We start from the raw sequence: 72,089 nt of genomic DNA, 5'->3' as shown, positions 1-72,089 counted from the left end.
ATTAGACATTTCGGGCTAAGCCCTTATAGTAAAATTACTAATTTAGTAATATAGGTAGAAATAAGTAAATACTAAATAGGTATAAGATAATAAAGGAAATAGGTATATTTTATAGGTAGGGGAGTTAAATATATAAAGATATATATATATATATATATATATATCCCTATAACTCCTTAACCCTACTATGTAGTAGGTTCTCTCTCTATATACTACTATTTAGTAGCTATTTAAGTATTACGTATAAAGCCTAGAGTAGCCTTTATAGTTTCTAAATTTTTAAAGAGGTTTTTCATGCTTAGTAAGGGGATATCCTTAGATAGCTGTTTTCTTTATGCTTTATACTCCCTATAGGATAGTAGGAGGTATAAAGGGGTTTCTTTAGGACTACTACACCTATACGTACTAGTAGGAGACCTATTAATGCGTAGTAGATAGGGTTTAAAGTATCTATATCCTATTTTTAGCTAATAAAAGGCTAAGGCTATAGGTCTAGGTATACTTATAGACATCTTAAGCTTATAGCTAGGTTTAGCTATAAAGGTACTATAATAGGAGGAGTTATTATTAGATTTAGCTTTTACCTTATTAATAATAGACTACTAGTCCTAAGTTATAGTAGCCTTTATATCTATCTCTATTACTACTAGTACTTTCGTATAATTCTTAGGCTCTTTATTAGTTACCTCCTTAGCTAAGGAGTTAGCTAATTCATTACCGTATATAAATTACGGATAAGTAGGTACGTCCGTATACGTAATTAGTTATGTAATAAGGGGAAGATATTATCTTATTCTCTATAACTATCTACTTACATAACTACTTTATATAACTAGAATTAGGTGATTATAAACGTATCTTATTAGTTCTCTACTAATATCGCTACTACTACGCCTTAGGAGATATTAAAGATATTATATTAAGCACGTATAGTAGAGTCGACTTAGCGCGATTCACCCCCCTAGAATGGAACGATTCTAAAGCCTAAGAGATATAAGAACACCATAAAATGAAGTTATAGTCTAGCTAAACTAGGAAACGCCTTATTAATGCTAAAGGAGGGTCCCCTAGGCCCCTTAATCGTCTCTTATAAGGTCTACGAAGCTAACCTTACCCGTACCCTTATCCTCTTATTTAATACCCTTAAAGTAGCTAACCGCCGCCTAGTATCTAGTCTAGGTATAGGGCTAATAGGTAAGAATGTAGCTTATATAGGCTCCCTTAAGGAGAAGCATCTTATTATTAGGATTTAAGAGATTACTATAGTTAATCTTACCTAGATAGTTATCATAGTATAGTTCCTCCTAGATAGGATTAAAAACTAATAAGGCGTATAGGCGTAAGATAATAAGATTATTAAATAAGCTAGCTTAGTAGATGCCGCTCCTAAGTACTTATATGTAGTTTAGGTTCTCGTTATAGCGAATAGACTTATATAGGACGAAGGCTAAGTTAAAAGTATAGCCGGCCTTATAGTTAAGTTCGATAAAGGTAGGGAGGACTAGGGAGAGGACGTTATATATCTACTTTAATTAGATAGGGTCCTAATAGGCGCCGCGTAGCTAGATATAGTGTTTTCTAGCAATAGAGGTAAAGATAGCCTAAATAGCTACTCTATAGTCGAGCGTCTAGCGCTTAAGAGGTTTAAAGATAAGGTTATTAAGGTTATTAAAGAGGCCGTTACTCTAGTAAGAGGACATTATTAGTTAAAAGGGAGAGAAGAAACGAGTATAGGTAGTCTTAATAAGTAGGAGATAGTATATTTATTAAGAGGGTTATTAAATCGTTAGTTATAAGGTTACGCGTTAGTGTTATCGGGTTTAGTATTATTCCTACACGACGGGATAATGCTAATATATCGTAAGTAGTAGACTACTACTCCTAAAACTCTATTCCGGCTAGTATAAGTCTAGCCCGTTAGATAAAGGCTTTATAGACTACTCTATTAAGTCGTTTAGTAAGGCTATTAGCCGGTATCTCTTTAGTTAGATACTACTAAAACTAAATAGAGCCATCCTAGTACGCTTAGCGTAGCTAATATTAATAGATATCTACGTACTAAAGAGATATCTTTAGTTTAGGAAGATCTTTAGTAATAATCCTAAGCGTTTATTAGTTATCATACTAAAGAATTAGTAATAAGTCTAAACGTAAGCGGAGATTCTTTAAGAATTACTTCTACTAAACTATCTCAGTCCTAGCGCGAGAGAGAGATAATAACTTAGCTTTAGTAGTAGACTTTATAACGGTAGTTTAGCGCGTAGCCTTCTAGTCTACTAGGCTACTAAATAGCGTAAAGATCTATCCTTCTAATAACTTATAAGTAGCTATATTATCGCTAAATAATGCGTCTAAAGCTCTAAAGAACTCCCTATATAGGGTGCTAAGCGCTACTCCGTTTAGTTATCTATATCTATACCGTAGGCTAAGCGTCTTAGTATTAAGTAGGTACTATAGGATGTAATTAGTAGCCTTTAGATAAGCCTTTATAGGGTTTATAAGGTGTTAGGCTAGCTAAGATATAGTAAAGGTGATATCTAGATATATAGTAATAGCTACGAAGTTAATTAAGCTAATACGGCCTTAAAACGCCTTAATCTCTTTAAGTATAGTAATATAGTCCTTAGGTATAGAGAGGTCTAATCCTACTAGAAGTAGTAATTATAGAGGCTTAGTATTAAGTTTAATTATATACTAGGTAGCTATCTTCTTAATATACGCTTCTTAGTCTACCTAAAGGACCTACTTAGCCCTATTCCTAGTAATCTTCATACCTAAGAACTAGTAGATAGGGGCTCTACTAGTAATCTTAATCTCCCTCTTAAGTTTAGATTTAATAGCCGCTATATACGCCGTGTCTTTATAAAAGTAAACTATATAGAAGTCATCTACGTAGAAGAATACATATATAAGACTATTAGTAAAGAGATACTTAATTCCTAGTACTTATTTAAAGCCGAGCTTCCTTAGGATACTCATAAAGTAGGTTTACTAGAGAAGGGGAGCCTCTTTAAGGCTATATAATGCTTAGTAAATCCTTAATACTATGTAGCCTAGGTGTTTAATTCCTTCTAGAGGCTAGGTATATAGCGCGTATAGGAGTCTAGCGTTTAAAAAAGCGTTAATAACGTCCTATTAGTTATACTTCATGTTAAACACCGTAATAATAGCTATTAAGGTATGAAAGATTTATATAGTAAGGGTAGACGCGTACGTCTTATACTTTATGCTTTATAAGTCTCCTCTTATATAAAGGCGAGCCTTATACTACTCTAGGAATAGGTCTATGTTTAGCTTATATTTAAATACCTAAGTAAGGGGTATTATTACTATATCTAGTAGCTTCTTAACCTACTTAAACATCCTAGTATCTATTACCTTCTAAAACTCCTTATTAATAGCGTCTATAAAGAGATCTTTATATAGATAGTATAGTATTTACTTATATCTACACGGCTCTAGAGGAAGATTATTATAATAGAGTGCCGCTTACGTCATAATTTACATAGCTAAGGTGAGAGAGATAGCTAAGGTAAGTAAGAGGTAGAAGCTTTAGTTTAAGAGGTTAACTAGATAGATTATTAGTACCTCTTTATCGTTAAGTTACTTTACTAGGTACTTAGGTTCGTCCTTAGCTACGCGTTTAACGCTAATAATAGGCGGGAATATACTATCTATATTTAGTATAAGAGGCTAATCTTAGCGCGTTAGCGCGTCTATATTAAGCGTATATAAAAGGATCTTATTAGTGATATATAGTTCTCCTACATTATTAGCTAGATTTAGCCTCTATATTATGGGATCTATAAGAGTTAATAGGAGATTTAACGAGTCTAGAATGTCTTATAGTACTATAGGGACGTCTTAAATAGGAAAGATTAAGTTATATTAGAAGTTATCCTAGTTAATAGGGCCCTAATCTTCCTAAAACGGCTTATTTAATAGGAGCTTTTAAGGGTTATAATAGGGCTCCTACTAGTTAAGAACTTTCTCTTATATATTAAAGAGTCCTAAGGCTAAAAGCAGCTTATAGAATTAGTCTAGTAGGTAAGGATTAAGTATATTTAGTGTGTTAATAGCCTATTAGTCCTCTAGCTAGCCTAGGTAATATTATTAGCGTTTATTAAAGAGGACGTTCCTAGTCCTTACTACCTTATTTAATAATAGGATCTAGATTCACGTAATTATTATTAAATCCTAGCTAACTAAGTATCTAACATTAGTGCGTAACTCTAGCTTATAAGTCTTACCTAGTTAGTCCTTCCCTATTCTATAGAAATACGCCTTATAGCTAAATAGCCTAATATAAGTAAGATTTAGCTTATAGCTAGTAGTAAGCTCGAACGGGGTTTTCTACTTAAGTTACTACGTTAGGGAGCAATTAACTAGATACACTACTATAGCGTAAACTTCTAGCTAAAGGTTCTCTAGTAGATTAGCATATAAACGTAGGGAATATACTACCTAAATAATTACCCCCCTAGCTCTCTTAGCTAGATCTTATACTAAAGTATATAGTACTATTAGCTTAATCTTAGTTTTATTATTAAGAACTATTAACTAGAACTTAAGTCTAGCCTTTAGCTCATTATCTATCCTTAAGATGTAGATATCTTACCTAAGGGTATAGATAAATACTACTAGCTCGTTCTATATCTTTAGCTAGTATTCGGTATTATTTACGGGATATAAGCTTATAAAGTATACTCTAGTCTCTAAGTCATACGCGTAGAATAAGTATAGGTCTCTATTATAGGTAGGGGTAAAGTATATAACATCTACTACTATCTCTCCCTATAGGGTAGAGAGATAGGCTATAGCGTGCTTATTATTTATTATAGAACTCTTAGATCTTACGTATATATTATACTCGTTTATATATAGTACGTTCTTAGGTAGTAATATAATAGCTACTCCCTCTATGTTATACTCTAGGTATTTAATTCACTTATAGCCGATATAGCTAAGGAGGGCGTACTAGGCCGGAGATAGGAGAGACCTTATTAGGTTTATACTATAGTAGGTAATAGCTAGGATAAACGGCGCGGTTTTATAAGCTTACTATTATTACTAGTCTTAGAGGGTTATAGTTTAAAGATCTTAAATAATAGAGGCGTAAGCTTATTACTTCTATACTTTAAGGACCTAGTCTACTAGGAGAGGATTCCCTTATTTATTAGCTAGCTAGTTAAGTATCTAAGGTGTTTACTAGGCTAGAGTATTAATTAGGAAGTATAGAATGCGTCCTTATAGCTAAGAGAGTTAAAGTAATAGATCTCTATTATAGAGTATTACGTCGTTCTATAAATACTAAATGAAGCCGGCCTTTTTAAGGCGTCCTTTAGATATAATATTAACGTAAAAGCCTAGAATATATGCTATATTATAGAGGTTTAGGTTATATAGGTAGCCCTTAGTATCCTTTATATAAAGTTTAACTCTCCCGTACGTAACTACTCTAATTATCCTATTTCTAACGTTAATATCGTCGTTTAACAGAAGTCTTATTAGTTTAAAGCTTACGTAAGAGTAGTAGTTAATAATATAAAGATCTAAGCCTATATCTAAGATCTATTCCTTATCTAGTACTATTTATACTAAGTAGTTTTATGGGTTTTAGCTAGAGATAGTAACGTATACGTTCCCTTTATATAGTTTTATAGTTATAGATTCATTATTATCTAATAGTTTAAGGACCTCGGTATTATTAAACCGCTTAGGAATAGTTCTCTAGCGAGGCTTAGCCTTAAGTTAGTCTATATAGTATAATAGTTAAGCCTTCTTCTCCTTTAAGTAGTTATTTAGTAGCTTATATTTAGCTAGGTTAATAATATTATAGGCCGTACGCGTATAGTACTACTTATTATCTATCTTCCTAGTTAAGTCTCCGTAGGGACGGCCTTTAGATGATATAGTAGAACCTTTTATCGTTATCTAGTCTACGTTACTTAAAACATCTTAGAGGACTACGGCGTTACTACTATAGCTACTTATACTAAAGTCTTATCTATATACTAAAAAGGTATTAATAGTAGTAGAAAGATTAAGGTAAGCTAATAGAAGCTTCTTTATCTAGAGAGTAGACGTAGCCTACTTATTAGACTTATAGATAGCTTATATAAAGTACTTAACCATCCTACCTACTTTAGGAAGCTTTAAATCCTCTATGCGTTATTAGAGATACTCCTATTTACTTACCTAATTTATAGGGTCTTATATCCTTAATCCCTTCTAAAGCTATCTTAACTTCTTTAAGAGTATCTTCTCCCTCTAGTTACTTATTAGCATAAACCTATCCTTTAGGGCGCTTATCCTTTCCTTAATTAAAGGTTTCCCGTAAGCTAAGTATTTAGTAGTTAGGGAGTAGGTATCTATAATCTTATTAAGGGTAAGGTACTTCTTAGTAGTAAAGTCTTAGTAGTAAAGTCCTTATATAGTAGGAGGAGTAGGGCTTATTATTTATAGGTTTTAAGGTCCTTTTTATTAGTAAGGACTAGTCCTTTAAGGAGCGGCTCTTAAGGCTCTACTTTAGGGAAGAGGGTGATAAGGCTAGTATATTTAAGTAGATTATATTAATTAAGGAGGAAGATAGTCTAGTTAAGCTATCTATCCTAGTCTTTAGCTATATTAAGAATAATAGTAGCGTTAGTAGCTATAGCGATTTTACTAAGGTATAATACCTAGAAAGTTCTTAAAACTACCTAATCTAGAAAGGTATAAGTCTTTATAGGGTAGGGTATCCTAATATTAAAAACTCTACGTTTCCTATAGGATTATTCTAATTAGGTATAGTGCCGAGCTTTAATATATAGCTAGGGGGGGCCTACTTAAGTTACGCGGCTCTAATTAGTTAACTAGGTATGTATTAGCGATTCCGGGCTTATAATAATTACGGATAAGTAGGTACGTCCGTATACGTAATTAGTTATATAATAAGGGGAAGATATTATCTTATTCTCTATAACTATCTACTTATATAACTACTTTATATAACTAGAATTAGGTAATTATAAACGTATCTTATTAGTTCTCTACTAATATCGCTACTACTATACCTTAGGAGATATTAAAGATATCGTATTAAGTACGTATAGTAGAGTCGACTTAGCGCGATTATATATCTATATAACTTAGTACCTATTATAGTACTATAGATATACCTTTAGAAGCTACTATATTAGTAGCTTCTATAGTCCTTATTTACTAGGACTATCCTAGGTTATTAGAAGGATTTATAATCCTAAATATAGTAGCCTAGTTATCTACGTATATATAGTATATATAACCGTTTTTTATAGTTTAACTAGCGTATTTAAACGCCTTAGTAATACCTTCTAGTTCTCTATTATATACTAGGTTAGAATAGCCTATATTTAGGGATTTAGACCTACTATTTATTAGGTTACTAGGTAATACTACTAAGCCTATACCTATACCTTTCCTACTAGATAGACTAGAGGTATTAGTATAGATATAAGTAGTATTAGGTCCCTTCCTTTAGCTATTAAGGTTTAGGTACTCTAATAATACATCCTCTTTACTAAGAGAACTAATCCTATAAGAGAATAGGACTCTATAGACTACTACTTTATACTAGGTTTTATCTTTTAATGCCTTCTAAATAGGGAGTAAGTTTTCCTATATACTTCTATTAGTTAATAGGAAGTTAGTATTAAATTAGTCTATTATTAATATAATTAACTATTTTATATAGAAATCTAAGACTAGAGAGATTACTAGTTATATATATCCCTTATTTTTAAAGGACTTATTAAATTTCTCCCTTATTTCCTTAGTAGATAGAGTTCTAAATAGAGTACTATTTAGGACTAGTACTAGTCTCCTTTTAGTAATCTTTTTAGGAGATTTAGATTATATAGTCCCTTATTTTTAGGGTTACGGGTCTTAGTATATATAGCCTTATATATTATACCTAGAGCCTTATATATTTTATATATTTCTTATTTTCTTAGTAACTAGGGTTAATTCCTTAATTTTTTCTAGGTTTTTAGATTAAGCTACGCTAGCCTAATTAGGGGATTATTTATTTATTATAATAGTACTACTTTTAGTAGCGCTAGAATTCTTTAAAATTTAGGGGGGTACTTCTAAGGGTTTAAAACCTACTAGCTATAAAACGTTTTTTTATTTACTTAGGGAATTTTCCTTATTTCTTAAGGTTTTAATTACCTTTTTAATATCTAGGGTACTCCTAGATAGTATAGACCTAATAATCTTAGTATTCCTAGTTTCTAGGAATTATTAGAATAGTCCTATAAAATCTAGGACTTTTATTTACTCTTTATGCGTAGGTACTAAATCTACTAGTTTAATAAGTAGGAATCTTACCTAACTTATTACTTCTTTATAGTTTAGGTTAGTAGGCCTTTACTTATTTATATACTTAGTAATATCCCCTAAATTTAGCTTCTTTACTCCTATATAATAGAAGACTAGAAGAATAGGGGTTAAACTTTATACCTCCTATATCTCTATAGAACCTTCTCTAATTTAGACGAAAACTATACTATTAAAAAGCTATAGTCCGATACTATATATCCTAATACTTATATTATTATAATTAGTTAAGAATTAGGAATAGGAGACTAGAAAATAAGTTTATATACTTCTCCTAGGCTCCCCTTATAGAGCTATACCTTACGTAGGAGCCGTATCTTACTTTAACGTTAAGTCGCGTAACTAAGCCTAAACTAGACTAGATTAAGATAATAAGGGGACTATTTAAACCGTCTTAGTAAGACGAGTCTAGTAGTAGTCTTAGAATATTTTTATTCTACTATCTTCCCTCTAAAAAACCCCCTAAAAAATTTAAAATAATAAAAACGCCTACTTTTACTAGTTCTCTAAGTAACTAGCTCTTACTAAGTAATAGCATTATTTATTTACGGCTTAGTTTATACGAAATAAAAGCCGGTAATTTTATTATAGTTAATTTTAAGTCTTTTTAATTTCTTTTTATAGAAAGAGTATAGATAAACCCCCTTCTCCCCCTTTAGGTAGAACCCCTAACCTAGGAATTAAACTAGATAAGATAGAGATAGTAGATACTATCTCTATTAATTCTCCTAAGCTTAAAATAGTACCTACTAAGCTAGAACCTACCCCTAATTTTACTCCTAATACGACTAAAACCTTTAATTTTAGTCCCCCTACTAGGGGTACTAAACGGCCTAATTAGAAGGAAATCTTAAGTAAAACTACGCGGACTAGGCCTAATAGCCTAACCTACTAAGAAGTACTAAACTAGGTAAGATCTCTACTTACTAAAGCTATAGACCTAGCCCCTACCTAAAACTACTAATTAAAAGTCCTAGATTTTATAGGTATATTTAGAGAATTCCTAGAGATAGGGAATAGCTAGACTATTAGTTCCCTATTATCTAGGAGTACTTAGGATATTAAAAAAGTAGTAAAAAGCCTTAGGAATAAGGCTAATTCCCTAAATAAATAGATAGTATAAAAAGACGTTTTATAACTAATAGGTTTTAAACCTATAAAGATGCCTTTAAAAACTTTAAAAATTTAAAATAATTCGAAAAATAGTACTAGTCTAAATCTAACTAGTATACTAGATTAGGTTAGTATAGCCTAATCTAGTAATCTAGAAAAATTAAAAGAATTTATATTAGTTACTAAGAAATTAAAGAATATATAAAATATAGCTTTAGGTAGATATAATATAGCTATAGATATAGCTCCTCTAAAATAGTAGCTATCTAAGCTAAAAAAATCCTATAATAGGAGACTAGTCTTAGTACTCTAGGCTACTACTCTTAGGCTCCCTACCTAAAGGGAAATTAGAGATAAATTTAATTCTATATTTAAGGCTAAGGGATTTAACTAGCTAGTTATTTCTTTAGTTTCTAAATCCCGCATAAAAAAGTTAATTATATTAACTACTACTAACTAATTTAACGCTAATTTCCTATTATTAAATAGAACTATATAGGAAAATCTCTTACTAATTTAAAAAGCGTCTAAAGATGAATCCTAGTTTAAAGTAGTAATCTACGGCCTTCCTATTAGGGAATTTAGTACTAAAAAAGGCCTACTACTTATCTATAATAAGATTAAGACCTTTAATAGTCTTACTACTATAGGAACCCCTTTCTAGCTTACCTCTAAGGCTAAAAGGGAGACCTAATAATATAGATTAATAGTAGTCTTATTCCCTAATAAGGTAGACTATAAAAAAGCCTTATCTAGCCGGCTAAATATAGCTAGGCTAGGTCTCTATACCGAAAAACTATCCCTTATACCTAAGACTTATAGGTATAAGAATTATTAATATTTTAGCTACCTAGAAAATAGGTATAAAAGACTACCTATATACTAAGTCTACTCTAAAGGCTACCCTACTCCCTAGTATTTTTATAGGACTAGTAGGTACCTAAAAGGCTAGGCCTATAGCTACTAGGAGCCTAAATACGCTAATTACGGTAAAAACTACTAATCTAGCTATAAAAGGTATCCTAAATTCTTAGTAATTAAAAATAGTACTCTATAAGTATAAAGGAATTAAGGGTCTTATAAATTAACGTTAATAAAAGCCGCTTAGTAACGGAAAGCGCTTTAGAAACGGCTATTAATTTAAATATAGACCTTATTTTTATATAAGAGCCTTACTTAGTTAATAGTAGTAAAGAGATACCTAAAAATTACCTTAACTAAAGGTCTATTAGTTATTCGTCTTACGGTTTAATTCTCCTAGTATATAGTAACCCCCTAATTTACCCTAGAGTATTAATATATAAGACGAGATCTCTCCCCTTAGAAATTAATCCTAGAGAGGATATAATTAAAGATCCTAACCTTATAGTATTAGATATAATAGGCCTAAATACTCTATTACGGGTCTATAATATTTATAACTAAAAAGAGTAAGATAATATATAAGAAATAATAGATAGGTATCTATATAATCTTACTATAGATACCCCTTCTATAATTCTTAGGGACTTTAATTCCTACTACTCCTAGTAGGACCCCTATAACCCTAAATCTTCTAATTTAGTAAGGTTAGTAGAATAGCTTTAGTCTAATAATTTATCTCTAGTAAAAATAATAGGTAAAGGCACCTTTTATAGGCCTAACCTAACTAGAGAATCTATTATAGACCTAGTCTTTACTACTAGGGATATCCTAGAGAAGATACTTAATTAGTAGACTACTAGAGATATAGGATCTAACTATTATAGTATCTTCTTTACTATCTATAATTCTTACTCTTTACTAGTAGAGAATCCTACCTATACCTAAAGATTTAATCTTAAAAAGGTAGACTAGACTAAATTTAGCTCCTAGTTAGTTAATTTAGTAGAGGATAGTTCTATACTAAACTCTACTAATTTAATACGTCTAGAATAAAAAGCTAGTACTATAGATATACTAAATTAGGACTCCTTAGTTATAAGGAACCTAGATTTATTAGCTAAGAAGCTTAGTAATTTAATTACTACTTCTACTAATAGTAGTATTCCTAAGCTATCTAATAAGATTATCTCTAAACCTTAGTAGGACGAATCTCTTACTAAGTTAAAGAGGGAATATAGGACTAGTAAAAACTAAGTTTTATACTCTAATCTATAGAGTATAAAGGCCTATCTAGTTACTAAAAATAAGTACTTTTTAGCTATTAAAAATACTAAAAGGGAATATTAGTAGTAGTTCCTTTTAAATACGGACTCTAAGTTAGTATTTAAAGTAATATAGTATACTAGGAATAGTAAAATAGAGTTTAATACCTCGTATAAAATCTATATTAGGAGAATTAGCTAATTCTTTTAATGAAAAATACTTTACTTTTAGGGAGGCTTTATTTTCTAAGCCTCCTACTACTCTACCTATTATATAGGATAATTTATCTCTAATAATAGCTAGAAGTAGCCTAAATTAGACTCTAAGGAACTAGAACTAGCTAATTCTATATAAATTAAGGGTAAAACCCCTAGGCCTAATACTATAAATTAAGATATTATTATAGCTTCCTATAAGGCTAGCCCTAATACCTTTTTTAAGTATTTAGCCTACTATTAAATAGTAGCTATTACGCTAAAGCGTAGAGATAAGTAATAGGCGTAATTTTAAAGAAACCTAATTATTATACTACTACCCTAATATATAGACCGACTAAGTAAGATAGCTACTATCTCGCTTACTATACCTTTTTAGGTTAGTTAGTATAGTAGTATTAGCCCTACTACCTTATAGAGTAAGCGAGATTTATACCTACCTAGAGGTTATTAGTTTAAGTCCTAGTTAAACCGCTCTTATAGGTATAAGCTAAATTTAGGTTATCGCTTAGGGGTATATATATTAGTAAGTAGCGTACTTACGTAATCTATACGCCCTAGTACGTACCGCGATTTTACTACTATACGTATATACTACGTTCCTATAGCTATTATAGCCTTTATTATACTACCTACTAGTTAGCCTTATCTACTAACCGGCCTAGTACCTACGTGTTAGTAGACTAGTTCCCTATTAGCGCCGACTCGCGTCCGCTTCGCGGCTAAACGGGTTAAACGTAAGGATATATTCCTCTAAGGGGGAGATAGTATTATACTACTACCCTAATATATAGACTAACTAAGTAAGATAGCTACTATCTTACTTACTATACCTTTTTAGGTTAGTTAGTATAGTAGTATCGGCCCTACTACCTTATACTAATAAACTAGACTATACTAGTCCTAAGTCTAATAGGGTTATATCTTTACTAAATTATCTTAGAAAAATAAATAAGAGAATTATTACTAAAAGATTAGGCTGTTTAGCTAAAACTACCTACTTACTAGACCCTAGTTAAGTAGGTAGACGTCTTAAAAAATTAGGTATAGATGCTGCCCTATTATTATCTAATTTAGTAGAAGAGAATACGCTATCTAATAGGATAACCTCTATACTATTTTTAGATATAAAAGGTGCTTTTAACTACGTAGTTAAAAATAATCTTTTACTATTATTAAAGAAGAAAGGCCTTCTACTATTCCTTATTAGTTAGGTATCTAGCTTCCTAAATAATAGGCTATTAAGACTATTATTTAATAGATAAATAGAAGAGTTTAGGGAAATAGAGATTAGAATCCCCTAGGGTAGTCCTATATCCCCTATACTCTTTCTTTTATATATCTCTAAATTATTTCCTTCTTAGGTAGTTAAGTTTCTCTCTTATATAGATAATATTAGTCTATCTATATTATCTACTAGTATAAAGAAAAACCTTTAAATACTAGAGAGAGAAGTAAAACTCCTATATAAGCTAGGTACTATAAAGGGTATAAAATTTAATCTATCTAAGATAGAATTAATATACTTTACTAGCTAGAATAAGGTAAAAAATAGTACTTATTAAGCTCCTAGACGCTAGTATTATAAAGCCTAAAGAGACTATCTACTAGTTAGGAGTCTACTTTAATAATAAGCTAAAATATAAATAATATATTAATATTTTAGCTTCTAAAGTAAGGAATGCCTTATTTCGGCTTAATAGACTTATAACTATTAATTTAGGCCTTAGTTCTTATACTATAAGGTAGTTATATATAACCTACGTTATTAGTATAATAGACTATAGCTACTAATTATAGTATAAGTCTAAAGGAGTAGACTACCTATTAAAAACTCTAAAATTAATTTAGAATCTAGCTCTCTATAAGATTCTTAGAGTTTTTAAGACTAGTCCTATTAAAGTAATAGAAATAGAGGTAGGACTCCTTCCTACTAAGGCTAGACTATTAGCTACTATTAAAAAGTATACTTTTAGAGCCTTAAAACTCCTATAGTACTATCCTATTCTAAAAGAATTAAGTAGAATTAATTCTATAGAGAATAAATCTAGGAGACCTATCTAATTAGAATATATATATAATAGTATTAAAATAGGGGATAGATAACGTCTAGAACCTATTAAATACTATTATTTTCTACTATAGGATAAGGCCCTCCTATTCTCTTATAGGATTAGCTCTCTTAATAAAGAGGATGCACTATTAGAGTACCTAAACCTTAATAGCTAAAGGAAGGGACCTAATACTACTTATATCTATACTAATGCCTCTAGTCTCTCTAGTAGGAAAGGTATAGGTGTAGGCTTAGTAGTATTACCGAGTAACCTATTAAATAGTAGGTCTAAATCCCTAAATATAGGGTATTCTAACCTAGTATATAATAGGGAGCTAGAGGGTATTACTAAGGCGTTTAAATACGCTAGTAGAACCGTAAGAAATAGTTATATATACTATATCTATGTAGATAACTAGGCTGCTATATATAGGATTATAAATCCGTCTAATAACCTAGGCTAGTCCTAGTAAATTAGGGCTATAGAGGCTGCTAAAATAGCGGCCTCTAAGGGTACTTCTATAATACTAGAATAGGTACTAAGCTATATAGATATATATAGTAATGAATTAGCTAACTCCTTAGCTAAGGGAGTAACTAATAGAGAGCCTAAGAATTACCTGAAAGCCCTAGTAATAGTAGGAATAGATATTAAGACTACTACTACGTAGGACTAGTAGACTATTATAGATAAGGTAAAAGCTAAATCTAATAATAACTCCTCCTACTATAGTATCTTTATAGCTATCCCTAGCTATTAGCTTAAGGTCCCTATAGATACGCCTAGATCTATAGCCTTAGCTTTCTATTAGCTAAAAATAGGATATAGATACTTTAAATCCTATCTATAGCGTATTAATAGGTCTCCTAATAGTACGTATAGGTGTGGTAGTCCTAAAGAAATACCTTTACACCTCCTACTATCCTATAGGGAGTATAAAGAGTAAAGAAAGAAGCTTTATAAGGATATTCCCTTATTAAGCATGAAAAACCTTTTTAAAAACTTAGAAACTATAAGGGCTACCCTAGCCTTTATATAAATACTTAAATAGCTACTAAATAGTAGCATATTAAGAGAGAACCTACTACGTAGTAGGGTTAAGGAGATATATTTATATATATATATATATATATATATGTATTCATATATATATATGTATATATATATCTTTATATTCATTCTACTCTCCTACCTATAAATTAACCCCTTTTCCTTTATTACTTTATACTCTTTTAGTTTTTACTTATTCCCACTTATATTACTAATCTAGTAATTTTACTGTAAGGGCTTAGCCCGAAATGTCTAACCATAACCATTAAAAACACCCCTTAAAAAGAGTTACTATATATATATATACATACGAGTCTAATATAGTTTAAACCTACTAGATAGTATATTATATTAGCTAATCTTATACTATTAGGATAGCTATCCTCATCTCTTATAGTCTTAGACTTAAGAGGGACGTTAAACTAAATAAATAAATAAATAAATAAATACTCCTATATAAGGGGGTTATAGATAGGGGGTAAAATCCCCTACCTAGGGTAGATTTCTACTAATTTTAGAGGTGTTTTAGGGTTCTAGCTTAGGGGTAGTAGTGTTAATAACATCTAGTAGCTCTATATCTTAGTCTAGTTTAGACTCCCGGTTAGGAGGGTCCCCTAGCTAGGGAAAAGGGGATGTTTCTACACTCTTTCTATAAAAAGTTATTAAAATAGACTAAAAATAAAATTACCGGCTTTTATTTCGTATAAACTAAGCCGTAAATAAATAATTATATTACTTAGTAGGAGCTAGTTACTTAGAGAACTAGTAAAGTAGGCGTTTTTTTTATTAGTTTTCTCTTATTTTTTATCTTTTTAGGGGTTTTTAGGGGGAAGATAGTAGAATAAAAATATTCTAAGCATACTATTATATTCATCCCGCTAAGATAAGTCTAATAGAACCCTAATCTTTCTAATCTAGCCTAGTTAAGACTTTAGTTACGTAACTAGACGTTAGTACTAGGTATAGCTCTAAAGTAAGGTATAGCTCTTTAGTAGGAAGCTAAGGATTATTAGTAGGATAATATTATAATAGCTACTAGGCTACGTAACCTAAGGCTATATAACGAGGTTAGCTAGGCTACATACTAGTAATATAAAAATACTACTACTATACTATTATATAATTACTTAATAAGCTAAAGCTTATAATAACTAAGCTATATAAGCTAGCTAAGCCGCGTAAGCTAACTAAGCTATATAAACTAGCTAAGCCGATAGATAATATATACTCCCTTAACTAAGTAGCTAAATTAAGCTTCGCGTAATAATAAGAAAGTTTAATTCTTATTTATTTTTTAATAGTATAGTTAAAGTAGTAATTTATATAGTAATAAGAGGGTCTTAGTCTTATTTTAGTTCTAGTATAAATATATATAGAAGATAGTAGAGTATATAGCATCTTCTATATTTACTATAATTAAGAGAATTTACTTAACTTCTTTTTCCTACTTAACTTTAATTAATATCTTTTAATTTTATATATATCTAACTAAGTAGATAGCCTTTATGCCTTAGCCTATAAATTAGCCGCTTATTAATTTATAATAGATATAGAAGATTATTCTAGGTATTATCTCTATCCTACTTTAATTACCTAAGGGAGGTATTAGAATACCTAAACTAGGTATACTATATATATATAGCCCTAGCCTTATATATAACTATCTATTATTTAAGAAGGTAATTTAAGTTATCTTAGTAAAGCGCATTAGTATTATCTAAGGACTAAGGAGCATTAAGTATATATTAACTATAGAAGTCTTTAGAGACTATAGGGTAGTATATAAACTTTAAGGAGGCGTCCTCCCTATACCTACTTATAAGAAAGTAGAAGACTATTCTATATATAGATAGTATAGCTAAGAATTAAGCCTACGTATCTAGTACCTAAGAGGGGTCTAGTAGTTAATAAATATAAGAAATTCCCTTACGCGGAGGTACTAAGTTACCTTATAAGTCTAAGGAAGGAAGAGGATAGGTATTCCCCTTTATATTATAATCTTTTTACTCCCTTTTACTAATAGAGCTTAATACGTAATTATAAGAGAAAGGCATATTTTATATAGTATAATTCTAGGTTAAAGAAGCCTTTAGGCATGTTCTACTAGAAGATATAAGCTATTATTAATAAGAGATTACTCCCCTTATAAAGGGATAGACTTAGAAAATTACTATTTACGCGAAAATATAAATTAAAACTCTTAAATAAGTTATCCTTAATTTAGTAGAAAAGATTATAAGTCTTTTATCTTCTTTACGTAATAATACTATTAAGTTAATAAATTTATAGTACTTAGAAGAAGGTAAACTCTAAAGGAAGAAGAAATATATACTAAAGGTACCTAACCTACTAGAATTAATAAATAGCTAAAATCCTATATATAAGTATTAGCATCTTCTTATAAATAATACAATCTATAGTAACTAGGACTACTTTAAAAGAAGTACTACTATAGAAATAGAAGAAGCTATTATAAGTTATATTCTCTTAAGGATATAAGGTAAAGTAGTAAAGTATCTAGTACTATTTTTATATACTTATATAAAGATAGATAATCTAGTCCTAGATACTAACCTATACTACTAGCTTAAGTAAGTATTTAAGAATCCGTACTAATAGAAGGATGTAAAGAAGAAGCTAAAGAACCTCTATTATAGAATTTCTATAGATCTTTAGAAGTTCTAGTTAGAGTTTATATACCTAGCTTTAGAGGCTAATCTTCTATATAAGTAATAGAAAGAGGATTTCTATTCTTCCTTAGATCCCCTACTATAAACTTATTTAGTAGGGATAGAATAGGATAACTCTATCTTATTTAAGAAGTATCTTTAAAAGGTATATCCTATTATGTAAAGCTTAATTAAATACTAAAATAATAAAAATATACCTTTATTATTATAGAAAGACTATATAAATAAATAATAGTAGGAATAAGCTAGTAAATCTATTTTTTAATAGGTAGAAGTTTAAGAGAAAACCCTTCTTCTAAGCTATTATAGCATTCTACTCCTTACGTAATAATAGAAAACCTAACTTATAAAGGTAGAACGGAGCTTTAAGGGGATATTAGGCCGTACTAGTAGTATAGAAAGTTTAGCTACCTTATTTAATAGTGCCTAGAAACTAAAGTAAAGATAGTAGATACTATATTAGAAGAAGAAGATAAGTATATAAACCTTAAGGCCTATACTTCTTAGAGCTCTATAGATTACTAATTTCTACGTAAATATTTATAACTTTATTAGAGGAAATTAGTTTACTATATAAACTATAATTATAGCTAGTAGTTATACTATACCTATTTATACTCTAGTTTAATACTAGCGTAAATAGATCTAGCTTTATTTACCCCTAACTCCTCCTATAACTTAAGGAACTAGGGGTAAAGAAAAGAAAGATTACTAGTAGAAACCTTAAAGTCTCTAGTCTTAACTAACGCATAAATAAGTAACTTAATTTTATTTATTAATTATAATTTCATTTTTAATACTAGTTATAATATACGCCTTTATACTAGATATTAGGCGCTATAATATTATCTTAGGCCGTTAGTTCCTTATATAATATTATATCCTTCTAGATTACTATAGCTAATAGCTTATTTAGCTAGACTCTCTAGATTAAATTTCTTTTTAAAATCTTTTAAACATTCTAAAAGTACCTATATAAAGTAAAATTCCGTAAATTAAATAACTTTAAACTATCTACTAGTTAATTTCATTAAAATACATTTCTAATAATATTAAATATAATAATTAAGAAACCTTTCTCTCTTTACTTATAGAAATTAGCCTACCTATTAATATACTAATAAAAGTAGTAGATATTTATTATTAAATATAATAATTAAGAAACCTTTCTCTCTTTACTTATAGAAATTAGCCTACCTATTAATATACTAATAAAAGTAGTAGATATTTATTCTATTATACTAGATAATATTAATAAAGTAATTAAAGATAATGCTTTTAATAGATCTCTTAATAATTATTTACTACCTAAGTATAATAGCTACTACGACGTTTTTTTAAAATAGGAATATAACTAGCTACTACCTTATTATATAGGAGTAGATTATTAAATCTCTCTTATATATAATAGTCCTCCGTAGTTACTACTAAGCCCTCTCTATAGAATATTCCTAGAATAGCTTATAGCTATAAAGAAATATATCTAGGAGAACCTAAAGAAAGGATTTATTACTTAAAGCTATATACCTTATACTTTACCTATATTAGTAGTAAAAAAACCTAGAGGTAGATAGTAAATCTATATTAACTACTAATAGTTAAATGATTAGACTAAGAAAGACTTATATATACTCTTTTCCTCTTATCTCTAAACTCCTATAGAGAGTAGGTAAGGGAAAGGTCTATATAAAATTAGATATTTAATAAACTTTCTACTAAATATAACTTTAAGAATAGTCTAAAGAATATACTACCTTCTATATAAGGTATAGATTATTTAAATACCGCGTTTTACCTTTTAGGCTAAGTAATAGGCCTACTATCTTTTAACGCTTTATTTACTAAGTTCTCTTTAACTACTTAGATAACTTTATTATTACTTTTATAGATAATATTCTTATTATTTCTAAAGACCTACTTAAATATACCTAATACGTTATTAAAGTTTTATAATAACTATATAAGGCTAGATTATAAGCTAACCTAAAAAAGAGTAAATTCTCTACTAATTATACGAAATTCTTAGGCTCTATTATCTCTACTAAGGGTATATTAATAGACCTATAAAAGATTAAACCTATTTATACTTAGTAACTACCTATAACCCTTTAATCCCTTTAGTTATTCCTAGGATTTTATAACTTCTATTAGAGGTATCTACCTAATTATAGGCGGATTAGCTAGCTACTAGAAAGACTATATTCTAAAGTAAAATAGCGCTAACTAGGCCTAGTTAAAGAGGAATCTTTTAGGAACCTTAAGAAACTAATAGGAAGTAAATTACTTCTAGCTAACTATAATCCTACTCTAGATACTTATATAGAAATAGATATAAGTAATAGAGTAGTTACTAGAGTCCTTTTATAATATTAAGCTAACTATAAATAGAGGCTAATATCCTTTTATTTAAAGGTAATATTAGATACTAAACTCGATTATAGAATACTAGATAAAGAACTCCTAGCTATTATATAAGAACTAGAGGAATAGAGATCTATACTTATAGGCCTCTATAAATCTTTCCTTATAATTATAGACTACTAGGCTTAAGAATACTTTACTTCTAAGTACTAATTATCTATATAATAAGTAAGATAGGCTAAATAACTTACTAAGTACTATATTTAGTTTACTTACTAACTAGGAAAGGAGAACATTATTACTAATATTCTTATAAGGAAATAAGAGTAGCTTAAGACCTAAAAGGAAAAAGTAAAGGCTATATAAGAGTAGTACCTTATTTCCTCTTCCTAGGTAGTCCTACTTATAATAATAGAGCCGAAAATCTTACTACTAATAACTCTTATTAATAAACTACTCTATATAAATAGAGAAAACCTAGATCTAGAACCTTAGAAAGAAACTACTTACCTTTAACCTAGAAATAAATTAAATTAGAAAATATAAAATAGATTACTTCTTTATTATAGTATACTAGTTATTCCTAACTAGGATAACCTTTATATAAGAATAATTAATATAATATATACTACCTATATTACTACTATAAGGTAGTAGGGCTAATACTACTATACTAACTAACCTAAAAAGGTATAGTAAGTAAGATAGTAACTATCTTACTTAGTTAGTCTATATATTAGGGTAGTAGTATAATACTATCTCCCTCTTAGAGGAATATATCCTCGCGTTTAACCTATTTAGCCATAAAGTAGACGTAAGTTAGTACTAATAGGGAACTAGTCTACTAACGCGTAGGTACTAGGCTAGTTAGAGGATAAGGCTAACTAGTAGGTAGCGTAATAAAGACTATAATAGCTATAGGAATATAGTATATACGTATAGTAGTAAAAGTACGGCACGTACTAGGGCGTATAGATTACGTAAGTACGCTACTTACTAATATATATACCTCTAAGCGATAACCTAAATTTAGCTTATACCTATAGGAGTAGTTTAACTAGAACTTAAACTAATAACCTCTAGGTAGGTATAAATCTCGCTTACTCTATAAGGTAGTAGGGCTAATACTACTATACTAACTAACCTAAAAAGGTATAGTAAGTAAGATAGTAACTATCTTACTTAGTTAGTCTATATATTAGGGTAGTAGCATAATAACTACCTATTCTAGAATTAAAAAATACGAAAGCTACTATATTAATATTACTATTAGCCTAGCTAGAGTTATACTATAGAGGGATATAGCTAAAACTACTATATTTACTACTAAAACTATAAATTTACTAATAAGATACCTAGTCTTTTATACTTCTTACCTATTCCTAACCGTTCTTAGTAATATCTAGCTATAGATTTTAAGGAGATACCTAAAGACTAGAAGGGATTTAACTATATTTTAGTTATTATAGACTAATTATCTTAAGGGACCTTTAGCCTACCTTATATAAAGAAAATTAATACTAAAGGAGTAGCTTACCTTTACTATAAGTATATCTACTAAATCTTTAGAAATCCTAAAAGTATACTATCTAATAGAGGTCCTTAGTTCATTTAAGTCTTTAGATATAAACTTTATAGGTTAACTAGTATTAAATAGTACTTTAACTTAGCTTATTACTCTTAGATAAACGGAATTACTAAAATAGTTAACTAGGCCCTTATATATTAACTAATATACTTTATAAATTACTATTAAAATAACTAGTTAGATCTTTTACTATTAATAGATCTCGCCTAAGCTACTCTTCTATATAAGGCTATAGGTCTTATACTAGTAGAAGTAGATCTTAGCTTCCTACTATATATATACTATAACTAGACTTCTTATATAATAATATAAACTTTACTAGAAGGTAAAATATAGGCTATAGCCTAGTCTCTCTAAAAGAGAAGATAAGAGGCCTATAAATACGCCTATAAATTAATTTATTAATTATAAGAAAGGAACTACTAATAAGTAAATAATACTATTATATACCTAATTTTAGAATTAGAGACTTAGTCTATATAAAAAAGACTAGTTAGATAACTAACTAACTAAACCTAAAATTAGATTCTCCTAATATAGAACCGTTAAAATTACTAGGATAAAAGAATACTTATATAAATTAGAACTCCTAAAAAGTATAAGGGTTATAAACCTCTTCTATACTAACTATCTATATAAAGTAGCTATAGACCTATTTATTATACTACTACCCTAATATATAGACTAACTAAGTAAGATAGCTACTATCTTACTTACTATACCTTTTTAGATTAGTTAGTATAGTAGTATTAGCCCTACTACCTTATAGAGTAAGTAAGATTTATACCTACCTAGAGGTTATTAGTTTAAGTCCTAGTTAAACCGCTCTTATAGGTATAAGCTAAATTTAGGTTATCGCTTAGGGGTATATATATTAGTAAGTAGTATACTTATATAATCTATACGCCCTAGTATATACTACGCTTTTACTACTATATATACGTACTATATTCCTATAGCTATTATAGCCTTTATTATACTACCTACTAGTTAGCCTTTTCCCCTAACCGGCCTAGTACCTACGTATTAGTAGACTAGTTCCCTATTAGCGCTAACTTACGTCTACTTTACGGCTAAATAGGTTAAATATAAGGATGTATTCCTCTAAGGGGGAGATAGTATTATACTACTACCCTAATATATAGACTAACTAAGTAAGATAGCTACTATCTCGCTTACTATACCTTTTTAGGTCGGTTAGTATAGTAGTATTAGCCCTACTACCTTATACTATTACTAGAATAAAAATATATAGAACTAGAACCTAAAATTATTAATAACTAATAGGAATAGGAAGTTAACTTTATTTATATAAGTAAATTTACTTATAGAGTTTTAAGGTATTAAGTTTAATAGATAGGATATAATTAAGATAGTAAATAGTATATAGTAAATTCTTTTATTAGGGCTCCCTAAAAAATAGAGGGCTTCTATACTACTAATCCTTCTATACCTAGACTAATAAGAAATCTAGAGAAATAGAAAAAGGCCTTTCTCTAGTAAGAATTATAGGAAGAGATATATTCTAATAATTAACCTACCTATCCTCTTATAAAAAGAATTCTTTAACGCTATAGTAAATAACCTTTTTTTATACGAACTAATATTTTCTAATCCTATACTTCTATACTCTATTTTAATTTATCTTATTATTATTACTTAATTTAAATTATCCCTTCTTATTATTATTATTATTATTCTCTTCTACTCCTACTCTACTTCCTACTCTTCTTCCTCTTCTTTAGCTAGAGGAGAAGGTACTAACTTCTTAAATTTAGGCTATATTATATCTTCTAAGTAATACTATAGGTAACTATTAACCTAGTTATTTACTACGTAATAAAGAGTAAGATACTACCTAGACTATATCTTATCCTTACGCCTTTTATAGTAATTAGGTAGATAAGTACCTATAAGATTACTTATAGTATAGTTAAGGTTACTAGTACCCTAGGCATAGTTTATATAATAACCCTAAAGGAAACCTAGTATTTTATAATAACTATAGAAAATATAAGTAGAGAGGTTATCCTAATACTTAGTATAACCTATAGGCTAATTAATACTTATATATTAGATTAAATAAGCATTATATAAGGATATATAAGACTCTATAGACGTAAAATTAAACTATACTTAGAAACTAAGATAATAGCATAATAGGCTAGGTTACTAAGGCCTAATATATATATTATATATTAGTTAGCCTCTATACCTCTAAGTAACTTCTACTAACTTATTAGCTATCGCGTAAAGGATAAGAAGTATTATATACTTTAGCTAGTTTTCTAAAGATCCTATATAGAATAAAAGCTACTAACTTATTAATAGCGTCTACCTTAGGATTCTAATCTAAAGGTTCTACTAGGGATTTAGTAGGTAAGGTAGTAAGATGAATAATACTACTATTTTTACTTTTATATAAAGGTATATCTAGTAGTTCTATAATATAATAACTACTATAACGCGTATATAAGGGTAGAGTAGGTAAAGCTACCTATTATCTACTAATTATAGAACGTAACCGCGTATATAGGAGACTATAATACCTACTAGTAAAATAAGCCGCGGTAGTATAAGCTATATAGGCTCCTTAAACCGGTCTAAAGACCTATAATACCCTAGTAACATTTCGTAATAGATTTTATTATAGACCTTCTAGCCTTCTAGGACCTATTAGGACGCGAATATAACGCTATCCTAGTCCTAGTAGATAGGTTTACGAAATACGCGTAGTACTTTCCTATATAAATAACTATAAGCATAGATAGCTTAGGTACTCTTATCTAGTATAAGGTTATTATAGTAACTAGGTGCCTAATTAATATCGTCTTAGACTAGGGTAGCCTCTTTATAAGTAACTACTAGAGCGCATTCTACTACTACTTAGAAATTATCTAAAAGTTAAGTATAGCGTTCTACCTATAGACTAATAGGTAAACTAAGCGCTAAAACTAGGAGCTAGAGGCGTACTTATATATATACGTTAACTATAAATAATCGGACTAGGCCTTACGCCTATAGGAGGTAGCCTTTACCTATAATAGTAAAGTCTACTTAATAACTAAGTTTACTCTAATATATCTAGCCTATAGCTAGGTACCTAATCTCCCTAACGGCGTACTAGACGCTATACCCTAGATAGAGAGGGGAACTAATAGGGCTACTATAGGGCACCTAATTAATAATAAAGGGGTTACTATAGACCCTAATATTATAGTAATAATAGACTCTAAGTAAGCTTAGTAGGTAGAGAGCTATCTCTACTAGCTAACTAAAATATATAAGAAGGCTAAGGAGCGTATAGAGCGCGCCTAAGTACTCTAGGCTAAGTATACTAACCGTTACTAATTAGATAAATAATTTAATATAGGAGAAAGAGTACTTCTTTTATTAAAGAATATCCGTACTAAATGACTAATAAAGAAGTTAGATGCCTACTATCTAGGCCCTTTTCCTATTATCTAACGATATAGTAGACTAATATATAAATTAGACCTCCTACTAAGTATAGTAAGAATCTACCTAATATTCTATATCTCCCTACTAGAACCCTATTAGGGCCTAGTAGACGCTAAACCCTACCCTATTAAGATTAATAATGAGGGCGATAAGTACTAGGAAGTAGAAACTATTATTAACTATAAACTTACCCCTAGAGGAGTATAGTACTACGTTAAGTAGGTAGGCTATAGGAATGAATTTAATAAATAGATATATAAGGACGGCCTAGATAACTACTAAGAAATAATAAATACGTATAAGTCTACCTATAACGTTTTAAAAAACCCGGCTAAATATAAGTAGATAGTATCTAAAGGGGTAACTAATAGGCTAGCCCTAGTAGGCCCTATAAAGTAAGGATAAGAACGACCCCTAGGGTCCTAAAATAAACCTAAAGAAGTAATAGTAGTAGTAGGGAGCCCCCTTAGAACCCTAATAGACCCTAATAATACCCTATAGAAACTAGGAGATAACTTAGGCGATAGCCTAAGTAATAACATAGATATATTAACTTAAAGAGGAGTACGGAAAGGATTATAGATAGTAATAGGTAAGAGTAAGTACTAGATAGGAATAAGCATATCTTAGAAACTATCCTATAGACTTAGCCTAATATAAGTAGACTATTCTACTAACTATACCCGTAAAAGACCTTAATTACCGTAAGAGTATTAAAAAAGACCTAATAACTCTACTAACTAGACCCTATATAGGAACTAGGGATAATAGAAACGCCTAACTAGCGTAAATAGATCCTATAGAAAAGAAAATCTAGTTTAGCTACTATAGTAAAGGGTATTACAGTAGGTAGGTATAATATATATACGTAATAGCTATAACTACTCTAACTCCTTATTTACGATAATATTAGTAGGCCTATTAGGGCTAAAGAGACTACTAGTATTCTACTATAGGTTAGCTAATAGGAACCTAAATAGGGTTATAAATAGCAATAACTTACCTTCTAATACTCCTACGCGGCGCGGCGACTTACCTAATAATAATAACCTAACTCTACTAGTATAACCCCTTTACTCTTTATACTATTATCTATAGCCTTAGTATAGTTCTAAGCTATACGCTCTAGCATGTTTAAATAGCCGAACTATGAAGCTAAGGGACGTATAAATATGTCTTACTAGGCTAGAGTAGTAGCGTCGTACGTATCCTTATCTAAAAGCCTATAAGTATAATCTAGCTTAGCCTTAGAATAGGCCGCTAGTAGAGAAATAGTAGCTATACTACTAGTAGATATGGGAATAGAAGATAAATAAGACGCCTAAGTCTAAGACTAGGTCTAGTAATAAGACTCTAACTTATTATATGCTATAGTATAGTAAGCGTAGTTAATTAAGTACTTACGCTCCTCTAGCGTAATGTTAACCGCGCGGTGAAAATACTTGTTAATCTACTAATAACTAGTTAGTAATGTGCCTAAGTAGTACCTAAATAGCATACCTAATTATACTAATTAGCTATAGTAGCGTAGTATATATACTTACTACTCCTACCTATTAGCGCCTTATAACTAATAAATAACATGTAGATCTAGGCCTAAATAATTAAAGGGTCCCTAGAATAGTTAGCTATAGCCGTTTAGGAAATCGGCCCTAATAACTTACTATAAGTAAGCCTACGGCTTACGACTACTAGATAATAATATACTAGTATCACCCCTAGGAGAGCTACTAGGCGCCTTACGCTTATAAGAAGAGGTCTATAGCTTTATAATAGGGGCTAAAGGGTTACCTAGTAGTACCCTAGACTAGTAGTAAATATATTACGTATAAGTAGGGCGATCTAATAGCGGCTAAGGCTAGAAATAAACTAGGTAGCTATAAACCTCATTATATATAAGATAGGAGGGGGGCTATAGTAAAAGTTATATAAAGGTAATAGTTAAAAAAGATAGATAGTAGGTAAGATAAGCGACCCTATTTATACGCCGCCGCTACTAGCTACTAACTCCGTACCTATAAGCTAACGCCTAGGCGCTTATATATAAGCTATAAGGCTAATAATAAAGTAGATAACTCTATAGGCTTAAATAAAGAAAACCCTATTACTATATAATAATACTTAGGGCTATAATAACGCTAATTACGGGCTAGAATACGCCTAATAGTATAACTATACCCTTAGGCTAGATAACATAATAACCTAATAGGTAACGCTACTACTTAACTCTACGCTACTTAGCGCCCCTAAGATAGCTACTTACTAATAGTCTAAGAATAGCCCTTTTAGAGGGGGGGATAGTATAATGCTATAACTAAGGTAGGGCCTAGAGAACTCTAACTAGGACCTAAAGGGGGCCGTACTAAGACCTAAAGAGGGCCGTACGTATTAGTAAGGATATATAAACGCCCTAAGAGACGAAACCTAATAAACTAAGGTTTCGTCTAATATCTATACTAAATATATTATTATTATTCACCCTCGATTCGACTCCCTACGGTGCTAAATCTCACATTATACTAGATAAAGGCTATAGACTTATTAGTAGTATCTACCTTAGAATCCTAATCTAAAGGTTCTACTAGAAATTTTATATTTATTTATTTAGTTTAACGTCTCTCTAGAGTTAAAGACTATAAGAGACGAGGGTTTAAGACCCTAATAGTCTAGTAGCTATATTAACTATAGTCCTCTAACCTCTTTAAAGAGAGAGAGAAAATCTATACCTCTTTAGCTTTTCCTTTATAATAGAGAATTTAATAATTATAATTAGACGATTTAGGCTAAACCCTTATAGGTATATTACCTAGTAGGTAATATATAAAAAGAGAAATAAGTAACTATAGTTAATAAAAGAGATAAAAAGAGAAAAGTAGAAGAGTAGTCTAGGGGGGTCTTCTATTAGTCTCTTTAGCCTACTAGTATACTATTTAGTATATAGAGTATATAAAGGACTAGAAGGGGGCTAGGATAGTTTTTATAATATAAAAGAAATATTAAGGAGAGTAATAGAAGATAGTAGAGTATATAGTATCTTCTATATTTACTATAATTAATAGATTTCACTTAACTTCTACTTTCTACTTAACTTTAACTAATCTCTTTTAATTTTATATACGACTAACTAAGTAGATAGCCTTCGTACCTATGCCTATAAATTAGCCGCTTAATAAATCGTAATACTAATAGGTTTAAAACCCTTAGAAGTACTCTCCTAAAATTTTAAAAAATTCTAATACTACTAAAAGTAGTACTATTATAATAAATAAGTAATCCCCTATCTAGGCTAGTATAGCCTAATCTAATAATATAGAAAAACTTAAGGAATTTACCCTAGTCGCTAAGAAATTAAGAAATATATAAAATATATAGGGCTCTAGGTATAATATATAAGGCTATATATACTAAAACCTATAACCCTAAAAATAAGGGACTATACTAACTAAATCTCTAGTAAAGATTACTAAAAGAAGACTAGTACTAGTCCTAAATAGTACTCTATTAAAAATCCTATCTACTAAGAAAATAAGGGATAAATTTAATAAGTCCTTTAAAAATAAGGAATATATAAAACTAGTTATCTCTCTAGTTTTAGATTCCCGTATAAAAAAGTTAATTATATTAATAATAATAGACTAATTTAATACTAACTTCCTATTAACTAATAGAAGTATATAGGAAAACTTACTCCCTATTTAGAAGGCATTAAAAGATGAATCCTAGTATAAAGTATTAGTCTATAGAGTCCCTATTAGGGAATTTAATTTAGAGGAAGGACTACTACTTATCTATAAAGAAATTAAGATATTTAATAGTCTTACTACTATTAGTAACCTATTCTAGCTTACTTCTATAGAAAAAAGGTAAAATTAACTTTATAGCTCTATTATAGTATTTTTTATAAATAAAAAGAACTATAATAAGGCCCTATTATCCTAGCTAAATATAGTAGGGATAGCCCTATAAATAGAAAAATTAGTTCTTATACCTAAGACCTATAGGTATAAGAACTACTAGTAATTTAGATACCTAGAATATAGGTATAAAAATAAGACTAACTACTAAGTTTATATATAGTCCTATAGTACTACCTAGTACTATTATAGGATAAGTAGCTACTATAAAGGGTAAATCTATACCTATATAGAACCTAAATACGCTAATTACGGTAAAAACTACTAATCTAGCTATAAAAGGTACTCTATATTCTTAGTAATTAAAAATAGCACCTTATAAGTATAAAGGAATTAAGGGTCTTATAAATTAACGTTAATAAAGGCCCCTTAGCTATAGAAAACGCTTTAGAAACGGCTATTAATTTAAATATAGACCTTATTTTTATATAAGAGCCTTACTTAGTTAATAGTAGTAAAGAGATACCTAAAAATTACCTTAACTAAAGGTCTATTAGTTATTCATTATATGGTTCATTTCTCCCGGTATATAGTAACTCCCTAGTTTACCCTAGAGTATTAATATATAAGAGAAGATCGCTACCTTTAGAAATTAATCCTAGGGAGGATATAATTAAAGATCCTAACCTTATAGTTATAGATATAATAGGCCTAAATACTCCTTTACGGGTCTATAATATCTATAACTAAAAAGAGTAAGATAATATGTAAGAAATAGTAGATAGGTATCTATATAATTATACTTTAGATACCTTATCTATTATTCTTAGGGACTTTAATTCCTACTATCCCTAGTAGGACCCCTATAACCCTAAACCTCCTATTTTAGTAAGGGTAGTAGAATAGCTTAAGTCTAATAATCTATCTCTAGTAAATACGATAGGTAAAGGCACTTATTATAGGCCTAACCTAACTAGAGAATTAATTATAGACCTAGTCTTTACTACTAGGAATATCCTAGAGAAAGTACTTAATTAGTAGACTATTAGAGATATAGGTTCTAACTATTATAGTATTCTCTTTACTATCTATAATTTAGACTCTTTATTAGTAGAGAATCCTACCTATACCTAAAGATTTAATATTAAAATTTATAGACTAGGCTAAGTTTAGCTCCTAGTAAATTAATTTAGAAGAGAATAGTCCTATACTAGACTCTACTAATTTAATACGCCTAGAGTAGAAGGTTAGTACTATAGATATACTAAATTAAGACCCCTTAGTTATAAGGGACCTTAACTTATTAGTAGAAGTAGTAATTAACTTACTAAGTACTTCTACTAATAATAGCATTCCTAAGCTATCTAATAAGATTATTTCTAAACCTTAGTAGGATAAGTCTCTTACTAAGTTAAAGAGGGATTATAGGACTAGTAAAACCTAAGTTTTATACTCTAATTCTTAGAGTATAAAGGCCTATCTAGTTACTATAAATAAGTACTTTTTAGCTATTAAAAATGCTAAAAGGGAACATTAGTAGTAGTTCCTTTTAAATACGGACCCTAAGTTAGTATTTAAAGTAATAAAGTATACTAAGGATAGTAGAGTAGATTTTATACTACGTATAAAGTCTATGTTAGGAGAATTAGCTAATTCTTTTAACGAAAAATGCTCTACTTTTAGGGAGGCTTTATTCCCTAAGCCCCCTACTACTCTATCTATTATATAGGATAAGTATATCCCTAATAATAGCTAGAAGTAGCCTAAATTAGACTCTAAGGAACTCGAACTAGCTTATTCTATATAAATAAAGGGTAAAACATCTAGACCTAATACTATAAATTAAGATATTATTATAGCTACCTATAAAGCTAGTCCTATTACCTTTTTTAAAATATTTAGCCTACTATTTAATTATAGCTATTACCCTAAAGCGTAGAGATAAGTAATAGGCGTAATTTTAAAGAAATCTAATAAACTAGACTATATAAGTCCTAAGTCTTATAGGGTAATATCCTTTTTAAATTACCTTAGAAAAATAAATAAGAGAATTATAGCTAAAAGATTAGGCTATCTTACTAAAACTACCTACTTACTAGACCCTAGTTAAGTAGGTAGGAGACTTAAAAAACTAGCTATAGATACCGCCCTACTATTATCTAATATAGTAGAAGAGAATGAGCTATCTAATAGAATTACCTCTATACTAGTTTTAGATATAAAAGGTTCTTTTAACCACGTAGTTAAAAATAATCTTTTACTATTATTAAAGAAGAAAGAACTCCTACTATCTCTTATTAGTTAGGTATCTAGCTTCCTAAATAATAGGCTATTAAGACTATTATTTAATGGATAAATAGAGGAGTTTAGGGATATAGAGACTAGGATCCCGTTAGGAAGTCCTATATCTCCTATACTTTTTCTTATATATATCTCTAAGTTATTTCCCTCTTAGGTAGTAAAGTTTCTCTCTTATATAGATGATATTAGTCTATCTATAACGTCTACTAGTATAAAGAAGAATCTTAAAATACTAGAGAGAGAAGCTAAACAAGCTAATCTAATAATAACTCCTCCTATTATAGTACCTTTATAGCTAAACCTAGCTAAAAGCTTAAGGTGTCTATAGGTATACCTAGACCTATAGCCTTAGCTCTTTATTAGCTAAAAATAGGACATGGATACTTTAAATCCTATCTACTACGCATTAATAGGTCTCCTACTAGTACGTATAGGTGTAGTAGTCCTAAAGAAACCCCTTTACACCTCCTACTATCCTATAGGGAGTATAAAGAATAAAGAAAATAGCTATCTAAGGATATCCCCTTACTAAGCATGAAAAACATCTTTAAAAATTTAGAAACTATAAAGGCTACTCTAGCCTTTATACATAATACATAAATAGCTACTAAATAGTAGCATATAGAGAGAGAACCTACTACATAGCAGGGTTAAGGAATTATAGGGATATATATATATATATATATCTTTATATATTTAACTCCCCTGCCTATAAAACATACCTATTTCGTTTATTATCTCACACTCGTTTAGTATTTACTTATTTCTACCTATATTACTAATTTAGTAATTTTACTATAAGGCCTTAGCCCGAAATATCTAATCATAACCATCGAAAACACCCTTAGAGAGAAATGCTATATGTATATATGCTAGTCTAATATGGTCTAAACCTACTAGACGGCATTATATATTAGCTAATCATGTACTATTAGGACAGCTATCCTCGTCTCTTATACTCTTAGACTCATGAGGGACGTTAAACTAAATAAATAAATAAATAAATAATAGGTAAGGAGTAAGAGTAGTTATTATAAGGCTAGCTAGCGAATAACTATTACTCCTTAATCTAAATAACTATAGCTAGCGTGTATGTAAGACTAAAACTCCTAATACTAAATGCTATAACTTAGCGGTAATAGCGGTATAGTCTACTTATTTATAATACTACCCCCCTCCTAGTAAATAACGTCCTTATTATTTAGTTATCTAGCTAATTAGTAGCTATAGCCCTAGGTAATACTTATAATACTTTATAATAATATTATTTACGCCGTTAAACTTACTATTATCCGCGTTATAAAATATTAGGTTAGGAGGATAATTAGCCTAGTTAACTCTAAACTAGAGCCTCCTATTAGCTAGTATCTAGTAGCCTATAATTTCCTTAACCTCCTATTTAGTATTATTATTATTCTTTTATAAGGCTAGCGTGTTAGTAGGCTATTAGCTAGGTAATAGGTTATTACTAGTAATAATTAGCTATAAGATGTTAAACTTATTATTAGGAAATAAACCTATAGGTAGTTATAATATTACCTAGTTACTATAAATATTCATAACTTAATATAGTCTATTAATATATTAGTCTAGCGCGGTATCCTAGATAGTTATAGTATAGATATATATACTTACCGAGCTTAATAATGTATTATTACTAGTAGTAGTTTACTTATACGGCCATTTATTATTCTATAATAGTTAGGCTTCGTCTTATCTCATCCTATACCTATTATATAGTACGGGTAATAGCCTAAGTAACATTTAATTAAATAGATAACGCATCTATAATTAGACTATTTTCTACCTTAGAGTAAGGATATCCCATTCTCCTATAGGATTAGTCCTCTAAGTAAGGAAGATGCTTATTCTAAGTATATACGCCTTCCTAATTAAAGGAAAAGCCTATATACTACCTCTATATACACTGATGCTTCTAGCTACACTAGAGAGTAAGGTATAGGAATAGGACTAGTAGTACTTAATAGTAACCCACAAAATAATAAGTCTAGTTACCTAAATATAGGCACTAATAACTTAGTATATAATAGGGAACTAGAAGCTATTACTAGGGCATTTAAATATGCTAGTAGAAACGTAACTACTAGGTAAAAATACTATATATATATAGATAATCAGGCTGCTATATACCGTATTATAAATCCTTCTAATTCTCTAGGGCAAGATTACTAAATTAGGGCTATAGAGGCAGCTAAAATAGCTAAGTCTAAAGGGGCCTCTATTACCTTAGAATAGGTCCCTAGCCATATAGAAATTTATGGTAATGAATTAGCTGATTCCTTAGTAAAGGAAGTAACTAATAGAGAGCAAGAAAATTACCCTAAAGCCATAGCAGTAGTAGGCTTAGAAATAAGAGAGACTATTATATAGGAGTAGTAAGGAATAATAGATAAGGCTAAGGCTAAATCTCTTACCTTACACTCCTATTATAGTCCCTTTTATAATAAACCTAGCTATAAGCTTTAGGTCCTAGTAGACACGCTAAGAAAGATAGCCTCTACTTTCTATTAACTAAAAATCGGACATAGCTACCTTAAATCCTACCTATTACGTGTGAAGAAGTTAAATTCTAGCATATATAGGTGTGGAAGTCCTAAAGAAACACTAATACACCTTCTCCTATCTTATAAGGAGTATGAAAAATAAAGAAAAGACCTTAGGCAGGAGATTAGCTCCTTACTAAGCATGAAAATACTTTATAAGAAAGAAAACATAAAGGCTATACTAGCTTTAATAAAAAACACTTAAATTACTACTAAATAGTAGCATATAGAGAGAGAAGACTAGGCTAGAGATATATATATATATATACACACCGTATATATACATGTGTATATATATATATATATATATATATATACATTATTAGATATATCCTCCCTAGCCATTAATCCTTTACTATTTCCTTTATAACTTTACACTCTTTTAGTACTTACTATTACCTACTTATAACATTTATTTTGTAATTTTCCTATAAGGGCTTAGCCCGAAACATTAAACCGTAACTACTAAAAATAAACTTAGTAGAAACGCTGTATATATATATACCTAATAAGATTTAAACCTAATAGGTATTATATGTATAATAAGCTATACATACATGTACTATAGGATAGCTATCCTCGTCTCTTATAGTCTTAGACTTAAGAGGGACGTTAAACTAAATAAAATAAATAATTAAAATAAATATAATTAGACTATAGATACCGTAGACGGCTACTTTAGTATTAAAGTTAAATCTTAGCTTATATCTATTATAAATAAAGAATTATAAGTAGCTATTAAGGCTCTTATATAGTATACTATTAGCCGCGAACTATATAATAGATAGTAGTAGTACCTAGTCATCTTAATCGAACCTAATAAACTACTATAAGTAGTTTTTAAGGTCTTAATTAGCCTACTTAGTCTAGCTATTAGTCTAGGGGTAATAAGTAGTAGATAGCTTAAGGCTAATACTAGTAATTTAGGTAAGGCTAGCCTATAAGTAGGATATAAATTAGCTACCGCGATCTAAGATAATTAAGAGAGGGAACCTATAAATAGTAAATATATAGTCTATAAGCGCCTAAATAGTAGCTTCTACTATAGTCCTATTATTAGTAGTATCTATAGTAATAAAGTACTATGCCTTACTAAACTAGTTATAAATAACTAGTATTATGTTAGTATCCTTACTATAGGGTAGGGGACTAATAAAGTCTATAGTAATATACTACTATAGCCGTAATAGGATTAGTAATAGCTATAGGTATCCTAAGATAGCTAGATAAGCCTTATAAATATAGATATAGGCTAGGTAGACATTAATAACCTAGGAGATAAGTAATATAAGATATAGAAACTAAAACCGCGGTATAAGTAGGTTCTATAGCTAAGTATAACCTAGATAGCTAGTTAGTTACTACTTATAGATATATTAGATAAGGAGCGGTCTAAGATCTAATAGGATAATAAGGTATCTATCTATAAATACGTTTCCCTACCTATTAATCTCCTCTACTTATTTATCTTAGGTATATCTACTACGTTAGTAGTAAGTAGTTATTTTAGGAGTAAGTTATTATAGTGGTTATTACTAGGGTTAACTATAATAAGAGAGAGCTCCTATACTTTATAGGTACTAGTAGATAGGTTATCTAGTAGAAGAAGGATTTAGTTTTATATATAGTACTAGGAGTTATTAGCGCTAAGGTAATCTTAGTAGTAATAGGTAAGAGTATCTACTTTAATATTAGTATAGCTAGGGTAATATATAATCTTAAAGTTATATTTAGAGAGGAGCTTAGTCTAGTAGGCCTAGTATTAAGTAAGCTACTTAGTTATAGTAAAGTGCTAAAGTATCTAATAGTCTATAAATACTATAAATAGTATCTAATAGGCCTTTAAATCGGGCTCCTATAACTCTAAGGCGTAGATAATAGCTAGAAGCTCCTTATTATAGATAGAGTAGTTAAGCTTAGCTAGGGCTATTATTTTAGAGTAGTATACTATATTTTAGAGCTTATTTATAAGATTTAGTACCGTAGGGAGTTGAATTAAGTAGTAATAATAATGTATTTAGAGTAGATATTAGACGAAACCTTAGTTTATAAGGTTTTATCTATAGAGGGCTTTTTATATATTCTTACTTATATATATAACCCTATTTAGGTCCTAGTTAGTAGCTACTAGGTCCTACCTTAATCCCTAATCTCTAGTAGGGTCCGTAGGCGTTAGTATTATACTACCCCTCCTCTTTAAAAAGGGCTATTCCTAGTCTATTATCCCTAGTTTCTTCTAGGGTTATCTAATATATTAGAGTAAAGTAGCTATCTAGTTAGCGCTAAGTAGCTAGTATAGAGCGGCCTAGGCCTAGTAGCTAGAGTTTATTATATAGATAGGTAGTAGTATTACGCCTAATTCTATTTTCTTTATATTCTTTATTATTAGTTACGTAGTATATATATAGGCGCCTAGGTAATAGCCTATAGGCGTAGAGTTAGCAGCTAGTAGCATATAAATAAGTTTATTAGTCTAGCCTACTACTCTTTCTTCCTTACTATCTACTATCCTCTATAGCTATTCTAGCTCTATCTCTTATAGTAACCTTTATTATAGCCCCTTCCTACCTTATATATAAGGAGGTCCGTAGCTACCTAGTTTATTTCTAGCCTTAGCTACTATTAGATCGTCCTACCTATATATATTATCTTTATTACTAGTCTAGGGTGCTAATAGGTAACCCTTTAGCTCCTACTCTAAAGCTATAGGCCTCTTCTTATAAGTAGAAGGCGCCTAGTAGCTCCCCTAGGGGTAATACTAGTACTTTATCCTCTAGTAGTTATAAGCCTTAGGCTTACTTATAGTAAGTAGCTAAGGTAGGTCTTCCTCTTAATTACTACTAATAGTATTTTAGGGACCCTCTAGTTATCTAGGCTTAGATTTATTTATTATTTATTAGCTATAAAGCGCTAACTAGTAGGAGTAGTAAGTATACCTATTATACTACTATAGCTAATTAGTATAAATAGGTATACTACTTAGATACTATTTAGGGCCTATAATAATAGCTACTAGTAGATTAATAAGTATTTTTACTATATAGTAAACATTACGCTAGAGGAGTATAAGTACTTAATTAACTATACTATTCTTACTATTATATATAATAAGTAAGAACCTTATTATTAGACCTAGTTATAGACCTAGGCTACTTATTTATCTTCTACCCCCCTAGTTACTAGTAGTATAGTAGCTACTCCCCTACTAGTAGTCTATACTTAGGCTAAGCTAGACTATATCTATAACCTCTTAGATAGGAATACCTATAATACTATAGCTCTAGCCTAGTAAGATATATTTATACGTCCCTTAGTCTTATAGTTTAGCTATCTAAACACGCTAGAATATATAGCCTAGAACTATACTAAGGCTATAGGTAGTACTATAAAGAGTAAGAAGGTTATATTAGTAGAGTTAGGTTACTATTACTATATAAGTTACTATACTATATAGGAGTATTAGAAGGTAAGTTATTACTATTTTAACCTTAATTAGGTACCTATTAGCTAACCCTTATTAGAATACTAGTAGCCTCTTTAGCCCTAATAAGCCTACTAATATTATTATAAATAAGGAGTTAGAGTAGTTATAGTTATTATATATATATATTATACCTACCTATTATAACGCTCTCTACTATAGTAGCTAAGCTAGGTTCTTCTCTTATAAGATTTATTTATACTAGTTAGGTATCTTTTTCTAGTTCCTATTTCTTTTAGGTTCTAGTTAGTAGAGTTTTTAGGTCCTTTTTAATACTCTTATAGTAATTAAGGTCTTTTATAGGTATAATTAGTAGAAGTAGTCTACTTATATTAGGTTATAGTAGCTAAGTTTATAGGATAGTCTCTAAGGCATGCTTATTCTTATCTAATACTTACTCTTACCTATTACTCTCTATAATCCGTACTATACTACTTTCTAAATTAATATATCTATATTACTACTTAAGCCGCCGCCTAAGTTATCTTACTATTTCTTTAGGGTACTATTAGTATTCTTTTAGGCTCTAAAGGGGTACCTTATAGCTACTACTAGTCCCTTAGGTTTATTTCTTAACCCTAGGGGTTATCCTTAGCCTTACTTTATAGGGCCTACTAGAGCTAACCTATTAGCTACGCTTTTAGGTACTATTTACCTACGTTTAGCTAGGTTTTTAGAAATATTATAGGTAGACTTATATATATCTATTATCTCTTAGTAGTTATCTAGGCTATCCTTATATATCTATTTATTAAATTTATTCCTATAGCCTATCTACTTAATATAGTACTATACTCCTCTAGGAGTAAGTTTATAGTCTATAATAGTTTCTACTTCCTAGTACTTATCTCCCTTATTATTAATCTTAATAGAGTATAGTTTAGCGTTAACTAGGCCTTAATAGGGTTCTAGTAGAGAGATATAGAATGTTAGGTAGATCCTTACTATGCTTAGTAGGAGGTCTAGTTTATATACTATCCTACTATATTATTAGATAATAGAAAATAGGCCTAGATAGTAGGTATCTAACTTCTTTATTAGTTTCTTAGTATAAATGTTCTTTAATAAAAGAAGTACTCTTTTCTCTATATTAAATTATTTATCTAATTAGTAGTAATTAGTATACTTAGCCTAGAGTACTTAGACGTACTATAAATATCTTCTAGCCTTATTACGGGTTTTAGCTAGCTAATAGAGGTAGCTCTCTACCTACTAAGCTTACTCTAAGTTAGTTAGTACTAGAATGTTAGAGTCTATAGTAACTCCTTTATTAATAATTAGGTACTCTATAGTAGGCCTATTAGTCCCCCCTTCTCTCTAGGATATAGTATCTAGCATGCTATTAGGAATATTTAGTACCTAGCTATAGGCTAGGTAGATTAGAGTAAACTTTATTATTAAGAAGACTTTACTATTATATATAAAGACTACTTTATATAGGTATAAGGCCTAGTCTAATTATTTATAGTTAATATATATATAAGTATACCTCTAGCTCCTAGTTTTAGTATTTAGTTTACCTATTAGTCTATAGGTAGAACATAGTACTTATCTTATAGATAACCCCTAAGTAGGAGTAGAACGCGCTCTAGTAGTTACATATAAAGAGGCTATTCTAGTCTAAGATAATACTAATTAGGTACCTAGTTACTATAATAACCTTATACTAGATAAAAGTTCCTAAGCTATCTATGCTTATAGTTATTTATATAGGGAAATACTATATATACTTTATAAACCTATCTACTAGGACTAGGATTATATTATATTTACGTTCTAATAGGTCCTAGAAGGCTAGAAGGTCTATAATAAAGTCTATTATAAAGTATTACTAGAGCGTTATAGGTCTTTAGACTAGTTTAAGGAGCCTATATAGCTTATACCGCCGCGGCTTATTTTACTAGTAGGTATTATAGTTTTCTATATATACGGTTACGTTATTAACTAGTATTAGCTACTAGTACTTATAGTAGATAACCTTAATTATGCGTTTAATACTAAAGTAGCTACCTACTAGGTTATTATAATTCTATATAAAGATCTTACCGTATAGTAGGGTACTATTAGGTACCTATACCTTACTATTCTAGTAGATAAGACCTTAGGGGTCTATAGAATACCTCTCTCTAGTACTATTTACTCCTATTATACCGTTTATATAGACCTCTTAGGATAGAAGGTCCTCTTTCTAGCTATCTAGAAGTAGCTAGAGGAGGGACTTAGAGGGATTAGTATAGGCTATTTTACTAAGAGTAGCTACTACTATATATTAGTAAGGTGTTAGACTTAGTACTAAGCTAATACTAGTAAGTAAGGATGCTATAAGGGGGTATTACTTACGTTATTAGATTTAGTTTAAGGATAGCTTTACTAGTACCTTAGCTCTAAGTAGGTACCGTAATACGTCTATCTAGCTAGCATCTAGAGGCTTAGTAGTACCTAGTATCTCCTTAAGGTCTTTTACTTAGAGCTTCTATTATAGAGTAGGTAATAGAATATCTAATACTAGCTATTTATCTACTTCTTTAAACCCTCTAGTATAGTTAGGGTAGTAGAATCGCGCTAAGAGGACTCTACTATACGTACTTAATACGATATCTTTAATATCTTTTAAGGCGTAGTAGTAGTAATATCGGTAATAAGCTATTAAGTACGTTTTATAATCACCTAATTCTAGTTATATAAAGTAGTTAGTTAAGTAGATAGTTATAGGAAATAAGATAATATCTTCCCCTTATTATTTAATTAATTACGTATACGGACGTACCTACTATTCCGTAATTATTATAAGCCTAGAATCGCTAATATATACCTAGTTAACTAATTATAGCTACGTAACTTAAGTAGGCTCCCCCCTAGCTATATATTAAAGCTTAGTACCCGACCTAATTAGGATAATTCTATAGGAAACGTAGAGTTTTTTAACCTTAGGGTACTCCTACCTTACGAAGACTTATACCTTTCTAGATTAGGTAGTTTTAAGAACTTTCTAGGTATTACACCTTAGTAAAATCACTATAGCTACTAACGCTACTATTATTCTTAATATAGCTAAAGACTAGGATAGATAGCTTAACTAGACTATCTCCCTTCTTAATTAATATAATCTACTTAAATATACTAGCCTTATTATCCTCTTCCCTAAAGTAGAGCCTTAAGAGCCGCTCCTTAAAGGACTAGTCCTTACTAATAAAAAGGACCTTAAAACCTATAAATAATAAGCCCTACTCCTCCTACTATATAAGGACTTTACTACTAAGACTTTACTACTAAGAAGTACCTTACCCTTAATAAGATTATAGATACCTACTCCCTAACTACTAAATACTTAGCTTACGGGAAACCTTTAATTAAGGAAAGGATAAGCGCCCTAAAGGATAGGTTTATGCTAATAAGTAACTAGAGGGAGAAGATACTCTTAAAGAAGTTAAGATAGCTTTAGAAGGGATTAAGAATATAAGACCCTATAAATTAGGTAAGTAAATAGGAGTATCTCTAATAACGCATAGAAGATTTAAAGCTTCCTAAAGTAGGTAGGATAGTTAAGTACTTCATTTAAGCTATCTATAAGTCTAATAAATAAGCCGCGTCTACTCTCTAGATAAAGAAGCTCCTAATAGCCCATCTTAATCTTTCTACTACTATTAATACCTTTCTAGTATATAGACGAGACTTTAGTATAAGTAGCTATAGTAGTAATACTACGGTCCTTTAAGACGTTTTAAGCTACGTAGATAAGGATTAGATAATAATAAAAGGTTCTACTACATTATCTAAAGGCCGTCCCTATAGAGACTTAACTAGGAAGATAGATAATAAGTAGTATCCTACGTATTTAGCCTATAATATTATTAACCCGGCTAAATATAAGCTAATTAATAACCGCTTAAAGGAGGAGAAGGCTTAACTATTATACTACGTAGACTAACTTAAGGCTAAGCCTTATTAGAGAGCTATTCCTAAGTAATTTAATAATACTAAGGTCCTTAAACTATTAGATGATAATAAATCCATAAAACTATATAAAGGGAATATATACGTTACTATCTCTAGTTAAAACCCGTAGAACTATTTAGTTTAAATAGTCCTTAATAAGGGATAGATCCTAGATATAGGATTAGATCTTTATATTATTAATTACTACTCCCGCGTAAGCTTTAAACTAATAAGACTTCCGTTAAATAACGATATTAATGTTAGAAATAGGACGATTAGAGTAGTTACGTATAGAAGAGTTAAACTCTATATAAAGGATACTAAGGGCTACCTATATAACTTAAACCTCTATAATATAGCATATATCCTAGGCTTTTATATTAATATTATATCTAAAGGACGCCTTAAGAAGGCCGGCTTTATTTAGTAATTATAGAATAATATAATACTCTATAATAGAGATCTATTACTTTAACTCTTACGACTATAAGGATATATTCTATACTTCCTAATTAATACTCTAGCCTAGTAGACACCCTAGATACTTAACTAGCTAGCTAATAAATAAGGGAATCCTCTCCTAGTAGACTAGGTCCTTAAAATATAAAAGTAATAAGCCTACGTCTCTATTATTTAAGATCTTTAAACTATAACCCTCTAAGACTAGTAATAATAGTAAACTTATAAAACTATACTATTTACTCTAGCTATTACCTACTATAGTATAAACCTAATAAGGTCTCTTCTATCTCTAGCCTAGTACGCCCTCCTTAGCTATATTAGCTATAAGTAAATTAAATACCTAGAGTATAATATAGAGGGAGTAGCTATTATATTATTACCTAAGAATATACCGCGCATAAACGAATATAATATATATATAAGATCTAAGAGTTCTATAATAAATAACTAGTATACTATAGCCTATCTTCCTACCCTATAGGGAGAGATAGTAGTAGATGTTATATACTTTACGCCTATATATAATGGAGACCTATACTTATTCTACGCGTACGACTTAGAGACTAGAATATACTTTATAAGCTTATATCCTATAAATAATACTAATTACTAGCTAAAGATATAGAACGAGCTAGTAGCGTTTATCTATGCCCTTAGGTGAGATATCTACATCTTAAGGATAGATGATAAGCTAAAGGCTAGCCTAGAGTTCTATTTAATAGTTCTTAATAATAAGACTAAGATTAAGCTAATAGTACTATATACTTTAGTATAAGATCTAGCTAAGAGAGCTAGGGGGGTAATTATTTAGGTAGTATATTCCCTACATTTATACGCTAATCTACTAGAGAACCTTTAGCTAGAAGTTTATACTATAGCGGTGTATCTAGTTAATTACTTCCTAATATAGTAACTAAAGTAGAAAACCCCGTTTAAGCTTACTACTAGCTATAAGCTAAATCTTACTTATATTAGGCTATTTAGCTATAAGGCGTACATCTATAGGATAGGAAAGGACTAACTAGGTAAGACTTATAAGCTAGAGTTACGCGCTAATATTAGATACTTAGTTAGCTAGGATTTAATAATAATTACGTAAATCTAGACCCTATTATTAAATAAGGTAGTAAGGACTAGAAATATCCTCTTTAATAAACGCTAATAATATTACCTAGGCTAGCTAGAGGACTAATAGGCTATAGATATACTAAATACGCTTAATCTATACCTACTAGACTAGTTCTATAAGCTACTTTTAGCCTTAGGACTCTTTAATATAAAGGAGAAAGTTCTTAACTAGTAGGAGCCCTATTATAACCCTTAAAAGCTCCTATTAAATAAGCTATTTTAGGAAGATTAGGGCCTAATTAACTAGGATAACTTCTAATATAACTTAATCTTTCCTATTTAAGATGTCCCTATAGTACTATAAGGCGTTATAGACTTATTAAGTCTCTTATTAACTCGTATAAATCCTACTATAAGGGGGCTAAATCTTATAGATAACGTAGAAGAACCGCGTATAGTAAATAAGATACCCCTTTACTTACTTACTTTAGACATTCTACTTATATTAAACATAACGCCTAAATCGCGACTTATACTAAATATAGATAGTATATTCCCGCCTATTATTAGCATTAAATACTTAGCTAAGGACGAAACTAAATACCTAGTAAAGTAAATTAATAATAAAGAGGTACTAATAATCTATCTAGTTAACCTCTTAAACTAAAGCTTCTACCCTTTACTTACCTTAGCTATCTCTCTTACCTTAGCTACGTAAATTATAACGTAAGTTATACTCTACTATAATAATCTTCCTCTAGAACCGCGTAGATATAAGTAAATACTATACTATCTATATAAAGACCTCTTTATAGATACTATTAATAAGGAGTTTTAGAAGGTAATAGATACTAGGATGTTTAAATAGGTTAAAAAGCTACTAGACGCTATAATAATACCCCTTACTTAGGTATTTAAATATAAGCTAAATGTAGACCTCTTTCTAGAGTGTTATAAGGCTTACCTTTATATAAGAGGAGACTTATAAAGTATAAAGTATAAGACGTACGCGTCTACCCTTACTATATAAATCTTTTATATCTTAATAGCTATTATTATAGCATTTAATATAGAGTATAACTAATAGGACATTATTAACGCCTTTCTAAATACTAGACTCCTATATATACTATACGCCTAGCCTCTAGAAGGAACTAAACACCTAGGCCGTATAGTATTAAGGATTTACTAAGTATTATATAGCCTTAAAGAGGCTCTCCTTCTCTAGTAGACCTACTTTACGGGTATTCTAAGGAAGCTTAGCCTTAAATAGGTACTAGGAATTAAGTATCTCTTCTCTAATAGCCTTATATATATGTTCTTCTATATAGACGACTTCTATATAGTTTACTTTTATAAAGATATAGCGTATATAGTAGCCGTTAAATCTAAACTTAAGAGGAAGATTAAGATTACTAGTAGAGCGCCTATCTACTAGTTTCTAGGTATGAAGATTACTAGGAATAGGGCTAAGCGGGTCCTTTAGGTAGATTAAGAAGTATATATTAAGAAGATAGCTACCTAGTACGCGATTAAACTTAATACTAAGCCTCTATAATTACTACTCCTAGTAGGATTAGACCTCTCTATACCTAAGGACTATATTACTATACTTAAAGAGATTAAGGCGTTTTAAGGCCGTATTAGCTTAATTAACTTCGTAGCTATTACTATATATTTAGACATTACCTTTACCGTATCTTAGCTAGCTAGATACCTTATAAACCCTATAAAGGCTTATCTAAAGGCTACTAATTACGTCCTATAGTACTTACTTAATACTAAGATACTTAGCCTATAGTATAGATATAGATAGCTAAATAGAGTAGTACTTAGCGCCCTATATAGGGAGTTCTTTAGAGCTTTAGACGCTTTATTTAGTAATGATATAGCTACTTATAAGTCGTCTAAAGGATAAATCTTTACACTATTTAGTAGCCTAGTAGACTAGAAGGCTACGCGCTAAACTACTATTATAAAATCTACTACTAAAGCTAAGTTATTATTACTCTCTTATACTAGGACTAAGATAGTTTAGTAGAAGTAGTTCTTTAAGAATCTCTACTTACGTTTAGACTCGTTACTAATCCTTTAGTACGATAACTAATAAACGCTTAGGATTATTACTAAAGACCTTCCTAAACTAAAAATATCTCTTTAATATGTAGATATCTACTAATATTAGCTACGCTAAGCGTACTAGGACGGCTCTATATAGTTTTAATAGTATCTAACTAGAGAGATACCTACTAATAGCCTTACTAAATAGCTTAAAGGAGTAGTCTATAAAGCCTTTATCTATTATATAGGACTTTCTCTAGCCGGAATAGAGTTTTAGGAGTAGTAGTCTACTACTTATAATACGCTAACACTTAATCCTATAACTAATAATTTAATAACCCTCTTATTAAATATACTATCTCCTACTTATTAAGGCTATCTATACTTATTTCTTTCTTTCTAAATAAATAATATCCTCTTACTTAATAACTTTTTCTAGTCTAGCTACTAATTCTTAGAAAATAGCCGTGCTTAAAATAAGTCGTTACTATACCTATAAAACCTTTACCTAACTAAAACCTTATACCTATCTTTTCTTAATAGCGCTTTAGTATATAAGTAACTAGATAGGGTAGAATAAGATATACCCTCCCCTATAGGAGGGTAACTAGGATGTAGTAATAGAAAATACTATAGAAGAGGGTAAAATTCCCTAGTAAAGCCTATAACTAGACCTTATTAATAATAAGAAAAAATATATAGATAATCCTTAGGTAAACATCTATCTACTACTCCTACTAGCTTCTAGGTATAGTGCCTTAGGCATATCTATAGCCTTAGGCATAACTATTTTAGGCTAATAGGGAAACTCTACTTTCTATATACCTTCTAGCCTACTAGCTATCTCGTATAAGGAGTTTCTTACTCTAACTATAGGTAGTAAACGCCTAGTACCCTCCCCTAACTTACTAAATAAGAGAATATTTACTTAGCCCTTCGTAGTAAACTTTCGTATAATAAGTAAAGCTCTTAATATAGCTCTCTTATATATAGTTAACGCTACCTATCTTACGCTAGATATAGAGATAAAGAGAAAGCTCCTTAATCTTACTACGGTATTTAGAGACTTTATAGAAAAGGGAAGGGTTAACTTTACTAAGTTAATTCTTACTATATAGATTTATTCCCTAGAATTAGTATCTTATATACTAGCCTAGAAGGCCTAGTAGACTTAGGCCCCTACTTCTAAACTAAGAATAGTACCTACTATATCCCCTTCTAGCCCCTAGGCTACTAGATCCCCTTATATATTTATATATATAGTAGCCTAGGGAGCCTCCTAGAGTAACGTACTATAAGAATAGATAGTCGTTAAGAAGAAAACCTAAACCCCCCGCCTTTAGCTAACTCTTTAGGAAAGATAAGTTATTATAAGAGGCTAAATCCCTAAGATTACTAGCCTTACCGTACGAAATAGTATTAACTAGTAGCTATAGGTAACTAGCCTTACTACCCCTATTATCGCCTTAGTAAAGGAATCCTTTAAGGGTAACCTAATCCTTATATTTATACCTAGCTTTACTACTAACTTTCTTCTTAGTAAGAAAGAGGTACTACTTTATACGTTCCTAGGGGCTTCCTTTTAAGCTAATATCCCCTAGTTTAAAGTTATCGCCTACGGTATTCTAATAGTAGACCTAGATAAAGTTAATATTACTAAATTTATTACTAATAAGGTAGTAACCTTTAACCTAGGACTAAAGGTAATTAGGAAGCCCTACTAGCTTACCCCTAAGGAACGCTATATAACCTAAAAAGCGGGTTTAGTAGTTCTTACTTTCGCTACGGAGGTAGAGGCTAAAAGGGCTATTATAAAGAGGCTAAATATCGCGGGAATTAGCGTTAAAGTAGAAAAGATATATAATATACCTACCTCTATATAGTATAAGAAATGCTAAACTTTTAGATATAACTCTATATAGTATATAAAAGCTCCTAGGTATAAATACTACGCGGAGGCCTACCTCTCTACCGCCTATAAATACTCCTATTATACGATAAAGGGTAAGGCTTATCTCTATATAGCCCTCTAGTACGTTAATTACTATAGAAACTACTAGGCTATAGATAAATAATGCCCTATTACTACCTTAAAGCGTAAAGCATAATAGAGGACATTAAAATCCTATAAGTTAACCTTAATAAAAGCCTCCTACCTATAGAGACGGTCCTTTAACTTATAGTAGAGATAGGAGTCTACCTAATCCTTATATAAGAACCGTAGATAGTAACGTAAGACGGAAGTCTACGATTAGTTAGCTACCTATCTTTCTACTAGATCCTCCCCTTATATGGGTAGAGACGCCCCTATACGCTAGTATACTAGTTAAGATTTATATAGGGAGTCTAGATTAACTTTCGTCTAGATATCCTCCCTAGTAAGAATATCCTCGTACTAGAGATAGAAGGACTAACTATATAAACTCGCCTTATTAACGTATATAATAAAGCTAGGTAAACCTAAGCTAATAAAAACCTTCCTTATATAATAGAGAGGGTCCTAAAATATAATAAGGTAGAAACCCCCTTCCTCTTTATAGGGGATTTTAACGAACATTATCTATTCTAGGACCCTCTAGCCGTATAATTACTAGGGGCTAAGAAGCTAATAGACTAGATTAAAGATAATAACCTTAAGATTATAAATACCCTAGGGGAAGGCATATACTTCTACTATAGTATAGCTAATAAGACTATTATAGATCTTATAGTAGCCTCCTTATCTATAGCTAATCTCGTACGAGACTAGTAAATAGTTAAGGTAGGCTTAGACTATAAGGGAATACTATTTACTCTTACTATTTAGTCCTAGCCTAGAGGCCCTAGATAAGCTTAGTATAATATAAAGGAAGCTAAATAGCTAGAATTTTAGGAACTATATTAGATGAGACTTACTATAGCTATATAGGCTATATAACCTAAGATTATAAATCTTCCTACCTAAGCCCCTAATAAGGTCCTTACCTAGAAGATTAATATCCTAATACTTAACTAACTAGGAGAGGTACTTTAAATAGCTATTAGTAACTCTATAGCTATATATATCCCTACCTACGCTTCTAAATCTAGGATAAAGCCCTAGTAGATAAGAGATCTATCTAACCTTCGTATAAATATAGTAAGGGCTAGACGTATAAAGAACGGAGAAGAGTATAAGGTAGCTTAGAATAAATATACTATAGCTCTAAAATTAGTAAAGTCTAACTACTAGGAATCCTTCCTTATAGAAGAAATACCCCGTATAATTATCTAAGCTATAGCTTATACCTACCTATCTACCTCTAGTCTTATCCTATAAATTTAAGATATAAGAGGGACCTTATACTCTTCTTTCCCTAGTAAATACTAAGCCCTCTAGGAGAAATTATTTTCCTTACTCCCTTAGGCTTAGTCGTATAACTAGGTATCCTATTAGCTAGACCTAGACGAGGAATAGCTATTACTTACTAAAGAAGAGCTAGCTAATATATACTCCTCCTAGATAAAGGGTAAGTCCCCTAGCCTAGATATAATTACGTAAGAAATTATTATTAAAGTATATAAGGCTACCCTAGAGTAACTCCTTTATATCTATTATATACTATTTAACTAGGGCTACTAACTACTTCTCTAGAGAGAGGTACGCGGAGTAATCCTATAAAAGCTAAGTAAACTAGACTACTTCTAACCTAAGGTATATAGGGTTATCTCTCTTCTTAACTACCTAGGGAAGGTACTAGAGAGACTTTTTATAAAACGGCTTAGGGTACTTACTAAAATAACTAACCTACTCTACCCCTCCTAAATTAGGGGTAGGCTAAAGAAGTCTATAATAGATATAGCTCTCCTCCTAACTTATTAGGTCTAGGGAGCTAGATAGTAGAATAAGAAAGCATCTACCCTCTTTCTTAACGTATAAGGGGCTTTTAACTATATAGCCTATAACTAACTCCTTACGGTTATAGCTAGACTTTAGCTTCTAGTATACCTTCTATACTAGGTTAAATCCTTCCTATAGGATCGTACGACCTAGCTATTATTTAATAGCTAGATAGAAAACCTTACTCTAGTCTAAATAGGAATCCCCTAGGGAAGTCTAGTCTTACCTATTCTATTTCTTATATATATATAAGAGATCTTTTAAATAGAGGCCGTTAGCCCTCTCTTATATATAGATAACATCTCCCTTACTACTATCTCCTCCTTATAGAAACGTAACGTAACCCTCCTATAAAGAGCTACATCGTACGTTTTTTAGAAAGTAAAAGAATATATAGTAGACTTTAACCTTAATAAGATAGAGCTTATCTACTTCTCTACTAGAAAAATAGACCTAGTCCTAGTCTACCTACTAAATAGGGAAAAGATATAGCTAAAACCCCTTATATAATAGCTAGGTATTCTATCTAATAAAGGTCTTACCTTTAAATAATACCTAGCTACCCGTATTACGTAAGCTAAGGGGGCCTTCTCTAGGCTTACCTAGCTAGTAAATATAGAATAAGGCCTTTCTCCCTAAGCTATATAATAAATCTACCTAGTATATATACTTAGTATAGTAGACTATAGTAGCTAAATCTACTAGAAGAACTAGGCTAGCTTTATAAGGAGCTACTAATCCCTATAGGGAGTAGTACTTTAAAGGATTCTTAGAGCTTTCTAGATAACCCCTACCTAGCTAATAGAGCTAGAAGTAGCTCTTCTCCCCCTAGCCCTACGCCTTAATAAGGAAATTAGGTCTTATACCCTCTAGGTAAGGAAACTTATACTAGTATACCCTATCCGTAAAGCCCTTAAGTAAATCCCTACTCTAATAGAAGGGGACCCTATATAAAAGCGGCTAACTTAGCTTAAGAGAGTAAAAGATAGCATTATATATCTTAAGAGTAATAGCTAGGAGAGGATTACGTACTTCTACTTTCCCCTATAGAAGAGATCTCTCCTATACGAGGTATATATTAGTACTAATTCTAAAGAGGAGGAGGCTATAGCCTATTAGTAGATAGTAAATAAAGCCCCCTCCTTAGACGTTTATATCTATATAGATGCTTTATGTATCCCTAGTAGAAAAGGAATTAGTACGGCTTTTTACGCATAGAACCTATCTAGAGACGTACTATATACTAGTAAGGGAGCTAACCTTAGCCTACTACTAATAGTATATGACGGGGAACTAGATGCTATTCCTACTATACTTAAGTAGGCTATCTCGTACGGCCTAAAGAATAACTATATTAAGGTCTTTATAGATAACTAAGCCGCCCTCTAGAGGCTTAAGGTCCCCTCTAATAACGCCGGCTAGGAATGCTAAATATAAATAGTTTAAGCTATAAATACCCTCGTACGAATAGGATATAGGGTTTCCCTATACTAGGTACTAGGGTATACTAGTATCTATAGGAACGAATAAGCTAATTATATTATAAAGGAGGCCGTATTAGATACCTTACCCTCTAGGGATAGGACTAGCTTTACTTACGTCTAGTAATAGCTATAAGTATAGATACGTATAGAATAGGTAACGTATATTACTAAAATAGCTAAGAAAGCTATCGTACGAAACCCTAATACCTACTACGCTAACCTATAGTAGAAGCCTAGAGGATGTATTAAAATCCTCTATACGGAATAGTAATACGCCTTAGCCTTCTACTAACTAACTTTTAGGTATAGCTACTTTAAAGCCTACCTATACTACTTTAGAAAGACGGATATACCGTACTACTCCTACTATAGTACCGTAACATAAAACCTAAAATACCTACTTCTTAGTTACCTAAGATATAGTAGTATATAAGAGAAGCTACTAGCTAGCCTCTTAATATAGCTAGCTAAGCTAGTATATAGGAGTAATCTCTTAATAGAGCTCCTCCTAAATACTTATCTAGGAATCTCCTATATAATAGAGTTCCTCTAGTTAATAAAGGTATCTACCTATAAGTAGTACCTTAGTCTTATACCTAAGGAGGCCTAAAACCCTTACCTTAGTATACTTCCCTATATTTCCCTTCTATATAACCCCTTTCTCTATTCTTACGCGTAGCTACCTACGGTTATATAAGTAAAATCCATATATAATAGCTAACTATTTCCTAAAAACCTACCTATATACCCTATAGTAAATTATTATATAATAATAAACTAGATAGTCTAGGTACCCCTTACGCGGTTTCTTAGCTATTTATATATAGGGTAGCCCCGTCCTAAATAGCTAATTAGCTCTACTAGAACGTAAAATTAAATTAATTAATTAATTAATATCCTCTTACTAGAGTAATAGCCTCTTTAATAACCTTAATAACCTTATCTTTAGACCTCTTAAGCGCTAAACGCTTAATTAAGGAGTAGCTATCTAGGCTACCTTTACCTTAATTACTAGTAAATACTATATCTAGCTACGTAGAGCCTACTAGGACCCTATATAACTAAAGTAGATATATAATATCCTCTCCTTAGTCCTACCTATATTTATTAAACTTAACTATAAGTATAGCTATACCCTTAACTTAGCCCTTATCTTATATAAATCTATTTATAATAATAAGAAACTAAGCTATATATAAGTCCTTAAGAGTAGTATCTACTAAGCTAGCTTATTTAATAATCTTATTATCTTATACCTATACGCCTTATTAATTTTTAACCCTATTTAGGAGGGATTATACTATAATAACTATCTAGATAAGATTAACTATAGTAATCTCTTAAATTCTAATAATAAGATGCCTCTCCTTAAGGGCGCCTATATAAGCTATACTCTTACCTATTTAACGTATAATTAGACTAGATACTAGGTAGTAATTAGCTAGTTTAAGGGTATTAAATAAGAGGATAAGGGTATAGGTAAGGTTAGCTTTATAGACCTTATAAAAGATAATTAAGAAGCCTAGAAAGCTTTCTTTCTTAGTATTAATAAGGTATTTTCTATTTAGTTAGACTATAACTTTATTTCTAGGCGTTCTCCTATCTCTTAGACTTTAGAATCGTTCTATTCTAGAAGGGTAAATCGCGCTAAGATAACTCTACTATATATACTTAATATAATATCTTTAATATCTTTTAAGGTATAGTAGTAGTAATATTAGTAATAAGCTATTAAGTACGTTTTATAATTACCTAATTCTAGTTCTATAAAGTAGTTAGTTAAGTAGATAGTTATAGAAAATAAGATAATATCTTCCCCTTATTATATAATTAATTACGTATATAGACGTACCTACTATTCCGTAATTAAGATTTTTACCTATCTAGAGGTTATTAGTTTAAGTCCTAGTTAAACTACTCTTATAGGTATAAGCTAAATTTAGGTTATTACTTAGGGGTATATATATTAGTAAGCGGCGTACTTACGTAATCTATACGCTCTAGTATATACTATACTTTTACTACTATATATATATACTATATTCCTATAGCTATTATAGCCTTTATTATACTACCTACTAGTTAGCCTTATCTACTAACTAGCCTAGTACCTATATATTAGTAGACTAGTTCTCTATTAGTACTAACTTACGTCTACTTTATAGCTAAATAGGTTAAATATAAGGATATATTCCTCTAAGAGGAAGATAGTATTATACTACTACCCTAATATATAGACTAACTAAGTAAGATAGCTACTATCTTACTTACTATACCTTTTTAGGTTAGTTAGTATAGTAGTATTAGCCCTACTACCTTATACTAATTATAACTATTAAAAATACTCTTAGAGAGAAATACTATATATATATACTAGTCTAATATAGTCTAAACCTACTAGATAGTATTATATATTAGCTAATTATATACTATTAGGATAGCTATCCTTATCTCTTATAGTCTTAGACCTAAGAGAGACGTAAAACTAAATAAATAAATAAATAAATAATCTAATATCTAGCTAGACTAGCTTTAGGATATCTAAATCTATAATAAGTAATTAGATAAGGTAATACTTACCTAATCTAATATAGCTAGTATAACTAGGATTAGGATTATATATTAGTAGTAGATAGCTAGATAGATTTAATAATTTATTTATTATTACTAAGATTATAATAGGCTTACTATATTAGTATATAGGTACCCTTATTATACTATAATAGAGAGGGTATAAGTAGAAAGGCGCCGCTTACCTAAGGACCTATAGCGTAGTAGTAGCTAAGCTAATAAAACTAGTAGTATATACTTTCTTAAGTATTAGAACGCTATTAGAATATAAGAGGAAAGAAAGAGACTAGTAAAGGAATATATCTATCTATAATATATAGAACTATATATACTATTAGCGTCTTAGCTACTATACTAAGCTAGCCTTATAAGAATCCTTATAATACTAGACCCTATATATACCTAACTTAAATACTATTAAGAATAATAATATATCTAGCCTATATATAACTTAAGTCCTATAATAGTTAGGATTAATTCTTAGAAATTTCTACGTAACCTTACTATAGCTACTCCGTATTACTCTATTAACCGTATTACGCGAATATACTAGTATAGTATATACTATATCTATTACCTTAACTAATAACTTCGTACCTAAGGATAGTTTCCCCTACTTAAAGCTAGATTCGTTTAAGGAGCTATAGGAATACTAGGTTACTTAGTTAATTCTACTCGTAAGACTACTAGTACTATGCCCTTTAAATCTATACCGGCGCTATTAATATCGCCTAAGGACTTCTTCTAGTAAATAAGCGTAGAAAGATAAGCTATTCCGTAAGTTATAACTTATTAAACCTAGACCTATACTCTCTAACCTCTTACTATAAACCTAATACTTACTATAGACTACTACGGAATTATTATAACGAAATCTCTCTAGATACTACTAGTTCTACTCCTCTTCCTACGTGCTCTCTCCTTACTCTAACGCCCTAGATTAGTTAGCTATAGACTAAGAAATAGAGAAAAAAGAAGCCCTTTTATAATCTACTATTATTACCGCTTACGACCTCTTCTAAAATTTTATTATTCTTTCTTCTTAACCTCTCTAATCTATTTCCTACCGCGCTAAAAGCCTCTATACCTCCGATAAGCCTTAATAACTATATTTCCTAGTATCTCTAAGACGTTAAACCCTCCTTAACGTAGATCTCCTATAAGCGCTATTAGTCGTTACTATTACCGTCGTAGTTATATAAGCGCTACCGCCTACCTACGCCTAATACGTTAAGATATACGCCCTTAAAGCGCCTAGTCTAGGCCGTTACCTTAGACGATAAAGATACTCTATAGTAGTATTTACGACCGGTCCTCTTACTAAATTAGTCGCGCTTATTAATAACATAGCTCTTTATGTAGCCCTATTAATAGTATAATCGATCTAGATAAATTAGATAGCGTAAAGTCTATAGGGATTAATAGTATTACTTTCTACGCGGATTATGCCCTTTCTAACCGTAGTTACTTTAATAATAATAGTAGTAAATATAAGACTAAGTAAGAGTCTAAACGTCGCGCTTCTAAAAAGACTTCTAAGTAAGAATGCTTTAATTCTAATAGAAGCTACTCTACCCTATCCCCTTAGCTACTTATACCTAGGAGACCGACTATAATATCTCCCTAAATCGGAAATAGAAACCTTATACCTTAATATTAACCCTAGGATAAGAGCTAACTAGTAATTAACCGCTCTATCTAATAGTATTATTAGAGGCCGCCGTTATATAAGCTAGTAGCTACTTAAGCATAATCCTAAACCTAGTATATACTCTCCTACGGTACTTATACGGCGGGATTTTTATTTATTTTATAAAACTATATTAGGATATAGTTATATATGTTCGGGTTTTAGTAGTATATAGATCTAGTTAATAGTATAGCGTTATTACTAGCTAAGACGACTAATAAATTTAATAATAATATTATTATTATTATTATCCTATAGTACGTTTACTCCTCTAATTATATATTTAACTAGGCGCTTTCGCTTTATAGATAAGGTTCTACGCGTAACGCTTTAGTAAGGGATGTTAATATATATTATTATAATCTTAGTAATAATAAATAGTCTACTAAATCTAACTTACTAACTACTACTAATATATAATCCTAATCCTTATTACGCTAGAGGGATTAGATTAGGTAAGTAATACCTAACTAATTACTTATTATAAATTTAGATATTTCTAAAGCTAATATAGGTAGATATTAGATTATTAACTACTAATATCTAGCCTTAGGTATAATACTCCCCCTAATAGTAATAACTATCTTACTTATTAGTTTTAGGATTATTATTAGGATCTAGGAGGTACTTAAAGAGTTTAGGTATTATAAATATATTATATTTATAAGATTTAGCACTATAGGGAGTCGAATTAAGGGTAAATAATAATAATATATTTAGTATAGATATTAGATAAAACCTTAGTTTATTAGGTTTCGTCTCTTAGGGCGTTTATATATCCTTACTAATATATACGGCCCTCTTTAGGTCCTAGTACGGCCCTCTTTAGGTCCTAGTTAGAGTTCTCTAGGCCCTACCTTAGTTATAGTATTATACTATCCCCCCTTCTAAAAGGGCTATTCTTAGACTATTAGTAAGTACCTATCTTAGGGGTACTAAGTAGTATAGAGTTAAGTAGTAGCATTACCTATTAGGTTATTATATTATCTAGCCTAAGGGTATAGTTATGCTATTAGGCGTGTTCTAGCCTATAATTAGCGTCGTTATAGCCCTAAGTATTATCGTATAGTAATAGGGTTTTCTTTATTTAAGCCTATAGAGTTATCTACTTTATTATTAGCCTTATAGCTTATATATAAGCGCCTAGGCGTTAGCTTATAGGTATAGAGTTAGTAGCTAGTAGCGTATAAATAGGGTTACTTATCTTACCTATTATCTATCTTTTTTAACTATTACCTTTATATAACTTTTACTATAGCCCCCTCCTATCTTATATATAATAAGGTTTATAGCTACCTAGTTTATTTCTAGCCTTAGCCGCTATTAGATCGCCCTACTTATACGTAATATATTTACTACTAGTCTAGGGTACTACTAGGCGACTCTTTAGCCTCTATTATAAAGCTATAGACCTCTCCTTATAAGTATAAGGCGCCTAGTAGCTCTCCTAGAGGTAATACTAGCGCGTTATCGTCTAGTAGTCGCGAGCTATAGGCTTACTTATAGTAAGTTATTAGGGCCGATTTCCTAAATAGCTATAGCTAACTATTCTAGAGACCCTTTAATCGTTTAGGCCTAGATCTATATATTATTTATTAGTTATAAGGCGCTAATAGGTAGGAGTAGTAAGTATATATACTACGCCGCTATAGCTAATTAGTATAAATAGGTATACTATTTAGATACTACTTAGGCGCGTTACTAACTAGTTATTAGTAGATTAATAAGTATTTTCGCCGCGTAGTTAATATTACGCTAGAGGAGCGCGAGTACTTAATTAACTATACTTACTATACTATAGCGCATAATAAGTTAGAGTCTTATTACTAGACCTAGTTTTAGACTTAGGCGTCTTATTTATCTTCTATTCCTATATCTACTAGTAGTATAGCTACTATTTCTCTACTAGTAGCCTATTCTAAGACCGAGCTAGATTATACTTATAGGCTTTTAGATAAGAATATATATAACGCTACTACTCTAGCCTAGTAAGATATATTTATACGTCCCTTAGTTTCATAGTTCGGCTATTTAAACACGCTAGAGCGTATAGCTTAGAACTATACTAAGGCTATAGGTAATAGTATAAAGAGTAAAGGGGTTACGCTAGTAGAGTTAGGTTATTATTATTAGGTAAGTTACTACGCTATATAGGAGTATTAGAAGGTAAGTTATAGCTATTTACGACCCTATTTAGGTTCCTATTAGCTAACCTATAGTAGAACGCCGGCGGTCTCTTTAGCCCTAATAAGCCTACTAATATTATTATAAATAAGGAGTTAGAGTAGTTATAGCTATTATATATATATATATTACGCCTACCTATCGTAATACTCTTTACTATAGTAGCTAAACTAGGTTTTCTTTTCTACGGGATCTATTTATACTAGTTAGGCGTTTCTATTATTCCTAGTTCCTATATAGGGTCTAGTTAGTAGAGTTATCGGGTCTTTTTTAATACCCTTATAGTAATTAAGGTCTTTTATAGGTATAGTTAGTAGAATAGTCTACTTATATTAGGCTAAGTCTATAGGATAGTTTCTAAGATATACTTATTCCTATCTAGTACTTACTCTTACCTATTACTACCTATAATTCTTTCTATACTCCTCTTTAAGTTAATATATCTATGTTATTACTTAGGCTATCGCCTAAGTTATCTCCTAGTTTCTATAGAGTATTATTAGGGTCTATTAGGGTCCTAAGGGAGCTCCCTACTACTACTATTACTTCTTTAGGTTTATTTTAGGACTCTAGGGGTTATTCTTATCCTTACTTTATAGGGCCTACTAGGGCTAGCCTATTAGTTACCCCTTTAGATACTATCTACTTATATTTAGCCGGGTTTTTTAAAACGTTATAGGTAGACTTATACGCGTTTATTATTTCTTAGTAGTTATCTAGGCCGTCCTTATATATCTATTTATTAAATTCATTCCTATAGCCTACCTACTTAACGTAGTACTATACCCCTCTAGGAGTAAGTTTATAGTTAATAATAGTTTCTACTTCCTAGTACTCGTCGCCCTTATCGTTAATCTTAATAGGGTAGGGTTTAGCGTCTACTAGGCCCTAATAGAGTTCTAGTAGGGAGATATAGAATATTAGGTAGATCCTTACTATACTTAGTAGGAGGTCTAATTTATATGTTAGCCTACTATATTACTAGATAATAGGGAAAGGGCCTAGATAGTAGGCGTCTAACTTCTTTATTAGTTATTTAGTATAGATGTTCTTTAATAAAAGAAGTACTCTTTCTCCTATATTAAATTATTTATCCGATTAGTAACGGTTAGCGTACTTAGCCTAGAGTACTTAGGCGCGCTCTATACGCTCCCTAGCCTCCTTATATGTTTTAGTTAGCTAGTAGAGGTAGCTCTCTACCTACTAAGCTTACTTAGAGTCTATTATTACTATAACGTTAGGGTCTATAGTAACCCCTTTATTATTAATTAGGTGCCCTATAGTAGCCCTATTAGTTCCCCTTTCTATCTAGGATATAGCGTCTAGTACGCTATTAGGGAGATTAGGTATCTAGCTATAGGCTAGGTATATTAGAGCGAACTTAGTTATTAAGTAGACTTTACTATTATAGGTAAAGGCCGCCTCCTATAGGCGTAAGGCCTAGTCTAATTATTCGTAGTTAACGTATATATATAAGTACGCCTCTAGCTCCTAGTTTTAGCGCTTAGTTTACCTATTAGTCTATAGGTAGAACGCTATACTTAACTTTTAGATAATTTCTAAGTAGTAGTAGAATGCGCTCTAGTAGTTACTTATAAAGAGGCTACCCTAGTCTAAGATAATATTAATTAGGCACCTAGTTACTATAATAACCTTACGCTAGATAAGAGTACCTAAGCTATCTATGCTTATAGTTATTTATATAGGAAAGTACTACGCGTATTTCGTAAACCTATCTACTAGGACTAGGATAGCGTTATATTCGCGTTCTAATAGGTTCTAGAAGGCTAGAAGGTCCGTAATAAAATCTATTATAAAATGTTACTAGGGTATTATAGGTCTTTAGACTAGTTTAAGGAGCCTATATAGCTTATACTACTACGGCTTATTTTACTAGTAGGCATTATAGTCTCTTATATACGCGGTTACGTCTTTAGCTAGCGTTAGCTACTAGTATTTACGGCTAATAACCTCTATTATGCGTTTAACGCTAAAGTATCTACCTACTAGGTTATTATAGTTCCGTATAAAGATCTTACTACGTAGTAGGGTACTATTAGGCACCTATACTTTACTATTCCGGCGGATAAGACCTTAGGGGTCTATAGAATACCTCTCTCTAGTACTATCTACCCCTATTACGCCGTCTATATAGACCTCCTAAGATAGAGGGTTCTTCCTCTAGCTATCTAGAAGTAGTTAGAGGAGGGACTTAGGGGGGTTAGTATATACTATTTCGCTAAGAGTAGCTACTACTACTTCTTAGTAAGGCGTTAGACTTAGTACTAAGCTAATACTAGTAAGTAAGAACGCTATAAGGGGGTATTACTCATGTTATTAGACTTATTTTAAGGGTAGCTTTACTAGTACCTCTACTCTAAGTAGGTACTATAACGCGTCCGTCTAGCCGGTAACTAGAGGTATAGTAGTACCTAGTAACTCCTTAAGGTCTTTTACTTAGAGCTTCTATTATAGAGTAGGTAATAGTACGTCTAATACTAGCTATTTATCCGCTTCTTTAAAGCCCTTTACGTAGTCTAGGTAATAGGATAAACTATTAGTAGGGTTAATTAAGCTAGGTTTATAGCTAATCTTAAAGTTAAATTCCGCTAATAACTCTATATACCTAGCCTACCTTACGGTTAGACGTTTAGTATCTATAAAATAGTAGAGGTTATTATAATCCGTAAGGACTCGCGTTAGGGTAGGTATATATACTAGGTAGTACTACTATATCTTAAAGCACTCTATAATTATAAGTAATTCTTTATTATAGGTATCGTACCGTACCTCTATAGTAATAAATTTACGTAAGTAGTAGGTAATTAGGTACTAATAGGTAGCCCTATCGCTACTAATAGCTAGCTATAGAAGTATTCCTACGTATATATAGTTAGATACGTCCGTAATTAGGGTTAATAGGCGCTTTAGATTATAGTACTATAGTAGGAGGCCTTCTAGAAAGGCTACTTATAGCTATTTAAAGGCTATCTAGACGGCCTCTAGCTAGTACTAGGGTTAGTACTACCTTATAGGCCCCTTTCTAGTCTTTTTCTTCTTTACTTCCGTAGTATCTAATAAGCCGCTAGCTAGGGCCTAACTAGCCTCCTATAGGAGTTCATATAGGGGTTAGGTTAGCGCGGAGTAGTTCTAGATAAACTAGTAATAGAAGTTAGTAAAGCCTAGGAATACTTAGATATCCTTATAGCTTTATAGTTCTAGCTATTCTTTAATAGTCTAGACCCTCTTAGCGTCTATTTAGACGCTATTAGGGGTGATTACGAACCCTAGGAACTCGACGCGTTTTATATAGAATATGTACTTTAAGATTTTAGCGTATAGTTTCTATTTCTATAGACGTTATAAGATTTACTTTACGTACTATACGTAGTCTACCTTATTTTAGGAGTATATAAGAATGTTATCTAGGTAGATAACGTAGATAGAATCTAGGAGCCTAGCTATAGCTTAGTAGATAAATACTTAGAAAGATATAGGAGTATTAGCTAGCCTAAAAGGTATAACTAGATACTTATAGTAGCTATACTACGTCTTAAAGGCCGTCTTCTACTTATCTCCTACCTTAATCTAGAGTCTATAGTAGGCGTTATAGAGGTCTAACTTTATATATATAGTAGCCCCTAATACATAGTCTATTAGCTCCCTAATTAGGGGTAAGAGGTAGTAGTTCTTAATAGTAACCTTATTAAGTCTCTAGTAGTCTACGTAAAGGCGTAGGGTCCTATTAGCCTTAGGTATAAAGAGGATTAGGGCCCCTATAGGTAACTTACTTAGTCTAATCTATCTAAGACGTAGCGCCTTTTCTAGGTACTCTCTAAGAATACTTAATTCTCTCTTAGATAGGTTATATATAGGTAACTATAGTAGCATTCTACTATCCTTAAGATTAATTACGTAGTTATATACTAAGTTCTAGGCTAATATACTAGTAAGATTACCGTTAAAGACGTTATTAAATTTAGCGTATTACTCTAGGAGGCCCTAGATTAGGCTCCTACTAGTACCTATATAGGCTACTAGATATAGAGCATAACCGCCTTTATTAGGGTAACTAGTAGTTACTAGTAATTATATACCCTATAGGGTTCTACTAGAGCCTAGGTAGCCGACCTATTAAGGTTATTATACTATAGACCTATAGGTCTAGGTACTATAGACGTATCCCTTAGGGCTAACCTCCTTTCTTAATTCCTCTAATAATACTTATTTAATTATAGGTTTATAGTCTAGGTTTATCTAGAAGAAAGATAGCCCGCGTTCCTAGAAGTACTTAAAATAGTATTTAGCCTTAGAAATCTATTCTAGGCTAAGGATAAGTTTAAACGCTATATCTTAGCTCTTCTAGAATAGTTAGGGGCCTATAGCTTAGCTCTAACCTTAATTATCTTATATAGTTATAGTAAGCTAATAGGCTAGTTCTAAGGTAAGAGGAGACCTATTAGCTAAGGTAGCGTTTAGGTAGTAACTAGGTAGCTCTTAGATAGGGACTAGGCCCTTATTCTAAGCTACTAACCTCTAAACTAGGTTTAGGGTAGCGCTATTATTAATAAGAGCCGTTAGGAAGTACGTCCTAGTAGCTATATTATATATAATACGAACTACTAATAAGTTATATATTACTTAATAGTCTTCTTATTAATTCTCCTACCCTAGTTACTAAGACGCTCTTAGGTATATAACTAGGGCGCACCTTTTTCCGACTTTTTATTAGTTAGTAGTAGTTAGTCTCTTCTTAGCTAGGGAGTACTACCCTTTTAGTACTAATTACTAGTCTAATAGTTCTTTAGCCTACTCCCCTATTAGGTCGCTTTATTAGCTACGCCCCTAGATAGGAAGCCCTAGTATTTCTTCTTAGGTCTTAGCCTCTAGGGGGGTACTAAGCCGGGTTTAAACTAGCCCCTTTTAGGCGCCCCTTTAGGGTTACCCTTTAGGGATACCTACCCTAGGAGCTCCTCTACCTTCTTAACTTTAGCGAATATATCGCGCTTAGTCTTTATATAACTCTTAGTACTTATCTTAGTTAGCTTAGTGCGTAAGATTAGGTATACCTATAAGAACTAGTATATAATACGGTACTCCTTATTAATAATCTTAAACTTAAGATGTTACTCCTTAGCTTCTAGTATAGACTATAGGCTTTTAAACTCTTACCCCTTTATTTAGGTTATGTTAAAGAACTTCATATACGTCTTAAACCTCTATATATTAGGGTTCTAGATCTAGTCTATAATAAACGTATAGAAGTCTTTAAAGTAGACTAGGAGGTTTATTTTTAAGTTAAGGGCATTAAATACCTTATCGCGTAGGTTTATCTTACTAATAGCTAACTCCTAGGTAGCCTATTATAACTAACGCCCTAAATCTTTAGAGGCGCTATATATCTTAAACGCGTTATTTAGGGCCTAAAACTAGAAGTCTATATTCTTTACCTCTAAGCTTATAAGCTTAGGCGTAGGGGCCTTAATAAGGGAGCTAAGGGGGTTATAATAGGGAGCTTATAAATTAGGTTATAAGTTAGGCCTAACTAGGGTTATAATAGGTAGCCCTAAGAGACTTTATTTAATCTCCTAAAGCCCCTAAACCTATTAGTATAAGTTAGTAAGCTCCTCCGCGTTTACGGAATTAAGCGTTACTAAGAGCGCCGTAATTTTATCGTTAACGGTCATAACGTATAGATTTAGCGTTAGAGTAGCTAAGAGCTAGCTCTTACTATTATTTAGGGACTAGATTTCGATATAAGCGTCTTTATTAACTAGGGGGAGGACTATCCTCTAGTTAGTAGCCTCTTAGCCTCTAACTAGCTAGTTTATAGCTAGAGAGCTAGCCTCTAGGTTAACGCTTCCTAAATAAGTTATAGGAGCTATTTTTAATTTAACTAGCCGCGGTAGTTAAAGGTTTTAAATATAAGATTTAGCACTATAGGGAGTTAAATTAAGGGTGAATAATAATAATATATTTAGTATAGATATTAGATAAAACCTTAGTTTATTAGGTTTCGTCTCTTAGGGCGTTTATATGTTCTTACTAATACGTACGGCCCTCTTTAGGTCCTAGTACGGCCCCCTTTAGGTCCTAGAATTACGGAGAAGTAGGTACGTCTATATACGTAATTAGTTATATAATAAGGGGAAGATATTATCTTATTCTCTATAACTATCTACTTATATAACTACTTTATATAACTAGAATTAGGTAATTATAAACGTGTCTTATTAGTTCTCTACTAATATCGCTACTACTACGCCTTAAGAGATATTAAAGATATCGTATTAAGCATATATAGTAGAGTCGTGTTAGCGCGATTTACCCCCTAGAATAGAACGATTCTAAAGCCTAAGAGATATAAGAACGCCGTAAAATAAAGTTATAGTCTAGCTAAACTAGGAAACGCCTTAGTAATACTAAAGGAGGGTCCCCTAGGCCCCTTAATCGTCTCTTATAAGGTCTATAAAGCTAAGGTTATTAAGGTTATTAAAGAGGCCGTTACTCTAGTAAGAGGACATTATTAGTTTAAAAGGAAGAGAAGAAATAAGTATAGGTAGTCTTAATAAGTAGGAGATAGTATATTTAATAAGAAGGTTATTAAATTATTAGTTATGAGGTTACGCGTTAGCGTTATCGGGTTTAGTATTATTCCTATACGACGGGATAATGCTAATATATTATAAGTAGTAGACTACTACTCCTAAAACTCTATTCTAGCTAGTATAAGTCTAGCCTATTAGATAAAGGCTTTATAGACTACTCTATTAAGTCGTTTAGTAAGGCTATTAGCCGGTATCTCTTTAGTTAGATACTACTAAAACTAAATAGAGCCATCCTAGTACGCTTAGCGTAGCTAATATTAATAGATATCTACGTACTAAAGAGATGTCTTTAGTTTAGAAAGATCTTTAGTAATAATCCTAAGCGTTTATTAGTTATTATACTAAAGAATTAGTAATAAGTCTAAACGTAAGTAGAGATTCTTAAAGAATTACTTCTACTAAACTATCTTAGTCCTAGCGTGAGAGAGAGATAATAACTTAGCTTTAGTAGTAGACTTTATAACGGTAGTTTAGCGCGTAGCCTTCTAGTCTACTAGGCTACTAAATAGCGTAAAGATCTATCCTTTAGACGACTTATAAGTAGCTATATTATTACTAAATAAAGCTTCTAAAGCTCTAAAGAACTCCCTATATAGGGTGCTAAGCGCTACTCTATTTAGTTATCTACGTCTATACTATAAGCTAAGTATCTTAGTGTTAAGTAGGTACTATAGGATGTAATTAGTAGCCTTTAGATAAGCCTTTATAGGGTTTATAAGGTATTAGGCTAGCTAAGATATAGTAAAGGTGATATCTAGATGTATAGTAATAGCTATAAAGTTAATTAAGCTAATACGGCCTTAAAATGCCTTAATCTCTTTAAGTATAGTAATATAGTCCTTAGGTATAGAGAGGTCTAATCCTACTAGAAGTAGTAATTATAGAGGCTTAGTATTAAGTTTAATTATATACTAGGTAGCTATCTTCTTAATATATGCTTCTTAGTCTACCTAAAGGACCCGCTTAGCCCTATTCCTAGTAATCTTCATGCCTAAGAACTAGTAGATAGGGGCTCTACTAGTAATCTTAATCTCCCTCTTAAGTTTAGATTTAATAGCCGCTATATACGCCGTGTCTTTATAAAAGTAAACTATATAGAAGTCATCTACGTAGAAGAATACGTATATAAGACTATTAGTAAAGAGATACTTAATTCCTAGTACTTATTTAAAGCCGAGCTTCCTTAGGATACTTATAAAGTAGGTTTACTAGAGAAGGGGAGCCTCTTTAAGGCTATATAATGCTTAGTAAATCCTTAATACTATGCGGCCTAGGTGTTTAATTCCTTCTAGAGGCTAGGTATATAGCGCGTATAGGAGTCTAGCATTTAAAAAAGTGTTAATAACATCCTATTAGTTATACTTCATGTTAAACACTATAATAATAGCTATTAAGGCACGAAAGATTTATATAGTAAGGGTAGACGCGTACGTCTTATACTTTATGCTTTATAAGTCTCCTCTTATATAAAGGCGAGCCTTATACTACTCTAGGAATAGGTCTACGTTTAGCTTATATTTAAATACCTAAGTAAGGGGTATTATTACTATATCTAGTAGCTTCTTAACCTACTTAAACGTCCTAGTATCTATTACCTTCTAAAACTCCTTATTAATAGCGTCTATAAAGAGATCTTTATATAGATAGTATAGTATTTACTTATATCTACACGGCTCTAGAGGAAGATTATTATAATAGAGTGCCGCTTACGTTATAATTTACGTAGCTAAGGTGAGAGAGATAGCTAAGGTAAGTAAGAGGTAGAAGCTTTAGTTTAAGAGGTTAACTAGATAGATTATTAGTACCTCTTTATCGTTAAGTTACTTTACTAGGTGCTTAGGTTCATCCTTAGCTATATGTTTAACGCTAATAATAGGCGGGAATATACTATCTATATTTAGTATAAGAGGCTAATCTTAGCGCGTTAGCGCGTCTATATTAAGCGTATATAAAAGGATCTTATTAGCGATATATAGTTCTCCTACATTATTAGCTAGATTTAGCCTCTATATTATGGGATCTATAAGAGTTAATAGGAGATTTAATAAGTCTAGAACGTCTTATAGTGCTATAGGGACGTCTTAAATAGGAAAGATTAAGTTATATTAGAAGTTATCCTAGTTAATAGGGCCCTAATCTTCCTAAAACAGCTTATTTAATAGGAGCTTTTAAGGGTCGTAATAGGGCTCCTACTAGTTAAGAACTTTCTCTTATATATTAAAGAGTCCTAAGGCTAAAAGCAGCTTATAGAATTAGTCTAGTAGGTAAGGATTAAGTATATTTAGTATGTTAATAGCCTATTAGTCCTCTAGCTAGCCTAGGTAATATTATTAGCGTTTATTAAAGAGGATATTCCTAGTCCTTACTACCTTATTTAATGATAGGATCTAGATTTACGTAACTATTAGTAAATCCTAGCTAACTAAGTATCTAATATTAGCGCGTAACTCTAGCTTATAAGTCTTACCTAGTTAGTCCTTCCCTATCCTATAGATGTACGCCTTATAGCTAAATAGCCTAATATAAGTAAGATTTAGCTTACGGCTAGTAGTAAGCTTAAATAGGGTTTTCTACTTAAGTTACTACGTTAGGAAGCGATTAACTAGATATGCTACTATAGTATAAATTTCTAGCTAAAGGTTCTCTAGTAGATTAGTATATAAATATAGGGAATATACTACCTAAATAATTACACCCCTAGCTCTCTTAGCTAGATCTTATACTAAAGTATATAGTACTATTAGCTTAATCTTAGTCTTATTATTAAGAACTATTAACTAGAACTCTAGTCTAGCCTTTAGCTCGTTATCTATCCTTAAGATGTAGATATCTCGCCTAAGAGTATAGATAAACGCTACTAGCTTATTCTATATCTTTAGCTAGTATTTAGTGTTATTTATAGGATACGAGCTTATAAAGTATACTCCGGTCTCTAAGTTATACGCGTAGAATAAGTATAGGTCTCCGTTATAGGTAGGGGTAAAGTATATAACATCTACTACTATCTCTCCCTATAGGGTAGAGAGATAGGCTATAGGGTGCTTATTATTTATTATAGAACTCTTAGATCTTATGTATACGTCGTACTTATTTATATATAGTATGTCCTTAGGTAGTAATATAATAGCTACTCCCTCTATGTTATACTCTAGGTATTTAATTTACTCGCAGCCGATATAACTAAGGAGGACGTACTAGGCCGGAGATAGGAGAGACCTTATTAGGTTTATACTATAGTAGGTAATAGCTAGGGCGAACGGTATAGTTCTATAAGTTTACTACTAGTCTTAGAGAGTTATAGTTTAAAGATCTTAAGTAATAGAGGCGTAGGCTTATTACTTTTATACTTTAAGGACCTAGTCTACTAGGAGAGAATTCCCTTATTTATCTACTAGCTAGTTAAGTATCTAAGGTGTTTATTAGGCTAGAGTATTAATTAGGAAGTATAGGATACGTTCTTATAGCTAAGAGAGTTAAAGTAACGGATCTCTATTATAGAGTATTACGTTATCCTATAAACGCTAAATAAAGCCGGCCTTTTTAAGGCGTCCTTTAGATATAATATTAACGTGAAAGCCTAGGATATACGCTATATTATAGAGGTTTAGGTTATATAGGTAGCCCTTAGTATCCTTTATATAAAGTTTAACTCTCCCGTACGTAACTACTCTAATTATCCTATTTCTAATGTTAATATCATTATTTAACGAAAGTCTCGTTAGTTTAAAGCTTATATAAGAGTAGTAGTTAACGATATAAAGATCTAAGCCTATATCTAAGATCTATCCCTTATCTAGTACCGTTTATACTAAGTAGTTTTATGGGTTTTAGCTAGAGATAGTAACGTATATGTTCCCTTTATGTAGTTTTATAGTTATAGATTCATCGTTATCTAATAGTTTAAGGACCTTAGTATCATTAAACTACTTAGGAATAGCTCTCTAGTAAGGCTTAGCCTTAAGTTAGTCTATATAGTATAATAGTTAAGCCTTCTTCTCCTTTAAGCGGTTATTTAGTAGCTTACGTTTAGCCGGGTTAATAATGTTATAGGCCGTACGCGTAGGGTACTACTTATTATCTATCTTCCTAGTTAAGTCTCCGTAGGGACGGCCTTTAGACGATATAGTAGAACCTTTTATTATTATTTAGTCTACGTTACTTAAAATATCTTAGAGGACTATAGCGTTACTACTACGGCTACTTATACTAAAGTCTTATCTATATACTAAAAAGGTATTAATAGTAGTAGAAAGATTAAGGTAAGCTAATAGGAGCTTCTTTATCTAGAGAGTAGACGCAGCCTACTTATTAGACTTATAGACGGCTTATATAAAGTACTTAACTATCCTACCTACTTTAGGAAGCTTTAAATCCTCTATATGTTATTAGAGATACTCCTATTCGCTTACCTAATTTATAGGGTCTTATATCCTTAATCCCTTCTAAAGCTATCTTAACTCCTTTAAGAGTATCTTCTCCCTATAGTTACTTATTAGCGTGAACCTATCCTTTAGGGCGCTTATCCTTTCCTTAATTATAGGTTTTCTATGAGCTAAGTATTTAGTAGTTAGGGAGTAGGTATCTATAATCTTATTAAGGGTAAGGTACTTCTTAGTAGTAAAGTCCTTATATAGTAGAAGGAGTAGGGCTCGTTATTTATAGGTTTTAAGGTCCTTTTTATTAGTAAGGACTAGTCCTTTAAGGAGCGGCTCTTAAGGCTCTACTTTAGGGAAGAGGGTAGTAAGGCTAGTATATTTAAGTAGATTATATTAATTAAGGAGGGAGATAGTCTAGTTAAGCTATCTATCCTAGTCTTTAGCTATATTAAGAATAATAGTAGCGTTAGTAGCTATAGCGATTTTACTAAGGTGTAATACCTAGAAAGTTCTTAAAACTACCTAATCTAGAAAGGTATAAGTCTTTATAGGGTAGGGTACCCTAATATTAAAAACTCTACGTTTCCTATAGGATTATCCTAATCGGGTATAGTGCTAAGCTTTAATATATAGCTAGGGAAGGGCCTACTTAAGTTACGCGGCTCTAATTAGTTAACTAGGTATGTATTAGTAATTCCGGGCTTATAATAATTACGGAGAAGTAGGTACGTCTATATACATAATTAGTTATATAATAAGAGGAAGATATTATCTTATTCTCTATAACTATCTACTTATATAACTACTTTATATAACTAGAAATAGGTAATTATAAACGTATCTTATTAGTTCTCTACTAATATCGCTACTACTACGCCTTAAGAGATATTAAAGATATCGTATTAAGCACGTATAGTAGAGTCGTCTTAGCGCGATTCCTAGTTAGAGTTCTCTAGGCCCCGCCTTAGTTATAGCATTATAATATTACCCTACTAACTAGTCTTCTTCTATAACGCTATTAGTATTAATCTAAGACCTTAACTCTATAGTATCTAGTACCTTAGTATAGGTCTAACCGCTATAGTTACGTTAGTAATATAGGTAGTTAATATATAGAATGTTTTTAGCGTCGTAGAGTTATTTATAGAGGTAAAATAGGTAATTACTAGTAAGATAGCCGACGTAGGGTTATAGTAGTCGTGCGGCTCTTTTAGATAAGTAGTATATTAGATACGCCGCGTTTATAAAGCTCGTAATCGTAAACTAGTAACTAATATAGCGTAGTTAACTCGGCGTAATAAGATAGAATAGTCCTTAAAGATCGTAAGTAGTTATAGAGGACATTAGTCCTTACTAGTAGAGGTAATAAAACGCCCTAAACGTAAACTAGTATATGTTAGTAACTTAGTTCTTCGTCTAGTTATTTCCTTAGAAACGGACTTTAATTAGTCTAGTCTATTACTAGACGAGCTATTATCTAAAGGTAAAACCTTATTACTTATTAGTAAGGTCCTAGTCCCTTATTACTTATAACTTAAGCGTAAAGAAGATAGTAATAGTAATATTATTAATAGTATAGCTTACTATAGTATAAGTAGTAAGAAAGGTATTAAAGGAGAGTAGGTAAAGGATAGTTAAATAAAGGTATAATAAGTACTTCTAGTTATACTAGTTCTTAGCGAATAACTTAAAATAAAGGAGGAGTTTAAATGAATAAGGATAGTTAGATAAGTAAATAAATAAGAGGTATAAGAGTAAATAAGTAGATAACTATAAAGTAGACTAATATTACCTAATCTAAATAGGTAATTTTAGTTTAGTAAGGGCGTTAGCTAACTAGTCCTTAGAGTAAACGTAGACTAGCTTAATTTATTTAGTTAACGCCTACTTATGATAATAATAGTTACGTAGGGTAACGTACTTTAATTATTAGTAGTTATCGTAGTTATTAGCTAGAGTGATTACTACTTAATTATCGACGTATATAGTAGTCTATACGGACCCCTTAACTTAGTCCTAAAGGTAGAGCTCTTTAAGTAGGGATTTAACCTACTATAGTTACCTATAGGCTTTAGTAAGAGCTAGGTATTTAGCCTTAGTAGACGAATAAACGACCTCCTTCTATAGGTAAGATTTCTAGTAGATAGGCCTATTTCTAAGACGAATTAGCATGCCTAACGTAGACCTACTTATATATAGATTCTTAGCGAAGTCGGCGTCTAAGTAAGCCTCTAGTATAACTAGTCTCTTTCCTATTTAGGTATATTATATACCTTTCTTAGGGTTAAGTACTATATATCTTAAAACGTACTTAGCTACGGCTAAGTATTCCTCTACTAGCTAGACTAGAAACTATACTAGGTAGTTTATAGCGTAAGCGATATCTAGCCTTATTTAATTAGCTAGATACTATAAACCGCCGATAATAGAGTTATACTTATAGAGTATAGCGGCTAAAACCTTCCTATCTTAATTAACTAGCTTAAGGCGTTATTTAAGTAGTCGTTTCGCGGGTTTATAGTTATCTAGGCCGTAGCGTTTAAGAAGTTAATACGCGTATAGCCCTTAGTCTAGCCGGAGGTAATTACTATCCTTAGTAATCCTAATGCCTAGGAACTAGTCTAATTAGACGGTTTTAATCCTATATACTAAGTAGAGGGAGCGTATAAGGTTATTAATCTTTACCTTACTTAGTCCTATAACTTAGAAGTTATTAATATAGACGAGGACGAACACGTCCTTCTACTTATTTATATATACGTAGACGTCTAAGATTATTAGCTAGAAACTAAGGTTAGTAAGTATTAGCTTTATATGTTTATACTAAAGTATAGCCGCCTACTTAAGACTATATAATCCCTTATATAGTCGTAGTATTTTTCCTTCTTATTAAAACCCTTTAGGCATCTTAATATATAGACGAACGTTAAGATTTAAGTTAAGAAAGGCTATTAGTACGTCTCCTTAGTAGCGGAACTAGCTATTATTTAATACTAATACGAGTAGGATTCGTCCTATCTCTTAGTAAGGTATTAGTACGAACATCTCTTTATAGTTAATACTAAAGCGTTAGGTAAAGCTCTTAGTAGTATATTAAATACGTTACTTATCTAGGGTGCTATTAGCGTAATACTTAGTTTTAAATACGTATTTACTACGTAACGGTTTACGGCCTAGTAGGAGCTTATTAGCGTTAATAATCTTTACTATTCTAGTATTAAGTAGATTATTAAACTCCTTATAGGCGGCGGCTTACTACTCCTTTACTTTAGGAGAGGTTATTACCTTAGCCTAGGTAGTTAGATCTAGTAACTTAAGAGAGTTATTATTATTATTAGGTTTAGTAGCCTTACTAGTATAGAGGCGTTTATAGTTATACTTAGTAACGCGCTAGCTAGTTCTTATAGTTATATTATTAGTATTCTCTAGGTCTAGAGAGTAGGCTTATTTAGTACCTAAGAGTTAGGGGATAGTATCCTATCCTATTATAGTAAAGTTAGTATATAATAGGGTCTAGTTTCCCTCTTAGTAGTAACCTTATAGCTACTACTCCCCCTAATCGTTAAGAGTAGTAGTTTACTACTTATCGTAATTAGTAGGAGTTAATAATAGTAGTAGAGTTATTTACTCTCTCTACTTATCGTAAGGTAAGGATTACGTAGTTAGTAGCGTAGTCTCTTAAGGTTAAGTAGCTATTAGTTAATTCATCTAAGACGTTTATTACTCGATCGTTTACTCTAGTACCTACTCTTATAGAGGAGGATCTAGTACGCTTAAATTACTATCTAGATTAGCTAGCTAACTACTCTAGCTAGTTTAACTAGCTAGTTTAGCTACTCTAGTAGTATGCTCCCCCTTACTCCTAAGCTAGAAGTAGCCTTAGCTAGAGTAGCTAAAGGACTTAGAGTTATTAGTAGCCTAGTATAAGGCTATAGATTACTAGTCTATTAAGGATAGGGCTAACCTAAATATAGTATCTTTATTAAATAAGATATAAGGTATATAAGATACCTTCTAAGTAAGGCCTATTACTATCTAGCTTAGGTAGAGTATAGCGTAGTTCCTAGTTATATTATCTTAATACCCTAGGAACTAGCCTATCTCTACGCGTAGTTAAAACTTACTAGGCTTTAGGTCTATTATCTTATAGGCCCTATAGCCGAATTATAGAAGGTCCTTAAATAAGACCTACGGTTAGTAAGGCTATTTAAGCCTATCTATAAGGTCTATAAGAGGTATCTTCTTTATTTAGAGATTATATAGTCGATTAGTAAGGAAATAGGCGTAAGAGATAGCCTAGTAGACTAGTATTCTAGTATTAATAAGGAGAGCTCTAGCCTTACTAATAATAGTTTTATTAGCTAATTTAGCTATACCGTTCTACTTAGGCGTCTTAGGCGCTAATACGTCCGTTCTAATACTATAGTAATCGTAGTAGTCCTTTAACCTTAGGAACTCTAAACTACTATCCCTAAATATAATCCTAACGCGCTTACTATATTAGTTATATATAAGGTTAATCTAGGAACGGATTTTTAGCGTAAAGAGGTCTTTAGTTAGTACTATAATAAT

Source organism: Phyllosticta citriasiana, assembly GCF_038021145.1.
Source record: "Phyllosticta citriasiana strain CBS 120426 chromosome Unknown IWZ02scaffold_24, whole genome shotgun sequence".
Taxonomy (NCBI): Eukaryota; Fungi; Ascomycota; class Dothideomycetes; order Botryosphaeriales; family Phyllostictaceae; genus Phyllosticta; species Phyllosticta citriasiana.
Note: the sequence above shows the minus strand (reverse complement) of the source record.